The sequence below is a fragment of the Pinus tabuliformis genome, chromosome 2_1, assembly GCF_031772625.1.
Source record: "Pinus tabuliformis cultivar Carrire ecotype Pingquan chromosome 2_1, CPIR1, whole genome shotgun sequence".
Classification (NCBI taxonomy): domain Eukaryota; kingdom Viridiplantae; phylum Streptophyta; class Pinopsida; order Pinales; family Pinaceae; genus Pinus; species Pinus tabuliformis.
In genome coordinates this window covers 937,823,172-937,895,260 of record NC_142299.1, presented here as the reverse complement: position 1 = coordinate 937,895,260, position 72,089 = coordinate 937,823,172, and positions in this window count along the sequence as shown.

Below are 72,089 nucleotides of genomic sequence, written 5' to 3'. Positions count from 1 at the left end.
CCTCCTAGCTTAGTTAAACCAACTTTTCTCACAACTTATTACATGTTTTTGATTATATTTTGTTTATGAGATGAGTTAGAGTTGGATATTATGCCTAGTGGACTAATATGCATTGAATGTAGGATTGAAGGAGAAAATCAAGGAATTTTGGCAAATACTAAGGTTAAAAATCGAATGGGACAAGGGAGAGGGATTGTAGGAGGTAAATCCTCCTCATTTACTTCTCCCCCATTCAAATATTCCTCCATCCATCACACCAACTCGGAGTGCAAGCAACCAAGCCATGAGGATTAGAAGGCAGCTGAGCAAGTGAGAGACAAAGAGCTAGTTTATCTCGAGTTTGGGAGCCGAGCCTCCCTAATTTTAAGGAAGTCATTGGGGAATTCAGTTGTATAAGTAGATAGGCCTAGAGCCTCATTAGGATTTGAATTTTTGTTGTAAAAATCTAAGCTATTTTCGAGCTCCAGACTTGTGAAAGTTTTATTGATGTAATTTTTTGTTTTGGTAATAAGAATGAGTTTTGTTTTGAGCCAGCACTGAGTTAACTCAGAGGGTTGAAGCTCTTGGGTTAGGGCCCAACCCTAGCAGCCAAGTTTCCTATTTCTTGTATCTTTATGTTTAGATTAGTCTCATAGCTTCATTGTCAAATTGCTTTTAGATGTGTTTTCATTGCAAGTAGTGTAGATTAGATTGGTTGTTTACTAGTTTGATTCCATTTGTGCCTTACTTTAGTAGTAGGTTAGTAGGGAGAAAAAGAGTACCACAAGGTTGTCAGTGGGTGTCTTGGCCTCATTTCCTCCCTTTGGGATCATGATTTGAGGAAGGGACCCTTATGCAGCCCCAAAAACACAGATTTCTATTTCTTGCATAAGCTTTAGAGGTTACTGTATTTAAGTTATCATTTGATCAGTTTTGAAAAGTAGGATTTCATTTCCATCTATTCTATCTTCACTCTTGCAGTAGATCTCATCCATGCTTTCATTCCTTTCAGCAACTTTCCTCATGCATAATGTAGGCAATTAGTTCATTAATTCTGCTTTTCTAGCTTATGAGAATGCTTCTTGTTTACATAGCTTTTTGGAATTATACATGTTTTATGCAGAGCAAGTGCTTCAGGACGAGACAAAGACTTCATAGCCAGAAACCACCTTCCACTCCATCCACCATAGTCATTCCTTGTTTTCACCATTGCCTTCACTAGTTTTCATCATTTTTCATATAATTTCTTCCAAGCACATTAAGCGAATCCAACCATCCTCTATCTTTGCTGTTGAATTCTGAGTGATCCTAGACCTTTCCTCACTTCATTCCACCCATTTACCACCTTCCCTAAGCCTCCCATCACCTCCAACAACTTCCATTTTTCTCTCGGCTGTATCCTGTAGGTTTACAGGGAATCTTGTAGGTTTCTAGTACATCTTGTAGGTTTTCACGAAATAGCATGTTTTGGGGCCGAATTGAGGGAGAACCTCTAGGAAGTCACCAAAGGCCTCCCAAGGGTCTTCCACACCATCCAACCATCTCCTAACCCTTCCATCCATCCTCCAACATCCTTAATTCACCTGCCACATCACCAAAAGAAATTAGTTTGCACACTTGATTTTGCATGAAAAGACAAAAAGACGAAAACAGATTTATTTCAGTCCCTTTGCTTGCACATTATTGATGTTTGATGATTCTTACTTCCATGCTTATATAGTAGCATTTGGTTCATGATAATTTAGCATTATTGCAAAGCATAGTTTCTTGGCAGTTAATTAGGAAATGGTGTGATTCAACATTGAATTTCGGTCTTCTCCATTATTGCAGTAGAGTAGCTCTCCCTTAGAGAAGATTTCCCTCCCTTCCATCAAGAAACCAAGCTTCTTCTGATTCCATAGTGTTGAGAATGCAACAAGATGATGGAGCTTATTGGAAAGGAGTCGCCTTCACTAAGTGGGCCCGGAGGGTATTTTTGGCGCAAAGTCTATTTTTAGACATATGGATCATGGTCTATGGGTTGCAGTATGCTATTTGTGGATGATTGGTCATGTTGGTAAAAATAGATGGACTTATATTTTTATACATATGGGCAGGTTTCTATTTTTAGACTGCCAGGCTAAAAATAGAACAGTCGAATATTATTTTCTCATAATAATATTTGGACTATAAACATTATCTTATCCTCTTGGAGCACTTCAGTTTGAGCTACAAATGTGGCACATGCAGTCGTCAGAAGGAAATACGCTTTCTTTGTGGGTCAGTTGAGCTATTGCATGCAGGACTTCGGTTAGAACTCATGTGGTTGAGTTTCAGTGGAGTTGATTGTGGAGTTGATGGAGTTGTGTTCAGTTTGACTTGGTTAAACTAGTTGTAATTAGTCTAACTGCAAATAGACTAGTGATGAGTGATGTGAATTAATTGATTAAATTAATTCACTAATTATTAACTCATAAAGCAACTAAAGAATACATCAGTTAACTCAGTGCATGTACATTTCAGTGGAGACAGGTGTTAGAGATTGAGATTGCTATCAATTGTGACTATAGTTGTGCATGAGATCTTGCACAATCAATGGGATTGAGTTATGCCAATGAGGAATGCGTAGTGTGGGCCAATACCAAGGTAATTTTAGCTTGTTCTCACGTGATTTTAGCTTGTGCAGTGGAGGCAGGCAAAGCAGCGGAGGAGATTTGAACCTGTGACTTGTTCGGATCTGAGCTAGTTTTGTGTGTAACAGGTGGAGATAGTACTAAGTACTTGTGAGGAGTATTGTACTATGTATTGTTACGTGTTCTCAATCATTATAATATACAGATAGTGTGGGGTTTTCAGCTGTAAGCTTTCCCCAGGTTACATACTGTGTTAATGTGTGCATGCGATTGATGTTTCATTGATTTTAATGCTGCGAAATTGATGATCAATGTAGAGGAGGTTATGTATTATGCATGTATTCCGCAATAGTGTATAATCAGGATAATCTCTATGAATAAGTGTTTATTATTCAAAATTTCTATATGGTATCAGAGCTGTTGATCATCAGATCTACTATTCAGAAAGTGTTTACATTTTATTTCTTCAGGCAGAGTCTGTAATCGGGCCAGGTAGCCTCTGGATTCATCCTTCCTTTGGAAGGTGAGATATCCGGTAAAAGCCCATACAGTCAATCTCTGTACGAGAAATTAGAGGCGGTTGAGTTTGGAATTGGTGGAATTCAAATTTGCAGCAGTGTTTTCTTGGTATCAACGTGGCAATGTCTTTCAACGGATTGGGATTGGAGTATGCTCTTGAGGGCAGCTCGAATTATATTGCATGGAAGGACAGGATGGAGGCCGTGTTAGATGATAATGGGCTGAAGGAGTTCATAGAGGCTGAGGTCCCAAAGCCTACTGATGCTGCCGAAGCTGAGGTTTGGCAAAAGAAGACAGCAAAGTGTCGAAGGATTCTGTTGGAGGGCGTGAAGGATCACATTGTGTCCAACCTGCATGGAAAGGCTTCTCCATACTTGATGTGGAAAGCGTTGACAGATCTATTCCAAAGCAAGAGTGATCAGAGGAAGCTGGCGCTCAAGGATAAACTCAGAAACATTAAATGCGAGAAGGGAGACAGTATGCCCAAGTATCTCACGAAGTTCACTCAGTGCAGGGATGAGCTGGGAAGTGTGGGGGTGACTGTCGATGATGAGGACTTGGTGAGCTTGGCTCTCCTTGGTCTTCCGAAGAGTTGGCATTCCTATCAGGACTCTATCAATGGTCGGGAGAAATTGCCAGGATGGGAGACTTTGGTCAGATCTTGTGTAGGAGGAGATCAGGTGGAATACCAGGGACGGATCTTCATCAAAGGCACCTGATGAAGAAAATTGCGCTTTGGCTGCCAAAGCAAAGAAGGGGAAGAGCAAGAAAGCTTCTCATTCTAGTGCAAAAGGCAAGAAGCAGGACATGTCCAAGGTGAAGTGCTTTCACTGTCACAAGCACGGAAACTATGCCACAAATTGTCTGCAGAAGAAGAAGAACAAGCAAGCTGTTGGATCTGCTGGAGGATAGGCTCTAGCCTCGCAGTTTGAGCTTGATTTTTCATTGATCGCATGCTTTGTTTCAAGTGTGATGGGATCGGTGTGGTTCTTGGAAAGTGGTGCGTCTTTTCACATGACAGGAGATCGAGATTTGTTTTCTGATCTGGAGGAGAAAGATCTTGGAGTGCACATCGAGATGGGCGATGATGGTAGATATAGTGCGACCGGTATCGGTACCATTTCCTTTGAGAGGGAGTTTGGTAAACCCTTCATATTGAAGGAAGTGATGCATGTTCTAGGATTGAAGAAGAATCTTATCTCTGTGGCGATGTTAGAAGACAAGGGATATGATGTTGTTTTCAGCAAGGGAAAGGCTTTCCTGCGCATCAAGACAACTGGAGAAACCTGGAAGATAGGGGTTCGAGTGAGGAACCTTTATCAGTTGCATGTAGATGGCTGCGCAAAAATGGCATGCAAGGCAGAAGGATTGGTGAGCCGAGATGATGGCGAGCTGTGGCACAGGAGATTGGGTCACCTTCACCATGGAGCCTTGAAGACACTACAGCAAATCACTACAGGGCTTCCTAAAGGCACTCTTGCGCAGTCAGATCAGTGCAAGGGGTGTACTTTGGGAAAGTTTGTGAAAGCCACCTTTCATGAGAAGGATAGTCGCACCACGATGATCCTTGAGAGAATTCACACAGACGTGTGTGGACCTTTCTCAGTAGCTTCGATAGTAAAACACAGGTATTATGTGATCTTTGTTGATGATTTCTCTCGTAAGTGCTGGATCTTCTTCATGCAGAAGAAGAGCGAGACATACTCAAAGTTCTGTGAGTTCAAAGCACTGGTTGAGAAGGAGTCGGGGAAGAAGGTGAAGGCTCTTAGGAGTGATAATGGTGGTGAATACATCTTTGGCGAGTTCAAGGACTTTTGCAAAGCGGAAGGGATTCAAAGAGAGCTGATAGCTCCCCATAACCCTCAGCAGAATGGGGTTGCTGAGCGGAAGAACAGAACGATCGTGGGTGCTGCACGGGCGATGTTGCATGATCAGGGCCTACCCCTTCACTTGTGGGCGGAAGCATGCAATACTGCAGTATATGTGCAGAACCGTTGTCCTCACAGGATACTTGGCATGAGTACACCCGAGGAGGCTTATTCTGGTAAGAAGCCTGATCTTTCTCATTTGAGGATTTTTGGTGCTAATGTTTACATGCATGTGATGAAGGATGCCAGGAAGAAGCTGGAGCCGACCATAGAGGTTGGGATATTTGTGGGGTATACTGATACGCCCGACAACTATCATGTGTATTTTCCAGATAGTGGCAAGACTGTTGTGCGACGGGATATAAAATTTCAGGAGGAGAAAGCCATGAAGTGTTCGCTTGAGAGGGAGCCACACTTGCATGCAGATGAGGAGCTATTAGTTCCTAAGGATGAGCTTCAGGACGTGGATCAGCCACAGGACGAAGTTCATGGAGTGGAAGAGACCACTCATGCAGCGCCAACCATCAGAGGGTGAAAGCGCTTGACAGAAGCTGAGTGACTTGCTCAAGATGCAGAGAAGGTTGTAGGACCACCTACAGCTCAACGTAGACAGAGACAGTCACCCGATCGGTACACTGGATACATGGCTCTTGTGAGAAAATGTGTTGTGACTGAGCCATCCTCTTTTGGGGAAGCTGTGGAGGATACCGCATGGATAGATGCCATGGTGGAAGAGTATGATTTGATTGTCAGAAACAGTGCATGGGAGATTGTCCCAAGACCGGAAAGGAAATCAGTAGTGGGTTCGAGATGGATCTACAAAGTTAAGCAGGAAGCTGACGGGAGTGTGGAGAAGTACAAGGCAAGATTTGTTGCCCGAGGCTTTTCAGAGATAGAGGGGATTGATTATGAGGAGACCTTTGCACCTGTCGCAAGGTATTCTTCTATACGAAGGATTCTTGCTCTCTCAGCGCAGATGGGGTGGTACATTCATCAGATGGATGTGAAGACTGCGTTCCTCAACGGAGTCATTGAAGAGGAGGTGTACATAGAACAACCCGAAGGGTTCGAGATCTTCAGCAGTGAGTCGCATGTGTGTAGGCTCAAGAGAGCGCTGTATGGGTTGAAACAAGCACCACGTGCTTGGTACACATGGATAGGCAGTTATTTCACCGGACTTGGATTCTCCAAGAGTGAGGCAGATCCTAACCTATACCAGATTGTAGTGGAGGGTAAGTTGCTTATCATTGTACTTTATGTAGATGATTTGATTCTAACAGGTGATGAGCTCTTGATACTTTCATGCAAGGATGATCTTGCTAAGGAGTTTGAGATGAAGGACTTGGGTCTCCTTCATTATTTCCTGGGATTGGAAATTTGGCAGTGCAGTGATGGACTATTTGTTTCTCAGGGTACGTATGCTTGGGAGATACTGGAGAAGTTGAACATGCATGGCTGCAAGCCTGTTGGTACTCCTCTTCCTGGAGGTTGGAGGAAGGAGGATTCCACTTCAGCAGAAGAAGTGGATGCCACTGTTTATCGATAGTTGGTGGGGTCGCTTATGTATCTGGTCAATACACGACCCGATATATGCTATGCTATTAACCAGCTTTCACAAGCTATGGTTAAGCCAACCAAGCTCTTCTGGAAGGCAGGCAAGCATGTATTGCGTTATCACAGAGGAACATCGGGATATGGATTGTGGTACAGACAGGAGGATGAGGTGAAGCTATGTGGCTTCACGGATGCAGATTGGGCAGGGAGCCCAACAGACAGAAAGAGCACATCAGGAGGGGTCTTCAGTATCAGGTCGATAGTAGTTTCTTGGTACAGCAGGAAGCAGAGATCCGTGGTACTCAGTTCAGCAGAGGCCGAGTATATGGCAGCAAGTTTGGCTACATGCGAGGCTATATGGATGAGGAAGATCCTGATCGTTTTTTTCAGTTCTTACTTGGAGCCTACTGTGATTTACTGTGATAACCAGAGTTGCATTAAACTCTTGGCTAATCCAGTATTTCATGATATATCTAAGCACATTGACATCAGGTACCATCATATCAGAGATTGTGTGCAGTGGAGAGTTATGTTACTTTCATACATTCCAACGGAGGATCAGGATGCTGATATCTTGACGAAGGCGCTCACCAGGAGCAAAATCGAATACCACTGAGGCAGGATAGGGGTTGCTGATAATCCATATCTTATTGAGAGGGAGTGTTGAGAATGCAACAAGATGATGGAGCTTAGTGGAAAGGAGTCGCCTTCACTAAGTGGGCCCGCAGGGTATTTTTGGCGCAAAGTCTATTTTTAGACTATGTCTATTTTTAGACATATGGATCATGGTCTATGGGTTGCAGTATGCTATTTGTGGATGATTGGTAATGTTGGTAAAAATAGATGGATTTCTATTTTTAGACATATGGGTAGGTTTCTATTTTTAGACTGCCAGGCTAAAAATATAACAGTCGAATATTATTGTCTCATAATAATATTTGGACTATAAACATTATCTTATCCTCTTGGAGCACTTCAGTTTGAGCTACAGATGTGGCACATGCAGCGGTCAGAAGGAAATACGCTTTCTTTGTGGGTCAGTTGAGCTATTGCATGTAAGACTTCAGTTAGAACTCGTGTGGTTGAGTTTCGGTGGAGTTGATTGTGGAGTTGATGGAGTTGTGTTCAGTTTGACTTGGTTAAACTAGTTGTAATTAGTCTAACTGAAAATAGACTAGTGATGAGTGATGTGAATTAATTGATTAAATTAATTCAATAATTATTAACTCATAAAGCAACTAAAGAATACATCAGTTAACTCAGTGCATGTACAGTTCAGTGGAGATAGGTGTTAGAGGTTGAGATTTCTATCAGTTGTGACTATAGTTGTGCATGAGATCTTGCACAATCAATGGGATTGAGTTATGCCAATGAGGACTGTGCAGTGTGGGCCAATACCAAGGTAATTATAGCTTGTGCTCACGTGATTTTCACTTTGGATTGTGCAGTGGAGGCAAGCAAAGCAGCGGAGGAGATTTGAACCTGTGACTTGTTCGGATCTGAGCTAGTTTTGTGTGTAACAGGTGGAGATAGTACTAAGTACTTGTGAGGAGTATTGTACTATGTATTGTTACATGTTCTCAATCAATATAATATATAGATAATGTGGGGTTTTCAACTGTAAGCTTTCCCCGGGTTACATACTGTGTTAAAGTGTGCATGCGATTGATGTTTCATTGATTTTAGTGCTGCGAAATTGATGATCAACGTAGAGGAGGTTATGTATTATGCATGTATTCCGCAATAGTGTATAATCGGGATAATCTCTATGAATAAGTGTTTATTATTCAAAATTTCTACACATAGAAGTCTGGCTTGAAAACCCCAGTGGTCTCTCGCCAACTAAACTATGAAGAAAAGGCAGAACCATCACTTTTACTTATGTATACAACACTGACACCTCCAAGTTCGTATGAACCCCGGGTTCACAAAGTGAAGATGATAGCCCAGGAGTTGTAGCATTATTGCTGCAATACTGGTGCTCATAACTTTTTGGCGCCATTTCCAGGGAGGTGTTTGAGTAATATGTGAATACTGCTTCTTTCTTCTATTTCTTGTCTCTAATATTCTGCCATTAGTTTATTTTTGCAAAAGTAATTTAGTTGCTTCCTTTTTCATTCTAAATTTTCTGCTTTCCTTCCCATTTTGCAAGCAAGATTTCAATTCAGCAAGTAGTTTTTCACTCAGTAAGAAGTTTTCATTTAATCAACAATTTCAATTCTGCAAAGTACTTTCCAAGTTTGAAAAAAAACACAAAACTAACCCAAAAACATTTCCTTTCACACCTCGTAGGAATAGGGATAATTTAGGAAATTTTTTGCCAAATACCCCCACTCCATCAAACAACCAACCTTCCCTCTTCTTCGATGGCTATGAACTGGAGGAACCTATAGGTGAGAGACCTGACATATTTGAAGAACTTACAGGGGAAGAAGAAGAAGAAGAACCCATTCCTATTGAACCAATGGCTGAAAACAGAAATGACAGAGGGAATAGAGAGAGAGAGAGTTGAGGGTGCCTTGCCCATAAGGGAAACCAATGGGGACACTAAGATGAAAAATATAAGGCCCTCCGCCCTACCTTATTTCCATGGCTTGACCACAGAAGACCCCGACACTTTCCTATTTGAGTTTGTTGTTATATGTCGAACCTATGACTATACAGATGATGAGAAGAAGTTAAAACTATTTCCATCTACCCTCAAGGATGCAACATTGCGCTAGTTCATGGGTTTACCTGGGGATAACATCACAACTTGGGCTCAGATGCAACAAGCCTTTAACAACAAGTATTGAGACTACTGTCGGTCAAATTATACTAAAGAGGAAATTTTTAGGATGACCATAAGCAATGATGAATCCTTAGAGGATTACGAAGAAAGATTCCAACTTAGTTACAAAAGGGCCAGGTGCACACTTGACCCTGAGTCACTAAAGCTAGTCCTGCTTAGGGGAGTAAGGGAAGATCTTCTGGATACCCTACACTTGTTAGCAGGAGGAGATATCTACCAATTACCCTATGAGGATATCAAGACTGTCTTTAGAAACCATTCTAGGGTAGCTAGGAAAAAGGGTAGGGGTAGTCAACCTATGGTCAGTACATCCTCTTCCAACTCATCCATCAAGGGTGAAATTGGAAACATGCTAGAAGATTTCAAAAGTGAGATGCTGCAAACCCTTTCCTTGCAAATGGACACTATGCACATTAAGAGAAAGCAGGAGGAAGTAGAGAGAGCCTTGGCCATTTTTTTTCCTAGATGCACCAGGAGGCATCCTAGGAATGAATGTCCATTGAATTCTATTGAAATTTTCTCAGTCTGTGAAGAAAACCACTCCACATACAAGTGCCTTTATTTACCTAGACTCAAAGTTGTATATCAAGGAGCTGAAGGGGTCACTAAGCAGCTCTGCTATATAAACCAAAGGAGACCTCATGGGCCTAGACCATACTAGCAAGGCATGCAAGGGTCATCCCATGCATATTACAACCCCAACCAAACCAAAACCATACCTTATTGGGGACCCCTTGCTCATCCTTCCTAGTCTACACCCCCTCCTTGGTCCTTTGCATCTTAGTATCACTCCCAGCTAGCTAGCCAGTCATTTAAACCATATACTCTGCCACAACCTTAGTGGAATGCAGCTCCCCAAGGGTTGAGGCCGCAATACAAGAACGCTCCAACTTTATTGCCTCCACCACCTGCCCAACCACAGCTGTTACACTCTACTCCACCCAAGAAACCCCAGAAACTTGCCCAGCCAAATCTGAACCCAAACAACAGACAGGCTCAACAAGTATATGGTGGAGAGGCATCATATCTAGCTTATGCTGTGGAAATCCAGGAGATTAACCTGAGATCTCGGAGAGTTCTCCTAGATAACCAACCTCCAACTCCACCTAGGGAGGTTGAGGAATAAAGAGAGGAAATAATTCTTAAAGTGAATTGACCCTTTCCTGAGAGATTAACCCAACCACTCCAGCCTACCCCAGAAGAGACTGAACTTCTGGGAGAATTGAAAAATCTGTGTAAAGATTCCACTTCTCCAAGCAATAAAAGATGTTCCTATTTACAATAAGTTGATTAAGGAGAAGTGCTTCAAGCATCTAGGGAGGCGAAGAAGGGATGCCCCTACCATTAATGTCATTGGACAACTGTCCGACTTAATGTTGGGGCAGGTAATCTATCCAAAGTATTTGGACCCTGGAAGCCCTGTAGTAGATGTGCACATCAATGGAACCATTGTCCCACACACTTTGATCGATCTTGGGGCTGCCATTAATGTGATGACCAAGGAAACCATGCTCAAGCTCAACCTCCAAGGTTCATCGAGGAAGACCACAACAATTTTGCAACCTGTAGACCACTCCACATTGACCCCTGAGGGGATTGTGGAGGATGTGATGGTCTCCATTGAATCTTGGGAGTACCCTGTAGATTTACTAGTTCTCTAGCCTAAGGCTAAGCTTACTGGTTACTCTCTCATCCTTCGGAGACCCTGGTTGGCCACTTTTGATGCTTACATTAGCTGCAGAGCTGGGAATATGACCATCAAGAATGGGCATATGTCCAAGTAGTTAGTCCTATACCCTTCTTCTTAGCCATCTCTAGAGCATGATTTACCTTTATGGTTGGAGGAGGAGGAAGAAGATGAAGTTTATCCCTCCCAACTTTATACTTTAGAAACAACCATGGGAGGAGGACAACATGATGAAGATGATTTGATTGAACACCTACTCCAAAGTCCAACTCCCAGTACATTTCCCTTAGAAGATGTAGTAAAGGAAACCCAGAACAATCATCCAATTGACCTATGCTTGGCCGATTCCAACCCCCTCCATGTCAAAACCATAGAATTCGGCCCTGAGAGAACCTTGAAAATCAATCCATCTCTTTCTACTCTCCAAGAAGAGAAGTTATGAAACATGCTAAAGGAACATCTAGATGCCTTCGCTTGGAGTTACAAAGAATTAAGGGAGTACACCCCTCAGTGTGTACTGACCACATATACATCAAAGAGGTTTGCAAACCAGTCCGACAGCCCCAAAGGAGGATCAATCTAGCTCTTAAAGATATAGTCAAAGAACAATTGCCAAAAACTGCTAGATGCAGGATTCATTTACCCTATCTCCAACAATGAGTGGGTCTCTCCTTTGGTGTTAGTTCCAAAGAAAAATGGTAAGTGGAGGATTTGTGTTGATTACAGGGAGTTGAAAAAATCCACAAAGAAGGACCATTTCCCTCTACCCTTCATTGACCAAGTGCTAGATGGCCTGGCAGGGAAAAAGTTTTTCTCTTTCCTAGATGGATTCAGCGGGTACAACCAAATCCAGATCAGCTCGGAAGACCAGGATAAAACCACCTTCACTTGTCCTTGGGGTACTTTTGCCTATAGGGTCCTTCCTTTTGGCCTATGCAATGCTCCTACCACTTTCCAGAGAGTAGTCCTGAGTATTTTTTCCGAGTTAGTCCATGATGTGGTGGAAATTTATATGGATGATTTTACACCTTATGGCTGTGATTTTCAAGAGGCTCTGTCCAACCTAGCGAAAGTACCGCACAAATGCACTGAAATGAACCTGTCTCTTAGTCTTGAAAAATGTGAGTTCTTGATGAGTACAGGGACCGTGCTAGGTCATTCAATATCTCAGCAAGGACTACAGGTGGACCCAAACAAAATAGCTATCATCCAAAGGGTCCCACCTCCTCAAAAGCAGAGAGATGTCAGAAGTTTCCTAGGGTTAGATGGATACTATCGAAGGTTCATAAAGGACTTCAGTAAGTTGTCCTCTCCTTTATTTGGTTTGTTGGCCAAGGACTCTGAGTTTATATGGTCAAAAAGCTGTCAAGAGGCCTTAGACACCTTAAATAACAAGTTAGCCACTACATTGATTCTCTGAGGCCCAAATTGGGCCCTTCATTTTCATATTCATGCTGATGCCTCACACAAATCCATAGGAGCAGCCCTAGGTTAGATAGATGAAAAATTGCCTTATTCTATCTACTTTATCAGTAAGAATTTGTCAAAGGCTGAACTGAATTACACAGTGATCGAAAAGGAACTCTTGGCTATTGTGCATTCATTGAACAAATTTAGGCATTATATTACAGTCTATCAAACATTTGTGCATATTGACCATGCTGCAATCAAATATTTAATGAATAAACTAGATGTGAATGCTCGGATTATAATATGGTTACTTTTATTACAACAGTTTGATCTAACTATTGTTGATAAGCCTAGTAAGGAAAATGTTGTTGCAGACTTTTTGTCCAGATTAAATTTGCCTGTAGGTGAAGAAGGAATGGTTGATGACTAGTTACCAGATGAGCACTTATTTTCTATTTCAGTTCTCTCTCCATGGTTTGTTGATATAGAAAACTATTTGGTATCTGCACAGTTCCCACCGAACTTGTCCTCCAAAGAGAAGAGCAAGATAGTGAGGAAGAGTGCCCCCTTCACTTGGATTGGGGGAAATCTCTTCAAACTTGGCCCAGATCAAATATTGAGAAGGTGTGTCAGGGAGGAGGAAGTCTTTGACATCCTTCTGACCTGTCATGATGGGCCTTGTGGAGGTCACTTTACAACAAAGAGGACAACATTCAAAGTGTTACAAGTAGGCTATTATTGGCCCACTCTTCATCAGGATGTGAAAAGATATACTAGTCGGTGTGATCGGTGATAAAGGATGGGAAAGCCTACTCCAAGAGATGAAATGCCTCTACAGCCTCAAGTGACTTTCGAGCCATTTGACAAGTGGGGCATGGACTTCATTGGACCTATTGACCCTCCTTCCAAACAAAAAAGGTACATCATTTTGTGTACTAACTATCTGACTAAGTGGGCTGAAAGCAAGGCAATTAAGGTAGCAAAAGAAGAGAAGGTAGCTGATTTTCTAAGGGGGGATGTATTTTACAAATTTGGGTACCCTAGAGAGCTGGTCACAGACCAAGGCAACTAGTATACCTCCAACATGATTGGAGACTTACTCATCCAGCATAAGATAAAGCATAGAACATCCACTTCCTATCATCCACAAGCTAATGGACAAGTAGAGGTGACCAATACAGTGCTGGAGGGCATCCTGACCAAAGTGGTAAGCAACAACATGAAGGATTGGGAAGATAGACTAGTTGAGGCCACATGGGCCTATAATACTACCTGGAAGACCACCACTAGATTTACACCCTATGAGCTGGTCTATGTGAAAAAGGCCCTGTTGTCCATTGAATTTGAGTATAACACATTAAGGATGGTAGCCTAACTAGATCTAGATCTCAACAGTGCACAAAAAGAGATATTGCTCCAGTTGAATGTTTAGGATGAATTCAGAATGTAGGCCCTCCTACATATAGAGGTAATTCAACTTCAGAGGAATATCTGGCATGATAAGAAAATCAAGGAAAATCAATTTCAAGAAGGCGATTAGGCTTTTTTATATGATTCTAGGTATAAAGACTCCAAGGGCAATTTAAGGACAAGATAGCTAGGATCTTATGTTGTAGAAAGATGCCATGATAATGGTTTAGTACATATCAAAACCATAGATGAAGAGGCCATTCCTTTACTTGTTAATGGACATCGACTGAAAATTTACAAGAGACCATTGTCAAAACAAGAAGCCATTGATGATATCAATAAAATAGTGATGGTAGTGGAGCAAGTTTCAGATCCTACCTCATCAAATCAATGAGAGAAAAAAGAAAAAAAAGAATAAGGACTAAGGTGAAAACTTCCATGAGGCGCTTGAGTCCCACTATTGGGTTGAAAACCTCTTGTGGCGACCCAATGGTGTCAATATAAAAAAAAAGAGAGAAAAAAGAGAATAAAAATATCCCTGGGTGAATAACTCTCTTGAGGCACCCAGGGAAAATAGCTAAGATGAAAAACTCTCAAAGGCAACCTAGTTGTTTTTCAAAAAAAAGAAAAAAAAAAGAAAAGAGAAAAATCATGAAAATTTCTATTTTGCAGGTTAGGAAGAAGGACGATCAAAGAGTATAGGAGGATCACCAATAGACCTATTTCACTCACATTTCATTTTTCCACTCATTTTAATTCATCACTTTACCATTTCTCTAATTTTTTCCACTCCTTTCCTTCAGTTTACAAGGGGATTGTGTTTTCTATAGGATCCCCTGTAAACCTACAGGATCCCTTCAAAACCTACATGATGATCCTGTAGGAATCACAGTGACCCAAAAATCCTACAGGAAGCAACCCTAAAGGAAAAAATGACATGCTATGTCAATAAAACAACACCCCTACATCATCATTCCATGACCATACCTATGTCCACCTTCAGCACCCCTACATTCACCCTTAAAAAAAATAATGTATTAGTTTCAAAAAAATTCACAATCTTCGAAAAAGAAGGAAACAGAGAGCAATAGGGAGCATCACCTGAGTATTCCTCGTCCTCCATATTCATAGTCTCCCTCTCCATCCATGTCACAATCCTCAAACTCCCAGCAGAAGGCATGATTAATAGTTCTAAGGGTGAAGCAACTACAGGACATCCTATAGGAAGTCCTATAGCAACCTATCCCACAGAATAAAAATATTAACAATAGCAAGCTTCTAGCATGATGTGAGGAAGGGACCTTTATGAAACCCTAAAAACACAAATTTCTATTTCTTGCATAAGATTTAGATTTTATTGTATTTAAGTTAGCATTTGATCAGTTTTGCAAAGTAGGATTTCATTTCCATTTCTTCTATATTCACCCTTGCAGTGGATCCCATCCATGCTTTCATTCCTTTCAACAACTTTCCTCATGCATCATGTAGGCAGTTAGTTCATTAATTCTTCTTTTATAGCTTATGAGAATGCTTCTGGTTTACATAGATTTTTGGGAATTATACATGTTTTATGTAGAGTAGGTGCTTCAAGAGGAGACAAAGACTTCATATCCAGCAACCACCTTCCACTCCATCCACCATAGTCATTCCTTGTTTTCACCATCACCTTCACTAGTTTTCATAATTTTTCATAGAAATTATTTCAAGCACATTAAGCGAATCCAACCATCCTCTATCTTTGCTGTTGACTTCTGAGTGATACTAGACCTTTCCTCACTTCATTCCACCCATCTACCACCTTCCCTAAGCCTTCCATCACCTCCAACACCTTCCATTTTGGTCTCGGCTGTATCTTGTAGGTTTATAGGGAATCCTGTAGGTTTCTAGTACATCCTGTAGGTTTTCCTGAAATAGCATGTTTTGAGGCTGAATTGAAGGAAAACCTCTAGGAAGTCACCAAACGCCTCCCAAGGGTCTCGCACACCATCCAACCATATCCTAACCCTTCCAACCATCCTCCAACATTGTTAATTCACCTGCCACATCACCAAAAGAAATTAGTTTGCACACTTGATTTTGCATGAAAAGACAAAAAGACAAAAATAGATTTATTTTAGTCCCTTTGCTTGCACATTAGTGATGTTTGATGATTATTACTTCCATGCTTATATAGTAGCATTTGGTTCATGATAATTTAGCATTATTGCAAAGCATATTTTCTTGGCAGTTAATTAGGAAATGGTGTGATTCAGCATTGAATATCGGTCTTTTCCATTATTGCAGTATAGTAGCTCTCCCTTAGACCAGATTCCCTCTCTTCCATCAAGAAACCAAACTTCTTCTGATTCCATAGAAGTCTGGCTTGAAAGCCCCAGTGGTCTCTTGCCAGCTGAATTGTGACAAAAAGACAGAAATATCACTTTTACTTGTGTATACAGCACTAACACCTCCAAGTTTGCACGAACCTCAGGTTGACAAAGTAAAGCTGGTAGCCTAGGAGTTGCAGCATTCTTGCTGAAATACTGACACTCATCACTTTTTTGTGTTGTTTCCGAGGAAACAAAGAGTAATAGGGAGCATCATCTGAGTATTCCTCATCCTCTGCACTCCTAGTCTCCCTCTCCATCCATGTCACCATCCTCAAACTCCCAGAAAAAGGTATGATTAAGAGTTCTGAGGGAGAAGAAGCTACAGGACATCCTGTAACAGCCTATCCCATAGAATACAAATCATAAGAGCAGCAATCTTCCAACATGATGATCCAAGAGCATAAGGGACTCCAAAGCAACAACAACACCATCATCTTCAACACCAGGTACTTGCACCACAAAAAAATCACCAGAGAACAACAAAAAAAGGGAAGAAGACTAGCATGCAACTAATACACACAGCAGGCACCTCTGTTCTTCAACCACCGCAGCAAGGTATTAAGCACCATAGGTAAGTATCTCGCTCACTCTCTCATGTGCATAATGTATTCAAAGATGTAAAGGTTATGAGTAAGTTGGTTTATAAGCGAAAGGTGGCCAAATAACTTGGCCACCTTCAATCAGTCAACAAAGACAAAACAATTTGTCCTTTCACAAGTGGCAACAGTCAACTCAAAAATAGAAAGGAGAAGGAAAGAATCAGTTAAGGCTATGGAAGCATGAAGTGGGAGTTGATTATGAGGAAGTGGGGAATGATGAGGTGGTAGTGGGGACCAACGGTCCAAAAATGGAAACCGTACCTCGGCTACCAGCACACCACCTCACCCCAAATGACCATAAGAGGAAATAATCGTCATCCCTATGCATTCACTTCCTCGAGGCTCAATTTCACAAGTCACTCTCATACCCAGGCAACCTACAACATGGAAGACACCATCATTTCTCTACACAAGAATTCCTATAGGATTGCACAGGAAATCCTACAAGATTTCACATAGGATTCCTACAGGATACATAGAGACAGTGTACAGGATAGGCCAAGAGGAGTTTCAGAGGGGAAAACACAGAGGTTGACCACAACAAACACTATGAAGAGGTAGGCTTTGTAATGAAATCCTCTTTCCAAGTAAATTGAACAAGAATCCTCTATTTTGAGTGAATTTGGCATCTGTGCAAGAGAATTGTCCACATAGTCATCTCAGTTTTTTACTTCTGTATTTGAAAATTGTATCAACCATTTCACCTCCTCAAAACCTCACCAACCAAATATGACAGGAGGGTTTAATAAGAGGGAGCCCACTAACACTGTGAGAATCCAAAAACACCCACAGGTACTAGAAATCTTCACAGGGCATTATTGGATGGGGTTTTAAAAAAAATTAAGGGGGTATGATGATGAGGTGGCCCGAGATTTTGCTCTCTCCCTCATTCCACTTACCAGAGTCCATGGCACTATTGTGGTAAGATGCCTCTCCATATAACTCACCCCTAAAATCATCAAAAGAGTTCCACACTTCCCCTAGGAGTACCATGGAGGAAGGAAGACAAAGGAGATAACCAGGTTTCCAAAAGGAAATTCTTTTTAGAAGGTGAGGAACCCATTGAGGACAAAAATGGAGTAAGCAAAGCAATTCTGCCATATCCCTGGAATGAGGTAAGCTACCAACTTATCAAATACATTTCATGTGAGGGTAGGTATAGTGTGGTCTATGGCTATCATTTTAGGCTTCTTGAAGAATTGAGATTTGGAGTAGAAACACCCCCTCACCATAGGCTCAACATACCATACTTCCTGCTGCAATCACTGATAGACTCAAGCATCAAAGTGCAAGAGGGAAATTCCCAACAGTTAGCTCACCATGGGTTAATTAGAATCCTTATAGAATATGCCCTCCAAAACCTCAGAATTCCTATACAATGGTTAGTTTTCAGAGACATGCAGGTAGAGGAAGACATCAAATCTCTCACATATGATGTTAGTCCTATTGTTAGTGAAGAGGAAGAGGAAGAGACTGAAGCAGAGGAAGAAGAAGTAGAGTAGGAAGAAGAAGAAACAGAAGGAGATGAAGATGAGATGGATGAAGAAGAAGATGAAACAAAAGAAAATGAGGAAGATGAAGAAGAAGAGGAGAAAGAGAAGGAGGATGATGAAGAAACAGAGGAGGATGTTAAGGAGGGAACTGATAAAGATGATGAGGATCTACAAGAGGAAGAAGAAAGGAAACACATAGGTGAAGAAAGAAATGGGTAGAAGACAGGGAGGAGTCACCTAGGGTGTCTTTAGAACCCACTGAGAGAGAGGCAACAACTATCCTCACTACTCTTAGCAACCCCATCAAGCAAAAAGGGAAAAGACAGAGACAGACCCCCTTATGTTTTAGGACAAGGAAAAGCATTAGAATAAGGTAGGGGAAACCCAAAACACCAACCAAAATTCCCACTGTGATTGAAGACTCACCTAAACAAAAGGAGAAATGCCTTCCCCTAAGTCTCCTATCACCTATGTGAGAAGGCCTATGACTAGATCAACCTCCTCAAAGGGAAAAGAAATCCTATAGGATACAAAAAAGAATCTACACGAAGCAGAAGCAGTCCTACAGGATACTCTGTTGAACCTACAAGAGACACGGAAAAGGAGGTAGGCCAACAACAAGAAACTAAAGAAGAGGGCCTAGAGCCAAAAGAACCTATCCCCAAACCTAACCTTGAATCCTACTACAGGTTTATTGAAGGAGGCAGGGCCATTCCTAAAAAATTTGCTATTCCACTATTCTTCGATCTTGAGAAGGAGAGAGCCAGAACTCACAGATGGATGCAGATCGCCAAATCCAAGGGGGTGGAATACATTGGGCACATGGAGGAGAAGCTCAAGGATATGGGCAGAGAGCTATGTAGCTTGAGAGACAGAGAGCCCATAATGAAAAATCAACTAGAAATAGAAAATGCATGGTTGAGGGGACAAATGCAAGAAAGAGAGAATCAGTTGGTATATATGGCTAATCTCTCTTTGGAAGCAATCCAGTGTAGGATGCCAGCTAAATCCTATGACCTATACCTCAAGGAACTGTGCCTATAGTTCCAGATCAAGACCCTAGTACAGAGAGGCACCATGCCATTTCAGGACTACAGGCAGTTCATTTATCTTTGTGATCATAACACACTAGAAGATAGGGCCAAGATGTCTAAGTTTTATTTGCACAACATGGCCTTAACAAACATGAATGTCTGGGACCCTAATGCCAATCTAGGAGATTTATAGTTGATGGCTTTGGCATCATGGATGAACCATGAGGAATCAAGGGCTGCAAAGATGAAGAAGATATTGGCAAGAGAGAAAATTGAACCTCTTATGATTAGAGTTGAACAGTCAAATCCCATGGCCCTCATCAGTACCCATCATTTGATTGTAAATGATCCTCAGCTTGCACCTAGATATCCTATTGCCCAAGAGCAAGCAATTTCACATTTTGAGGAAATGTTTAGGCTGTTAGGGGATGATAGCATACATGCCTGCCTGAGGAGATGGAATACATTTCCATACAACTTAAAGATAAGAGAGTACCACTCTCCCCAAAGATTGAGAGAAGCACTAAACAGGACACCCATGTACAAGAAATCTATGCAACGGCTGAAAGTAAATTTAATTGGGCTGAAACTTAGTCCACCACTACTCTTAGGAATGCTAGAAGGAAGGAAGGAAGAAGAAGAAAAGAGGCAGTGGGAGGAGGTAGAAAGGAAATCAGGGTTCTATGAACAAGAAGAGGAAACCAAAATAGAGGCATAGGATGTCAGGGAGGCCACTAGAGCTATGAAGGATATGGATATTGATTGAGTTTCTTAGAGGATGAGAAACACTTTCAGTTGGGGGATGATGATGAGCCTCATCATTGGGTAATTATATGGGCCTTAAGTCAACTCCTAGGTTAGTCAAACCAACTTTTCTCACAACTTATTACATGTTTTTGATTGTATTTTGTTTATAAGATGAGTTAGAGTTGGATATTATGCCTAGTGCACCAATATGCATTGAATGTAGGATTGAAGGAGAAAATCAAGGAATTTTGGCAAATACTAAGGTTAAAACTCGAATGGCACAAGGGAGAGGGATTGTAGGAGGTAAATCCTCTTCATTTACTTCTCCCCCATTCGAATATTCCTCCATCCATCACACCAGATCGGAGTGCAAGTAGCCAAGCCATGAGGATTAGAAGGTAGACGAGCCTCCCTAATTTTAAGGAAGTCATTGGGGAATTCAGTTGTATAAGTAGAGAGGCCTAGAGCCTCATTCAGATTCAAATTTTTGTTGTAAAACTCTAAGCTATTTTCGAGCTCCAGACTTGTGAAATTTTTATTGATGTAATTTTTTATTTTGGTAATAAGAATGAGTTTTGTTTTGAGCCAACACTGAGTTAACTCAGAGGGTTGACACTCTTGGGTTAGGGCCCAACCCTAGCAGCCAAGGCTCCTCTTTCTTGTATCTGTATGTTTATATTGGTCTCATAGCTTCATTGTCAATTTGATTTTAGATGTGTTTTCATTGCAGGTAGTGTAGATTGGATTGGTTGTTTATTAGTCTGCGTCCATTTGTGCCTTACTTTAGTAGCAGGTTACCAGGGATAAAAGGAGTACCACAAGGCTGCCAGTGGATGTCTTAGTCTCATTTCGTCCCTTTGGGATCATGATTTGAGGAAGGGACCCTTATGCAGCCCCAAAAACACAGGTTTCTATTTCTTGCCTAAGCTTTAGAGGTTACTGTATTTAAGTTATCATTTGATCAATTTTGCAAAGTAGGATTTCATTTCCATCTATTCTATCTTCACTCTTGCAATAGATCTCATCCATGCTTTCATTCCTTTCAGCAACTTTCCTCATGCATAATGTAGGCAATTAGTTCATTAATTCTGCTTTTTTAGCTTATGATAATGCTTCTTATTTACATAGCTTTTTGGGAATTATACATGTTTTATGCAGAGCAGGTGCTTCAGGAGGAGACAAAGACTTCATAGCCAGCAACCACCTTCCACTCCATCCACCATAGTCATTCCTTGTTTTCACCATTGCCTTCACTAGTTTTCATCATTTTTCATAGAAATTCTTCCAAGCACATTGAGTGAATCCAACCATCCTCTATCTTTGCTGTTGACTTTTGAGTGATCCTAGACCTTTCCTCACTTCATTCCACCCATCTACCACCTTCCCTAAGCCTTCCATCACCTCCAACACCTTCCATTTTTCTCTCGGCTGTATCCTGTAGGTTTACAGGGAATCCTGTAGGTTTCTAGTACATCCTGTAGGTTTTCCTGAAATGGCCTGTTTTGAGGCCGAATTGAGGGAAAACCTCTAGGAAGTCACCAAAAGCCTCCCAAGGGTCTCCCACACCATCCAACCATCTCCTAACCCTTCCATCCATCCTCCAACATCCTTAATTCACTTGCCACATCACCAAAAGAAATTAGTTTGCATACTTGATTTTGCATGAAAAGACAAAAAGACAAAAACATATTTATTTCAGTCCCTTTGCTTGCACATTAGTGATGTTTGATGATTCTTACTTCCATGCTTAGGTAGTAGCATTTGGTTCATGATAATTTAGCATTATTGCAAAGCATAGTTTCTTGGCAGTTAATTAGGAAATGACATGATTCAACATTGAATTTCGGTCTTTTCCATTATTGCATTAGAGTAGCTCTCCCTTAGAGAAGATTTCCCTCTATTCCACCAAGAAACCAAGCTTCTTCTGATTCAATAAAAGTCTGGCTTGAAAACCCTAGTGGTCTCTCGCCAGCTGAACCATGACAAAAAGGCAGAACCATCACTTTTACTTGTTTATACAACACTGACACCTCCAAGTTTGTACAAACCCCGGGTTGACAAAGTAAAGCTGGTAGCCCAGGGGTTGCAACATTCTTGCTGCAATACTGGTGCTCATCAATAGTTTCCAAAGAATGAATCAACATTTCAAGAGTTATTAACATGGTTCGTTTGGGCCATGTATGTCAGTAACAACATGCCTCATATATTTTTCTCTATTAACTTCAATTTTGTTGGGTTCCCCTTTACAAGGTAGCCACAAATGAGTGAAGTCTGTATCCATGTATCGCTTTAGATATTTCATCCAACCTTGTCTTAGGAATAAATAGTATGCTTCGGGAATGTCTGCAATAGCTATGTCAATGGTTTGGTCGAATTTTTGATTTGAAGACAGTCTAATAGCAACATCAGTAAGCTTCACTAATACCTTCACATTTGTTCTATCAAGTTGATATTTTTTTTCTTCAAAAGGCTACATTTGGGCATTGAGTTGCTTGCATATAGAGAGGTATGACATTTGAGTAGGCCCCTGAGTCTATCATGCAATTGTGTACATTGCAATTAAATATCTCATAAGTAAGAAAGAATGAGGGTGGTTTCTTTTCTATGTAGGAGAATTTCTTGATGGGCATTTTTAAAATATACACATGATCAATTGGTGATCTTTCAAAACGAGCTATATTTCCTTTTATAGTAGCTTTATTTTTAGCAGAAGTTTTGGAAAAATGTTGCTAAAATTTCTGTTGTATTAAAGGCATTTTCAGGAGCTCAAACAATGAAATGTTAACTTCTCATTTTTTCAAATCTTTGTTAGGATCATATTTTAAGTTTATAACAACAATTTTCTGAACATTCACTGACTATTTTTTGGTGTTATTTGCTTTATCAATAGGAGGAGAATATTTTTTTTAGTCAAGATTTTTCTATGTGTATTTTATTGGTGTTGATTGGAAATGATTGGATTAGGGGTCTTCTTCAAACAATATGTTTGAAAAATTACCTATAACAATTGGTGGTTGATCATTATCTTCTTCAATATTGATTTCAACCTCCTCTGCATCATTTTCATCAGAGGTAGAATAAAAATAATTGCTTGTATGATATCTAACAAAACTTCAGCAATAAGGCCTTCATTTGGTGGAAGAGGCTTGTTTTGAAATGGCTTCCTATAAGGATTTTTAAAATTTTCTCTATTTGAAGTACTTTATACTAAATTATTTTCCATATTTGACAGTTTGTTGAGAGCCTTTTGAAAGCTTTCCATATCAAAAGGAGATGTTTCTTTCTTTTTGGAAGGTTGTTTTGACGTTTCATATTTTTTACATGAAGTAGAAGCTATGTCACTCTATTTATCAGAAGTAGGTTTTAAACTAAGGATATCCTTTTCTACAGACATAACTTCCTCAAAATCTACTTGTAAAGTAGCTTTCTATACTCTCTCCATCCACATGGAAATTCGGTAAGCAAGCCTTTAACATAGTTGGCAATAATAAAATTTTGAGAAGGAATAGATTCAACATGAATTCCTTTTTTTAATGAGAGGAACATTATATTGAAATATTTTTCCTTCTCTTTAATTTCCATTCTCACATTTGACAGTTCTGTAATTAAGACCTATGGGGTTTATCATATCCAAATTTCTCTAGAAACACAGTTTCAAATTGTTCCTGTGAAATAATACTTTGGGGAAGGGGGGGCTGAGTGAAGTACCAAGTAGTAGCCTTACCCTCAAATGTATAAGGGAACAATATACAAACTACGTCTTCACGTCAGACATTTTTTTGCATAATAGCTAACATAAAAGATTTAAAATGATCTTCAGTCAGTTGCTTAAAATCAGGTTCAAATTTGGGGAGAAAATAGTGAGGGTTTCTAGGCAAGGGATGTTGTACACCAGTTACAATGAAAACATCCTGATCAATCCATGGGGCTACATGATTTTTTTTTTGGTTACCTTGATTATTTCTAGGGGATCATTGGTTGTTATCCATTCTTGGGGATCCCTCATATTTCGATGACTCAGAAGAGTCTTATTCACTGGAGGAGTCTATACAAGAATAAGGTGAGCTTAATGGGGAATGAGGAGAACCAAAACCTACAACTAGGATAGGTTGGATGGATTCACTAGTGGTTAACTCATATGCAAAATGATTAAGATCTTGTTAGGTCACTATAATACTTGTGCCCATGTAGCCCCCATATTGTTATTGTTGTGCTCCATAGAAGCCCACTATTGTCATTGTTGCGCCCTTACATTATTATTTTTATGTAGGCTTTGATTATATTGTGACCCCTAGACCCCTATATATACAAAGGAGGTCTTATAATTTGTATCATATTTGAATTGTTCATTTATTTAATGTAAATGAGGTTTAACCCTCAAGGAGTATAATATTAAATTCATTGATCTATCTATTGGTGAGATGGTTACATCACATTTGGTATTAGAGCTTTGGATTCTAGTGTTTCGCTTCTTCAAATGGGTCATATTGGAATTTTCACTTTTCTATGAGGCTTAAGAAGTTGAAAGTTTTACCACATGGAGCCAAAATCTCATAGAATTTTATGTAAATATTTCAGATCTTGGTTTGATATATTTTCAGATATATGTTCTAAGGAATTTAGGGTTTTTGTGGGCTCCAGAATTCTGTCTCAAATAGGTGACCTAGGGAAAATCGTCATAACGTTCATTTCAGGAATCAGATTTGAATTCTGTAAAAAGTAGCTGAAAGTGCATGGAATGTAGTGTTTCTTATAGCAATTTCAGGGCCAAGGTTGAAATAGTGACACGTGTCATCCTGTACAACTTTTCTTTATGGAACTAGTCCATACTCAGGTTGTTGTGGAATATTTGGGATAAATCTTTCTTGAAGAATGCAATCTCGGTTAGACTTGTGGGTTTAGAAACAGGACTCAGAGAGATATCACAATAAGAAATAGAACATGGATATCCAAAATTATATAGTTATAATCACTTCAAGAGCGAGCTCGTGAAAGTAAGAAAAAGGTGTGTATTTTTTAATTTGTTTTGCATTACTTTTGTTTGAAAAATCAGTTTGAAGTGATTCAAGTGGCATATTGAACATAGATATCATTGTCTAATTCCAAAATGCCTCAAAACAAAAAAATGGACACACTTAGTAAGCAACCAGAAATCTCTTCTATGACGCATGAAGAAGAGGAAGAAATGCATCATGATATATCAAATTTACAAGAGCAAGTGCAACAATTCGCTCTCGCAAAAAGTAACAAAAAAGGAATTGGAAGACATGACGAATGTTAATATAGATGGTATAAAAAGGGATGTGGGACTTTTGAATGATGGTTTAAAAGAATACATGGAAGAAATGATAAATGTCAAGATAGAGGGGTTGAAGGAAGGTTTGGTAAAGTTGCTAGAAGAAAAGTGTCCCAGTGGTGACAAGGCAATCCATGAAAATCGTAATGAAAACAAAGTGAATATCAATTATGATTTTAGAGACTCCAATTTGGGGTTTAAGAACCACCACATTCAAAATATAGATATGAGGAATTTTGATGGCAAGGATCCGATAAGTTGGATACTACAAATGGAGCAATATTTTGATCTGCATGATGTGCAACCCTCACAAAAGTTACGTATTGCATCTTTATATTTACAACCCAATCAGTTTGTATGGTATATATGGCTTTGTTCTCATAAACCACTTTTCACCTGGTCAATTTTTATGGAGGAAATGATAGCACATTATGAAGATACAAAGAGAAACACCTTCTTTAGCCAATTGATAAATCTCAAACAAAAGGGTTCAATGGCAGAGCACATTGAATACTTCCAAAAATTGAATATTAGGGTAACTGATATTCCAGAGGAGCATAGGATTGATGTATTCATAGGGAATTTAAAATATAACATCCAACACGAGGTTCACCTTTGGGAACCTGATTCATTGGAGAAGGCATTCAGGGTGGTAAGAAAAGTTGAAAGGAAAATTATGGCAACAAGGAAGTCTACCACGGAAGTGTTGTTTCTCCTAGCCTTCCACAACTTACAAGGTTGACACCACAAAATTTGGAGGAAAAAATAGTAAAAGGGCTTTGGTACAGTTGTGATAGAAAATGCGCTAAAGGTCATAAGTGTGCTGAGAAGAAATTATTCTACATAGATTGTGAAGAGGAGGAAGAAAATGAACAAGAAACATCAAAAGAGGAGGACATACACCAGAAACCAACCCCAGAGAAAGAAGAAATGAATCCAACCATATCTTGTAATGCATTGGCAGGAATTACTACTTCTCAAAATCTCAACATCGAAGGATATATCAAGAAGAAAAAGGTAATAGTGCTGATTGATTTAGATAGTATCCATAATTTTATTCATTGTAAGATAGCCAAGGAATTGAATTGCTTCCTATATCTAGCACCAGAGTTTCAAGTGATGGTTTCAAATGGAGGAATTATACATTGATCTAGAAAGTGCCATAATATCAATCTAGCCATGGGGGAATATGTATTGAATAGTAAAATTATTTCCATTCCAATGGGTGGTGCCAATGTTATACTAGGAGTCCAATGGTTACAATCATTGGGGACGATAACTTTCAATTTTAAAGAACTTTTCTTGAATTTTTTTAGGAAGGAAAGGGAGTTTAATTAAGGGGTATCGTAGGGAAAACATGAAATATAATCAACTCTAATTGCATGACAAAGCTTCTTAAGAAAGAACAATGGGGTGTAATTTCACAATTATGCTCACTAGGGGTTCAAACATCAAAGTCATCTATTTCTCCAAATCTCCAAAAGTTCTTGGACAATCATTCCAAGATGTTTTAGACTCCCCAAGGCCTCCCACCTATTCGTGATCATGATCATGTGATTCAATTTATTCTAGGAAGTGTTCCTCCAAACATCAGATGTTACAGATATCCTTATGCCAAAAAGAGTGAAATTGAACTTATGGTTGCAGAAATGCTTAAGGCTGATATAATTCAAAATAGTCAAAGTTCTTTCTCTTCTCCGGTAGTATTGGTGCACAAGAAGGATGGATCATGGCATATGTGTCCAGATTATAGGGAGCTCAACAAGCTCATTATTAAAGATAAATTTCCCATTCCTGTCATTGATGAATTGTTGGATGAATTACATGGAGCAATTTACTTCACCAAGATGGATCTTTGTTCAGGATATCATCAAATTAGAATGAAGACTGAAGACATTCTGAAAACAACATTCAAAACTCATGAGGGTCATTATGAAATTTTTTTCATGCCTTTTGGCCTTACTAATTCACCTTCCACATTTCAAGGTTTGATGAATTCCATTTTCAAACCCTTCCTTAGAAAATTTGTGTTAGTATTTTTTGATGATATACTAATCTACAACAAGTCTTGGAAGCATCACATTGTACATGTTGACAGGCTATTGGAAGAGAAATAGTTATATGCAAAAACCTCCAAATGTTTCTTTGGAGTACAATAGGTGGAATATTTGGGTCATATTGTATCTCATGAGGGTGTTAAGGTAGACCCTAACAAAATTATAGCCATTAAGGAATGGAAAATACCCACAACCATAAAGCATCTTTGAGGATTTCTCAGGTTGACAAGATATTGTCGTAAGTTTGTTAAGAATTATGGGAGAATAGTGGCACCTCTAACATCATTACTGAAGAAAGATGCATTTTATTGGACTATAGAAGCAACGAAGACCTTTGAACATCTTAAAGAGGCAATGTGCCAAGCACTGGTCTTAACTACGCCGAACTTTACAAAAACTTTTATTGTGGAACGTGATGCTTTAGAAAATGGAATTGGTTGTATTTTAATGCAAGAAGGAAGACCCATTGCTTTTAAAAGTCGTCCAATCAAAGAAAAGTATTCACACAAACCTATTTATGAGAAGGAAATGTTGGCAATACTACATGCACTAAAGCAATGACGACCTTACTTAATGGGAAGATACTTCAGGGTAAAAAAAAATCATGATAGTCTTAAATACTTTTTGGAACAAATATTATCTTCAGAAGAGAAAAAAAATGCATGACAAATATGCTGGGTTATGAATTTGAAATCATCTACAAAAAAGGGAAGAAAAATGATGTTTCACATGCACTCTTAAGAAAGGATGAGGATGTGGAAGCATTGCTTTGTGTCATTTTTATTATCCAACCTAAGTGGACAACTAAAGCAAGGGATGAATGGAAGAATGATGAAGAGATGTGGTCACTCATTCAAAAGTTGCAGCAAGATCCTAGTATATTTGATACATTTAGCTGGAAAAATGATTCATTATGGTACAAAGATCATTTATATATTTGTAAGAATTCCCAACTCAAACCAAATATTCTTTTGGAATTGCACACCTCTCCCTAAGGAGGGCACTCAGGATTTTTAAGAACTTACCATAGGGTCAAGAAGGAATTTTTTTGGGATGGCCTCAAATCTAATATTTAGAAATTTGTTGGAGAATGTTTGGTTTGCCAACAAAATAATTTTGACATAGTTAAGACCGAGGTCTACTACAACCTTTAGCCATTCGAAGTTAGTGTTGGGAGGAGGTATCAATGTATTTTATCACAAGTTTACCCGACTCTGAAGGAAAGAGTGTCATCATGGTGGTAATTGATAGACTTACCAAGTATGCACACTTTTGTGAATTATGTCATCCTTTTAAATCTAGCACAGTTGCTAGTGCATTTATGGAAACAATTCAAATGCTTCATGGAAATCAAAATATTATAGTAAGTGACAAAGATCCCATTTCCAATGGAAATTTTTGGACAAAATTATTTTCTTGTCTTGGTACTCAATTAGCTCATAGCTCATCTTATTATCCTCAATCTGATGGGAAAAATGACATAGTGAACAAATGTTTGGAAGAACATCTTCATTGCTTTGTATTTGACAAACAAACACAATGGGTCAAGTGATTACCTCTAGCTGAATGGTGGTATAACACTTCCTTCCATACTACAGTAAAAATGACCCCATTTATGGAACTTTATGGATATCATACTCCATCCATCACTTCATCTTTAAGAGAAAATTCTAAGGTTCAAGTAGTGGAAGATCACATTGAGCATCAACAACAAGTTCTCCAACTCTTAAAGGATAACCTCACTCTGGCGCAAAATTGAATGAAACAACAGGAATATCAACATCACAGTGAAATAATTTTTGACGTAGGTGACTGGGTATTTTTACGGCTACAACCATACAAACAAATTTCTCTCAAGCAAGCTAAGAAGGATAGTAAATTATCACCCAAGTACTATGGACCTTACAAGGTGTTGCAAACGATTGGTACTATGGCATACAAATTGGAGTTGCCTATATCTTTCTGAGTACAACCAGTTTTCCATGTTTCATGCTTAAATAAGGTTATAGGTGACAAGGTTCCAATTCAAACAGTGTTTCCAGAACTTGACGAAGATGGAAAAATCATATTTGATCTTGAGGCAATTATGGAAACAAGAACTTGATAACTATAGAATCGATCAATTTCAGAGTATCTCATTAAGTGAAAGAACTTACCCGTTGAAGATTCGACATGGGAGGATGAGAATTTTATATGAAAGCATCCATAACTACTCAAGCATTAAGGACGCCACTTTTTTGAAGGAGAGGGGCATGTTAGGTCCCTGTAATACTAGTGTATCCCCCTTATTGTTATTATTGTGATCATGTAGCCCCCATATTGTTATTGGTGTGCCCCATAAAAGCCCACTATTGTTATTGTTGTGCCCTTACATTATTATTGTTATGTAGGGTATGATTATATTGTGACCCCTTAGACTTCTATATATACAAAGGAGGACTTTTTATTTGTATCATCCAAGGATTGTTCCTTTATGTAATGTAAAGGAGGTTTCCCCCTTGAAGAGGATAATTTTTAAGTCGTTGATCTATTTATTTGTGAGCTAGTTGCATAATAGATTTTTGATCCTACCAGTTAGGATAACATGTAATCTATCGTTGAAGGAAGTGGTAATCTGAGGGTTGTCTGCATGGGGATCCAACACTGTGCGCTCTTGTAATTGTTGATTAAGAGTACCTAGGTGTTGAGAAAATCTTATTTCAATAGACCTAGTTTGTTCCAATTTCTCTTGAGTTTTGGAGAGAAGTTCACATGTTCTTTGGAGAACTTCATCAATTTCAGATCAAATGTGTATTTGGCTTGGGAAGGTAGGTTCATTTTTTTTTTTGTTCAGGTTGAGGTTGAGAACTAAAAAAGTCTCAACACGTGGAGGGCCTATGTGACTTCTTGTGATAATGGGGGACCCAACGTTTGACTCGTATGGCTTCCCTTTGTCATTTAAAGTCTAGTGTTCCCTTCTTTTAGCACCATTTTGTTGACATGGGTTTTACGACCTTTGTCAACAAGGGAGAAGTGACCAAACCATAGCTACTTAAATAGCCTTAGTTGTTTGGTGTGGTCACTCTAAATGGGTTTTTGTTGGCATTATGATACAGGTATGACACAAGTGATGTCCTTGATGGCAACACTCTCGGATGAAAGATTATAGTATATGTTATCACTTAAGAAATGATTTCTAAATTCAGAGCATCAGTTATATTCCAAAGGATTGGTGTTAGCCTTGGTCTAGTCTTTCCATGGTTTCTTTATTGTCTAAGATCTAGAAAAGAGTCTTGTTGGTATGGTCAAATAGGGTCAACACTCCGTTCTTGCCCATCACTGGTCCCACATCACACATTATTTCCATGTGTCAAGCTTGTGTCAAGGTTTACATTTTACATTTGTTCCTAAGTCATAATGTTAGATGGTGGTTAAGTCACTTTTATGGTTTTTAGAGTCTAATTCATAGGGTTAGAGTCTCATTTCCATCATCAAATAAAGCTCAACAACCTTGTTTTACACTTTATGGATCTCATATCATGTTTTGAAAGTCATGTGTTTAGCCATTTTGAAAAAATTTTGAAACTTGCTACGAATCCATGTTTTCGTAGCGCAGATAGTGTAAAAAACTAGTTTTGCGCTACGAAATCACTAAACTAGGAGCTTTTGTAGCGTGCTACGAAACCCCTGAAGCAGCTTGTTTCAGCAGAAAAACTGTTTTTACTAGTCAAATTCCAGAAGGTTTCCTGAGCAAATGAAAACTAAATTTTGAAAAATGAAAGAGGATTTTCTTACTGACATACTAAAATACAAAAACCTCTTTCATTTTCTTCAAATTCATTCTGAGGTGGGAGAAATTTATGGTTAAACTTGCACTACGAAATTGTTGTAGGTGCAATTTTGTCTTCTGGTTTTAGCAGTCTTTTCAAGATCAGTTTCTGGTTACAGGAAAACTTATTTTGGAATTATGAGGAGGTTTCTCTTCATAAACTCTCCAGATACAATAACCTATCTCACTTTCTTCATAAGTTTTTTCAGTTGGGAGATACTAAGCTTTCATTGAGACCCTAATTTCAGAAAACAAATTTTTCTTGTTTTACACGTGTTTTGCAAGGATAGATTCTGGACAGCTGGAGAAGCGTTTTAAAAAACCAAGAGAGGTTTTTGTTCTAGACAACATGGAATACAAAAACCTCCTTCATTTTCGTAAAATATGTCATGAGTGAGAAGATAAGGGCTCTGTCCCACGTGCCAGTTTCAAGGATACTAAGCCTAAAAACAGGGAAACATGTTCCCTAATTTCTAGGGCTTGTCATCAGAAGTCAGGTGACAACGTGGGAGGCTTCATCAAATTCGACTTCATGAGGTTTCAGTTGTCAAAGAATTAATTTAATGTTTAGTTGAGGTGTTTTAGTCATAATAAGGAGTTACACTCTTAGTTGTATTAGGTCTCTAGGACTGCTAGTTAGCTGTCAAATGCATTTAAAGGTTTGTTTTATGGTTAGAATAGGTGTCACTGATGGAAAATTCGAATTCCCCTCATGATGGAAGAAGGAATCCAAGCTTGTAATGAACTGTATATATGACAAGAGATGTAATGCACTTGAGGTTGGCAATTTTCAAAGAAACAAGCACATTGTGCTATTGTATATGACTGTATGTTTTCAGGTTAATACAAAGAGTTGCTTTCACTACTCACAATTCAGAAAGGGTTTCAACGTTTGATTTTCCTCATGGCTTCCTTCATATACTTACTTGCAGTGGTATAGACACATGTTACTTAGAATTAATTTGTTGATGCTCTAACTTCCTTTATGTGTTTGTAGGTTGTGTTCTCTATATTATATCTCTGTTTTGCTTTTATGTTAAAACCCTCTATGACTTGACTTCCATGTGAAATTGATCTTGCTGTTGTATTGAAACACACTTTGACTCCATAGCCCAATGGAAGTTTTTTAATTGGTATTTAAACCATTTATACATTGTTGTTTGAATTTTCCATAGAGTTAGCCATCTAATCTTCAAAGTAAAATCTTTAATCTAGTGAGAGAGCCCTCTTAGGTTGAGGAGGCTAAGCCTCAACCAAAAGTTTGGTTTGAAATAGTTACTCAAAGTCTTCTTGATCAGCAACCTTTCAGGGATTGATTTTGAGATAACATTTTGGTGCGTCTGCCTGGAGCTTGAAGTCTATTCATTCCCGAAATCAAGAAGCTGAACTTCTGAAGGTAGCAGGAGCTCAAACATCTTTTTGAGGCTGCAAAACTACCTTGGCGACTCCACACATCAAATAACAAATTGGAAGGTGACTCCACTGCTAAAAGATCAGTAGCTTGATGAAGTTTCAAGATGAGTTCCACTGCAAGAATGAATGCCAGGTATGCCCCTATGAATCAGTCTCATATCCCTGGTTTTCCAAATCCTATGCCAAAGGTTAATTGGTTAGATGATCTTCCAATATTCAAAGATGAAAAGAAGGACAATGCTGCTCTTCATTTGGTTAGGTTCCATATGCATGTACACAATCTTAAGGTTCAGTTCCTTGAAGATTGTCTCATGAGGATGTTTATGACCACTTTAGAAGGAAAAGCGTGGTCTTGGTATACAAGCTTAGAAAATGGTTCAATATATTCGCTTGCTAATTTTCATGATGAATTCTATGAGATGTATAAAGAATGTCATCCTTCTTATTGCTGCTCAAAGGTTGCTGTAAACATTCTTTAAGTCTTATTCAGTATTTGGAGGATTGTTATGATGATGATGAATTTATGGATGAAGAAATTTTAGAGGCTCTTCATAACAATACATTTCAACACCAAGAAGAAAGGATAACATCCCATGAAATGCAGCATGAAAATCAACAGGGGTTTACTTATGGAAATCATATTACATCCTCCAATATTGATGTAGAGATGCAACAAACTTGCCAGTCTTTTGATCATAAAGAGTATGAAAATGATTACAAACACCAAGAAGAAATGCTGGAAGAAATGTTTTATAACCCTCAGGCAGAGGAAAAGGTTGTTCATTTTTGTAATTCCTTGCAACATCTTACATCAAAGAATGATCATAATAATGAAGAAAATTACATTGTTTGTGGGAATCATTCAGAAAAGTAGTTGGATAGTATATCAAGTAAAGGTTGTGTGACTAAAGATTAGTTGTTAGAAGTAATAGGATGCTATGAGAATCATCAAACTAACCATGTGTTTTTTGACCCTATAGCTAACTACATGGAAAAGATTTACTGTTCAAGCTTCCAGTTATATTTTCATCTTGAAGAACAGTTACACCTCATGCTTCCTTGGTTATTTCAGTATCTGGTTTATTTTTGCTTCAAGCATAGTCAAGAGATTCAAGTGTCAGATCAGATCGATGACTGGCTTCATTGGAAGTTTCATGTTCCTTGAGCTACAAGTGGAGATTGCAGCTGATAGGTAGGTAGATGCAAATAAGCTCAGGGTAGGTTGACTGAGCATCTATTTCAGTAGGTGTAGTTTGAATTCTTCTTGCAAAAAAATCATTAAAGGCTTGAGGAGCAGATTGGGCAGAAGTTCAGAGTTTTATTCTAGAGAATGGATAGCGGCACTGGAGCTACAAGTTCTTAGTGTACCACAGGGGCACACTATCCCAAGTGGAGCCACTGTTATCACTTAAGAAATGATTTCTAAATTCGGAGCATCAGTTATATTCCAAAGGATTGGTGTTAGCCTTGGTCTAGTCTTTCCATGATTGCTTTAGTGTCTAAGATCTAGAAAAGAGTCTTGTTGGTATGGTCAAATAGGGTCAACACTCCGTTCTTTCCCATTACTGGTCCCACATCACATTATTTCCATGTGTCAAGCTTGTGTCAAGGTTTACATTTTACATTTGTTCCTAAGTCATAATTTTATATGGTGGCTAAGTCACTTTTATGGTTTTTAGAGTCTAAGTCATAGGGTTAGAGTCTCATTTCCATCATCAAATAAAGCTCAACAACCTTGTTTTACACTTTATGGATCTCATATCATGTTTTGAAAGTCATGTGTTTAGCCATTTTGAAAAAAAATTGAAACTTGATACGAATCCATGTTTTCGTAGCACAGACAGTGTTAAAAACTATTTTACGCTACGAAATCATTGAACTAGGAGTTTTCGTAGCGTGCTACGAAACCCCTGAAGCACGCTGTTTCAGCAGAAAAACTATTTTTACTAGTCAACTTCCAGAAGGTTTCTGAGAAGCTGAAAACTCAATTTTGAAAACTGAAAGAGGCTTTTCTTGCTAACACACTAAAATACAAAAACCTCTTTTAGTTTCTTCAAATTCGTTTTGAGGTGGGAGAAAGTTATGGTTAAACTTGCACTACGAAACTGTTGTAGGTGCAGTTTTGTCTTATGGTTTTAGCAGTCTTTTTTAAGATCAGTTTCTGGTTACAGGAAAACTTATTTTGGGATGCTTAGGAGTTTTCTCTTCATCAACTCTCCATCTACAATAACCTATCTCACTTTCTTCATAAGTGTTTTCAGTTGGGAGATACTAAGCTTTCATTGAGACCCTAATTTCAGAAAACATATTTTTCCTGTTTTACACGTGTTTTTCAAGGACAGATTCTGGACAACTGGAGAAGTGTTTTAAAAAACCAAGAGAGTTTTTGTTCTAGACGGCATGGAATAAAAAAACCTCCTTCAGTTTTGTAAAATATGTCATGAATGAGAAGATAAGGGCTTTGTCCAACGTGCCTGTTTCAAGGATCCTAAGCCTAAAAACAGGGAAACATGTTCCCTAATTTCTAGGGCTTGTCATCAGAAGTCAGGTGACAACGTGGGAGGCTTCATCAAATTCGATTTCATGAGGTTGCAGTTTTCAAAGAATGCATTTAATGTTTAGTTGAGGTGGTTTACTCATAATAAGGAGTTACACTCCTATTTGTATTAGGTCTCTAGGACTGCTAGTTAGCTGTCAAATGCATTTAAAGGTTTGTTTTATGGTTAGAATAGGTGTCACTGATGGAAAATTCGAATTCCCCTCATGATGGAGGAAGGAATCCAAGCCTGTAATGAAATCTATATATGACAAGAGATGTAATGCACTTGAGGTTGGCAATTTTCAAAGAAACAAGCACATTGTGCTATTGTATATGACTGTATGTTTTCAGGTTAATACAAAGAGCTGCTTTCACTACTCAGGATTCAGAAAGGGTTTCAATGTTTTATTTTCCTCATGGCTTCCTTCATATACTTACTTGTAGTTGTATAGACACATGTTACTTAGAATTAATTTGATGATGCTCTAACTTCCTTCATGTGTTTGTAGGCCGTGTTCTCTATATTATATCTATGTTTTGATTTTATGTTAAAACCCTCTATGCTCTGACTTCCATGTGAAATTGATCTTGCTGTTGTACTGAAACACACTTTGACTCCATAGCCCAATGGAAGTTTGTCAATTGGTGTTTCAACCATTTATACATTGTTGTTCAAATTTTCCATAGAGTTAGCCATCTAATCTCCAAAGTAAAATCTTTAATCTAGTGAGAGAGCCCTCTCAGGTTAAGGAGGCTAAGCCTTAGCCAAAAGTTTGGTTTGAAATAGTTACTCAAAGTCTTCCTGATCAACAGCCTTTCAGGGATTGATTTTGAGATAAAATTTTGGTGTGTCTGCCGGGAGCCTGAAGTCTATTCATTCAAAAATCAAGAAGCTGAACTTCTGAAGGTAGCAGGAGCTCAAACATATTTTTGAGGTTGCAAAACTACTTTGGCGACTCCACACATCAAATAACAAATTGGAAGGTGACTCCACTGCTAAAAGATCAATAGCTTGATGAAGTTTCAAGATCCACTGCAAGAATGAATGCCAGGTATGCCCCTATGAATCGGTCTCATATCCCTGGTTTTCCAAATCCTATGCCAAAGGTTGATTGGTTAGATGATCTTCCAATATTCAAAGATGAAAAGAAGGACAATGCTGCTCTTCATTTGGTTAGGTTCCATATGCATGTACACAATCTTAAGGTTCAATTCCCTGAAGATTGTCTCATGAGGATGTTTATGACCACTTTAGAAGGAAAAGCGTGGTCTTGTATAAAAGCTTAGAAAATGGTTCAACATATTCGTTTGCTAATTTTCATGATGAATTCTATGAGATGTATAAAGAATGTCATCCTTCCTTATTGCTGCTCAAAGATTGCTGTAAACATTCTTTAAATCTTATTCAGTATTTGGAGGATTGTTATGATGATGATGAATTTATGGATGAAGAAATTTTAGAGGCTCTTCATAACAATACATTTCAACACCAAGAAGAAAGGATAACATCCCATGAAATGCAGCATGAAAATCAGCAGGGGTTTACTTATGAAAATCATATTACATCCTCCGAGATTGATGTAGAGATGCAACAAACTTGCCAGACTTTTGATCATAAAGAGTATGAAAATGATTACAAACACCAAGAAGAAATGCTGGAAGAAATTTTTTATAACCCTTAGGCAGAGGAAAAGGTTGTTCATTTTTGTAATTCCTTGCAACAACTTACATCAAAGAATGATCATAATAATGAAGAAAATTACATTGTTTATGGGAATCATTCAGAAAAGTAGTTGGATAGCATATCAAATAAAGGTTGTGTGACTAAAGATTAGTTGTTAGAAGTAACAGGATGCTATGAGAATCATCAAACTAACCATGTGTTTTTTAACCCTATAGCTAACTACATGGAAAAGATTTACTGTTCAGGCTTCCAGTTATATTTTCATTTTGAAGAACACTTACACCTCATGCTTCCTTGGTTATTTCATCGGGTTTATTTTTGCTTCAAGCATAGTCAAGAGATTCAAGTGTCATATCAGATCGATGACTGGCTTCATTGGAAGTTTCATGTTCCTTGAGCTACAAGTGGAGATTGCAGCTGATAGGTTGGTAAATGCAAATAAGCTTAGGGTAGGTTGACTGAGCATCTATTTCAGTAGGTGCAGTTTGAATTCTTCTTGCAAAAAAATCATTAAAGGCTTGAGGAGCAGATTGGGCAAAAATTCAAATTTTTATTCTAGAGAATGGATAGCGGCACTGGAGCTACAAGTTCTTAGTGTACCACAGGGGCACACTATCCAAAGTGGAGCCACTGTTATCACTTAAGAAATGATTTTTAAATTCGAAGCATCATTTATATTCCAAAGGATTGGTTTTAGCCTTGCTCTAGTCTTTCCATGGTTGCTTTAGTGTCTAAGATCTAGAAAAGAGTCTTGTTGGTATGGTCAAATAGAGTCAACACTCTGTTCTTGCCCATCACTGGTCCCACATCACACATTATTTCCATGTTTCAAGCTTGTGTCAAGGTTTACGCTTTACATTTGTTCCTAAGTCATAATGTTAGATGGTGGTTAAAACGATTTTATGGTTTTTAGAGTCTATGTCATAGGGTTAGAGTCTCATTTCCATCATCAAAGCTCACCAACCTTGTTTTACACTTTATGGATCTCATATCATGTTTTGAAAGTCATGTGTTTAGCCATTTTGAATTTTTTTTTAAACTTGCTATGAATCCATGTTTTTGTAGCATAGACAGTGTAAAAAACTAGTTTTTCACTACGAAATCACTGAACTAGGAGTTTTCGTAGCGCGCTACGAAACCCTTGAAGCAGCCTATTTCAGCAGAAAAACTGTTTTTACTAGTCAATTTCCAGAAGGTTTCCTGAGCAGCTGAAAAATCAAGTTTGAAAACTGAAAGAGACTTTTCTTCCTAACATACTAAAATACAAAAACAGCTTTCAGTTTATTCAAATGCGTTCTGAGGTGGGAGAAATTTATGGTTAAACTTGCACTACGAAACTACTGTAGGTGCAGTTTTGTCTTCTGGTTCTAGCAGTCTTTTTCAAGATCTGTTTCTGGTTACAGGAAAACTTATTTTGGAATTATGAGGAGGTTTATCTTCATCAAATCTCCAGCTACAATAACCTATCTCACTTTCTTCATAAGTGTTTTCAGTTGGGAGATACTAAGCTTTCATTGAGACCCTAATTTCAGAAAACGGATTTTTCTTGTTTTACACGTGTTTTTCAAGGACAGATTTTGGACAGCTGGAGAAGTGTTTTTAAAAAAAAAGAGAGGTTTTGTTCTAGATGGCATGGAATAAAAAAACCTCCTTCAATTTCATAAAATATGTCATGAGTGAGAAGATAAGGGCTCTGTCCCACGTGCCAGTTTCATGGATCCTAAGCCTAAAAACAGGGAAACATGTTCCCTAATTTCTAGGGCTTGTCATCAGAAGTCAGGTGACAACGTGGGAGGCTTCATAAAATTCGACTTCATGAGGTTTTAGTTGTCAAAGAATGCATTTAATGTTTAGTTGAGGTGGTTTACTCATAATAAGGAGTTACACTCCTATTTGTATTAGGTCTCTAGGACTACTAGTTAGCTGTCAAATGCATTTAAAGGTTTGTTTTATGGTTAGAATAGGTGTCACTGATGGAAAATTCGAATTCCCCTCATGATGGAGGAAGGAATCCAAGCTTGTAATGAACTCTATATATGAAAAGAGATGTAATGCACTTGAGGTTGGCAATTTTCAAAGAAACAAGCACATTGTGCTATTGTATATGACTGTATGTTTTCAGGTTAATACAAAGAGCTGCTTTCACTACTCAGGATTCAGAAAGGGTTTCAATGTTTGATTTTCCTCATGGCTTCCTTCATATACTTACTTTCAGTGGTATAGACACATGTTACTTAGAATTCATTTGATGATGCTCTAACTTCCTTCATGTGTTTGTAGGCTGTGTTCTCTATATTATATCTCTGTTTTGCTTTTATGTTAAAACCCTCTATGCCCTGACTTCCATGTGAAATTGATCTTGCTATTGTACTGAAACACACTTTGACTCCATAGCCCAATGGAAGTTTTTTAATTGGTATTTCAACCATTTATACATTGTTGTTCGAATTTTCCATAGAGTTAGCCATCTAATCTTCAAAGTAAAATCTTTAATCTAGTGAGAGAGCCCTCTTAGGTTGAGGAGGCTAAGCCTTAGCTAAAAGTTTGGTTTGAAATAGTTACTCAAAGTCTTCTTGATCAACAGCCTTTCAGGGATTGATTTTGAGATAACAGTATAGTAGGTAAACAACAAGAATGAAGAAATAAAGGTACACATAGGTTCACTATATACCAAGTCGCGTATACACGCAGGTTCACTATATACAAAGGCGCGTATATCGTACACACGCACTTTCACAGAAGGAAAGGCACGTACATGTTGGAAAACTAAGTTGGTATTTGGTCCATGGTATTTTGGTATTGGTCCATGGTATTGACCCCAGGTATTGGGTCCAAGGTATTGGTCCTACGTGGTTTGGGACGATGGTATTGAGAGAGGTGTAAACCTATATAAGGAGAAGAAGATCATTAGGCCAAAGGGAAAGAGGGCAAGTGATGAATAACTAATGAAGTGTGAGATCTAGTATGCTAGTTATGGGTATGTGATGCTTTGCCAAGGATGCACCTATGTGGCGAATGAAGGTTGATGAACAGAGATCATGAAGACTAAAATGCATTATCATTATGTGGTATGATATGAATACTGATGCATGTCTTATCTTATGTTCTGGGTATATCTGAAGTTGAAAATTGCAACGAAGTTATAAGTAATTATTTTCAGATCTGTACACAGGTTTCCTTTGGTGAAAGAGCGTATACACGCTGGTTTGACACAGCCAAGTAGCGTATACATTATGAGATTTGATATTTGAGGTTGCTGTTGATTCTAGTGGTTGTTGCAGAGTTCTGGGTTCTGCTCTATGTTCTGGTGACTGTGTTTTGATGATAGGGTTTCAGTGATTTAGTTGTTGGGTGATTCAGAGATTGATGATGTAGATATAATTGATGGTTGTGTTGTAGTGGTGATTGTTTTTTATATTGATGGATCTAGTCTGAAAATTTATGAAACGTGGTCCCTGGAAGAAAAGAGAAGGTTGTAGCCTTCTGTAGGTCGACGCCTACGTACTAGTAAATATATCGGCTAGTACAAGAGCTAGGGGGTTGTAGCTCCTTTCCAGTAGAAGCTACAGAATGAGAGAAGGTTGTAGCCTTCTGCGGGTGGGTGCCTGAGTACTAGTATGAGTCTGCACCAGTACAAGATTGTAAACAGGGTTTTCTTATCTTAAAGAAAACAACAACAAGTGGTTTTTGCCCCGCATTGGGTTTCCACCTTATATCATGGTGTTCATGTGTGCTTCTTATGTGTGATGATCTGTTATGTTTTAATGCACTTGTTTACTGTTTATATGGTTAATAATGTTATGATGCACTCACTAAAGATCAACATATGATGAATTAACTGAATCATAAGCTTGCTAGATATACGCTAGTTGCATTAAACACATTTGCGTATACACGTGGGTTGCCTTAACTAAAGTAGCGTATATGAATCTAATAATGGAAATGAAAAGGTTATTGATTTGCTAATACTGATTCACATCCCCACCCCCCCCTTCTCAATATTATTTCCAACAGTTTTAAGGATCCATTAGCCTCTGGATTCCTCCTCTTGTGAAGAAGAAAATTAGGGGAAAGCTAATCCTGATATATAATATCTAAGTAAAACCTAAAATATTGTTAATATACCTAAAATACTAGTTATTAACTAATTAAACACAACCTATGGGTTAACTAATATAATACATATAATGAATCTAATCTACTAGTTATTAAAGAAATACAATACATACATCAAATTATCATTAGTAATAAAAATAAAATGAACTATGTATAAGTAATAATAGGTTTATGATACAACACATGAAAATACCAAAATAGAATGTTACTAGCTTAAAGAATGAACTATTACTATTAATGCGAGAATTTTATGAAATAAAATCTAATTTTAATTTATATATGTAATTATAAATTAAAATTAAAGAGAATGATTCTTCATGCAAATAAATAAAAACGACAGGTAACTATGATAATGCAAGTTCCTTATCTTTTTAAACGAACGTAGATCAATCTGGGTTTGTTCATAAGAGTAAGCATCAAGAACCAAAGAAAAAATCTAATTAACGTAGAAATTTTGAATAATTTAACACATATTCAACAGAGATTATCCTGATCATGTACTATTGCAGAATACATACACAATACATAAGCTCCTCTACGTTGATCATCAATATAGCAGCATCAATAACAATAAAACATCAAGAGCATTCACACATTAACACAGTATGTAACCCGGGGAAAGCATCTCGCTAAAAACCCCACACTATCTATATATTAATGATTGAGACCATGTAACATTACAAAGTACAATGCTTATCACAAGCAATCCAGTACCAGCTCCACCTGTTACACACAATACAGCTAAGATCTGATCTCCAAATCTATTCCACTGCTTGCCTGCCTCCACTGCTCAATACCTGCTCAAGAATGAATGAGAATGGTCTACCAAACTCGTATTTCACCTCCAAAGAATCACTCACAATGTGTAAGACGTGAGCAGAAGCTACAAACTGGGCAAATACATGAGCAAACTCATTGGCATACTCAATCCCTTGATTGTGCAAGATCTGATGCACAACTATAGTCACAACTGATAGCAATCTGATTCTCTAACACCTGTCCCTGCTGAACTGAACATGCACTGACATGCAACTGAGTTAACTAATGTATTCTATAGTTCTATTATGAGTTAATAATTAGTTTAACAACTCATCATTAGTCTATTTGCAGTTAAACTAACTACAACTAGTTTAACCAAGTCAAACTGAACACAACTCCATCAACTCCACAATCAACTCCACCAAACTCAACTGATTGAGTTCTAAATAAAGTCATGCATGCAACAACTCAATTGACTCATAAGAAAAGCGTACTTCCTTCTGACAGCTGCATGGGCCACATCTGTAGCTCAAACTGAAGTGCTCCAAGAGAATAAGATCAAGTTTATAGTCCAAATATTATTATGAGACAATAATATTTGACTTTTCTATTTTTGACAGCCAGTCTAAAAATAGACTTTGATCACCCACACTGTGATCACTCACACTGTGGTCACCCACACTGTGGTCACCCACACTATGATCACTCACACTGTGATCACCCACAATGTGATCATCCACACTGTGATCAAAAATAGAACTTGCGCCATAATTTGCCTGCGGGCCCACTTAGTGAAGGCGACTCTTTTCACTAAGCTCCATCATCTTGTTGCAATCTCAACAATTAATGCATTCTAATTCCTAGTTCTTAGTCAAAGTGCATATAAAGGATAAATGTGACAGTCTCTTTAAATTAACAAAAAATTAATCATTCATTTATGAATAGAACCAATAAATCAATAATCAAAATATTAATGTAGATAAAAAATTACTGCAGTAAAAACATTAATTCAATTCATATATAGGAGATGAAATTCCTCTGTAACCTATATTTTTTAGAATAAATTCATAACAATCTAGATAAGATAAATGTCGTGATCAAACATCAATCTTAGGACACAAGTCACTGGACAATGACAATAATTGATCAAGAATGAATATAAATTGAACAAGTGTGAAGAATGGACGCCTCCAATTTGCAGCAGGAAACAAGTCACAACAAGAGGCAAAGGCTTAATCCGGCCATTGAACAGGAATACACAGAAGTATCAACACAGGTTACTAACACAGTGGTAGACAGAAGCAGGCCCACAACTCCATCTAAAGACATACAAGAGCCTTCCACATCACAGACTTAGATGTTGGAAAGGCAACTTAGTGTTGAAGTGTCTTCCTTCAATAGGTCTGCTGACATAGACCAGAACATTAAAGACAAGTATAAGGAAATAAAAATGAGAAACGATAGGCTTAAAGCCCAAACATATGCCCAATACCTAAAGCTCACTCCCAGAAATCAAACAAGGTTAATGTCAGCCTTTGAAATCAAGGAGGGAAAGATGCAGCTATAGCTCAGCAGCCCAAAACATCATTAGATTACAAGAGGGTTGACTTTGAAGTGTTGGCAAGGTATATTCATCCCATAGATCAAATAGAACTGCATAAGTAGGCTGGAGAGATGATCTAATCCACCCTAACAGGTAAAGCCATAGCTGCCCATTAGCTACAAAATTAGTAAACAACTTCTCAGCACAGTTTCAGTTGGAGAAGGCCTCCTCACATGCCAAGGATACCAGGATTAAGTCCTTGGAAGGGTTAATTGTTGAATTAGGACATGATCCCAAGGATATAAAAGCTATTGTGTAGCTAATAAAGAAGAAGAATGATGATATCGTTGCACTGAAGAAGCAATTGAAGATACCACAGCTGCAACATCCTCAAACACTTGAAGTCATAGAGAACCAAACCAAACACGAAGAGTTGATGGACTTGGTCCTAAAACTCAATGATAAACTCAAGGAGATAGAGAAAGAATTGGATAGCTTGATCCAATAGAAACAGACTGACATTGCCACAACTTCTTCAAATGTCATCCCATAGTATCTACAACAGTCCCTTCTACACTGGCAGCTTCACTTGCACCAACAGCTCCACCTATCACAGCATTGCCAGTTACAATAGAGTCTACAGCAGCAACTAATGCATTAGGAGAAAAGGCGGCATAATTAGTTAGAGCCATGGAAGAGATGTCAATTCAGGCTACAAAAATGAATAGACTAAAGGAAAAGGTTGCAAGTTTAGAGACCGATTATAAACTTACACAGATTATATAAAAAGAAGAGGCACAGAAATCCAATAAGATGAGTGAAAGGGTCAAAGCCATAGAAAAGGACCTAACAATGGAGAAACCCCTTGGGCAAACCAAGGAACTATTACGGGCCAACATCATTGACTTCATCAAGGATATTTTGCCATCTAATCAAGTTATTTTTTAGTAGACAAAACTGATAAAGATAGCTACAGTAGTTATTCAGAAAGTTAAGGAGGAATTGGGTGACATGCCAGAGGATGCCAATAGACTCATCCATTTCCTTAACAACAAAAACATATATGAGCTTCAGGAGCTCAATATAGAAGACAAGACTGAAACAATTTTGGAAATAAGGAAGGTCCTTTCCAAAAGAAACTTGATGCTGAAATTAGAAGAAAAGTGCCATAACATGCAAGTGGCCATTGATAGATTCATGGCCAAATTCAAAATTTTTAGGGAGAAAGGATTGCCTAGTCCATTGGTCATCAATGACAAACTTATGACACAGCTGGACTATGATAACAGACTAAGGCTTTTGGCTAAGGAACAAGCTATCACTTCATCTATAAAAGCACTGCCAACAATAAAAGTTTTGTATAACACCTTCGAGAACTTGTTTTTTCTCCAACATGAGATTAAACACTTATTCATCACAAAGCCCAATTTTGCCAAGTATACTGAGGCTGATGAGATATATAGGAGGATGATGAACATCAAATTACCTGACGCAGAATGGTGGGAGACAATGACTAATTTAATGTGAGAAATTTACAGCAAAAAGTTATTGCATAGTAAAAATAGAACAGCCAGGTAAAATAGAGGAAAACAGGACAGTAGGGTCAAAGAGTATCAGGTGAAAGGTAAAAATTGAAGAAGATTCCAGTGTAAGAGACCACAACTGCAAGCTAGCATAAAGGGCTACAAATCCAACCATAAAAGCCAGCAGTACCACAATAAAAGGGACAACATGAAATAGTTCAATAGCTGTCTCTATCTTCTTGCAAGAAGATATTTGTATTTCCTAAAATAAATCTCATGTTTGTTTTGAGATATTCTGTAATGGTTTTTGTATAAATACTTCACCATTCGAAGTATGTAGGGTGGTTTCTTAGACATTTCTATAACCTTTTTGATCAAATAATGTAAGCTATCGTATCACTATTTGGACCAACAAGTTGGATTAATGAATAAAGACAAGACATTTCACTGGATTCATGTGTAGAGTGAAGTGCAGACAAGTATTTTCTCTTGTGTTGTTATTTTTCTTTGAAAGTTTTTTCACAATCTTTAATGTACCTGAAATTTGAATGCTATAATATGGAATGATATCTCAGAATTTTCTTCACTGCACTCAGTTTTAACTATTATGCATTTTAATGTTTTCTGCAAATTATCTAAATTAAGGAATTATTAATTGCTCCTTAGTCTAGGTAGTCTCCCTCTGATCTATAGTAAAGGATTCTTAATTTCCCTTTGCTCATGATTAACCTTTGTTCCTCATTTTAATCCTGGTATGAGAATTCTTAAGTGCTCTCCCACCCTGGTTAAGATTCATTCCACCCATCTAGCCCAAAGACCTGCACTTTACTCTACTAGCTTGCCCTTTGAACACTCCCTTTAGTGAGTTAATTCCAGTTCTGCTACCCTCCTTTGAATCCATATCCCAATGGTCCAAAGACATCAGTCTATCCATCTGTTTTAAGGATTCCACCATCCAACATTCAATACAAATCAAAACCCCCTGAACCTTCATAACTAGCCTAAAATCCCAGCAAACAAAGCTAAATCATACAGAGAGAGCCCTCTCTGAGTCATAGGTTGGCTAGAGCCTATACTTAAAAGATTAGTTTGTGGTTACCTCAGTCCTTTCCTTCTTATGAAAAGTTCTAGGGAAAAGTTTTGAGTGATAACATAGCGGCGACTCTACTAGGGACCTCGAATCCTCAATATTAATAAAGCTTTAAGAAAATCCTAAATTTTTATTTTAAGCCTCTTAAAGTCATTCGTTATAATTTCTTTCAAAAAATCTCACAAAAACAATGAATTTTTTTTAAATTCTGGCTTCCAGGAAGACTCATTTTACTAGGGCTAATCTAGACCCAAATCCTGCCCCAGTATTTGATAATCCCAACCTAATTTCAAGAAAATCCAAAAAAGAAGAAAGTTCAATTAATCAGACACCTATAGTTAAAGCTAATTCATGCCCTGATGAATGGTTATTTCTAGAAGAACTTGAATTTGATGAGTCATTTGATCTTTTGTTATTTAGAACAAAATCTGAAAGTGCACTTAGTGAAACTGTTCTAGATCCAAAATTTGTTGCAGACCTTGAAGTTCAACAGGCCAACAAATCCATTGATGAGTACATTCTGAAATCTCCACAATCATCTGTTAATACTTCCACAACCCCTGAGCTTTCTAAACAATCTTCCATTACTTTAAGTTCACCATTGTTCCCCTCAAATTCATCAATAATACCTTCCGAAGTCCATTCTTCACCACCATTTGTACCTACTCTTTCTCACCAATTTATCATATCCCATTCACCACCTAATAGTCCTAGTTCTTCATCCACTCTTCATCCACATATTAACCCCTCCCAGCCCACAGCCATGGAAAACAAATATGCTCCTCTTGTTTTACCTACCCCACTTGGTGCTATGCCAGCAGACTACCAGAGAAAAATTGTTCAATTTGATGGCATAGGACATTACACTGCACAACACCATGTCAATAAGATGACAGATTACTTTGAACTACATGAAATTGATATTGTGGATGTTCAAATGAGACTATTTGCTTAGACTTTAGCTGGTGATGTTAGGAAATGGTTTAGAGCATTGCCTGATAATAGTATTGATAGTTTAGAAGCATTCCATCAGAAATTTTTGAACAGATGGGAAAATAAGAAGAATCCCCTACAAATCCTTTCAGAATATGAAAATATTAGAAGGGGACCTAATGAAATTGTTCAAGTTTACTGCACTAGATTTAATAGTATATATAACGTTATCCCAATTAATCTTAGACCCCCACCTGACTTAGCTTTAATAAAGTTCCCTGATGGATTTGACACAGATATGGCATTCCAACTTAGGGAAAGAAACCCCCCAACATTAGAAGAAATGCAAAGTGTAGCTATTAGTGTTGAATCTAATTTGTTAGCTAAAAGAGCTAGAGTTAGAAATGAACAGACAGGAACTGCTAAAGATGAAGCTTCACCATCTGACAAGAAAATAGATAGTTTAGCTAAAAGTATGGAAAGACTAATGGATAGAATAGATAACATATAAAGGAAATCCCAATGGGATAACCAACAAACACCTCTAGTTAGAACCCGAACTTTAGAAAAAACCAAAATCAAGACATTAGGAAGAATGGACCAGATCAAAACATTAGGCCTCCTTTTCAAGAAAATTATTCAGAAACATCCCATCTTGAAGACCCAGAACAACACACACAAATAAATTTAATGGGATTAGATGATGAGGATATTGTTTTTCTAACCCAAGATGAGCAGGAACTGCATATGTTGCAGCAATTGCAAATCCAGTCTGGAGAGTCATTTGCTTACAAACAGGAATATGATTCTGCCATCTTTGAAGTGCATAACCAATATAATCTAATAAGCATAAAGAACACTGATGTCCCTGACCAAGCCAAGCAAGCAGTACAAAATCAGTCTAAGAAAATAAAAGAAGATCCTATTTCAAAGATCCTCCAAATTCTCCCTAGGCAGAACCCAAATCCTTCTGGTCCCACCATTGTAGATATAACCTCTGATCAAGCTTCTGTTGATCAACCATCCACCTCGATTCCACCTAGGGAACCAGTAGATAAAACTCAAAAAACTATATCTGAAATCCACATAAGGAGATCCCAAATAAAGGAAAGGAAGACACATCTACTCAAATTCCTGCTTCAAAAACCCAAAATATTCAAACAGAAAAAGTTTCTTCACCATTTAATTTGGGAGCAGAGATAGCAAAACTTAAGATTTCAGTTACTTTAACAGAACTAATTAATAATGAAACTTACAAATCACAGATAAACTAGACCTTAAACATTGCTGAAAATGAGGATTCTGTTAACTTGTTTGATGACCAACCAGAACTCATATTTGGTCCAGATGTTAATGGAAAACCACTAGAAGGAGGAGTACCACCTTTTTACATCAGCCTTGATATCCATGATAAAATTATACACAATGCAATGTTGGATTCTGGGGCCTCTCACAACTTAATGCCCAAAACAGTGATGGAGAAATTAAACCTAGACATTACAAGACCTTACAAGGACTTATTCTCATTTGACTCAAGTCAAGTAAAGTGTCTAGGATTGATTAAATATTTGTGTGTTACTTTAGTCCAATATCCTGCCAAAAGCATCCTTATGGATATTGTAGTGGATGACATCCCACCAAAGTATGGTATGCTATTATCTAGATCATGGGGAGCCAAACTTTAGGGATCTTTACAACTAGATATGTCATATGAAACAATTTCTGTTTTTGGACAACCTAAGAAACCATATCGAGAAACCTTAATGAAATATATGGTAAGTAGCCAGGATCGGCCTCAATACTTTCCCATATACTCCATACACTCAGACATTGATTCTTTTATTTTGTATAATGTTGATCACACACAAGAAACTATATTAGACAGTATTAATACAGAACCAAAAGAAATTGCAGTTTCTACACAAATTGAAACTAACCAAACTTCATAATTTATCAATGAAGAAAGTGGCCAAATTGTTGTAAGTGATGAAAAGTTTGTTGCACCAGATAGTGAAAATTATGAGCACGAGATATTATGGCATATTGAATTTGATGGGTCAGTCAATAAATTTGGAACAGGAGCAGGAGTGTGGATACATAATTTGGAGAATAATCACTTAGAAGGCCATGCATACAGACTGAATTTTAAATGTACTAACAATATGGCCGAGTATGAAGCACTAATTTTAGGTCTTAAATTAGTTAGGAATCTAGGAGATAAAAGAGTTTTTGTCATGGGAGACTCTGAACTAGTTATAAAACAAATAGATGTTGTATATATGACAAAGGACCCTAGATTAAGTTGTTATAGAGGAACTATTGTAGAAATACATACTTTCCTAGAAACAAAGCTTGCAGTAATCCCTAGAAAGCACAATATGCAAGCCCATAGTTTAGCAATGTTTGCCAGCACTTGCAAATTACCCTTCCAACCTAACCATCAATACACTACTGAAGTTAGGCACATACCTGCAATTCCAGATAATTTGAAGAATTGGCATGCATTTTCTTATGATAAATAGATAAATAACTTTTTAAATTCAGAAGAAGATTTTGTAAATAACAACATTGATATTGATAAGTCCATAGATCCTAACTCTAAGGATGAGTTAGAAATAAATGAGATAGAATGTGATGAAATAGATAGATTTAACCCAACTAAATTTAATAAATCAGATATACATAACTTAGAGAAAATTGAGATTGATGAAATTATCACTGAAGAAATCGAAGTAATTAATCTCAAGGATAACTTCTTACCAAAGGGATTAACCCCTCTGGAAGATTTATTTGACTCAAATGATGTTCTTAGGAAACCTAAAATGGAACCAGTAAGGTCTAATATAGAGAAATGTAATATAGGCACCAGTGAAAATCCTAAACTGATCAAACTTTCAAAATCATTACCTCCCACTAAAAAAGTAAAATACATTGAGTTTTTGAGAGAATTTCAAGATGTTTTTGCTTGGAGTTATGAGGACCTCAAATCCTATGACACCAACATCATCTAGCACACAATCCTCATTAAAGAAAATCAAAATCCTTTCAGACAAAAACTTAGAAGGATCAATCCTGTCTTATTACCTTTAATTGAAAAAGAAATTCAGAGGATGTATGATGCCAAAATAATTGCACCAATCAGGTTTTATGATTGGGTCTCAAACTTGGTACCAACTGGAAAGAAAAATGGTGAGATCAGACTCTGTGTGGATCTCAGAAACCTCAACAAAGTTTCACTAAAAGACAATTACCCTCTCCCCAAGATGGATCATATTTTACAAAGGGTAGTTGGATCAACCAGAATCTCATTATTGGATGGGTTTTCTGGTTACAATCAAATCATGGTTCATCCAGATGACCAACCTAAGACTGCCTTCACTACTCCCTGGGGTACATTTACGTATGTGAAAATGCCTTTTGGGCTAATGAATGTAGGAGCCACTTTCCAGAGGGCTATGGATATAGCCTTTGCAAAAGAAATTCATGATTTCTTTGTGATATACCTAGATGACATCACTATTTTTTCAAAATTTGACAATCAACATTTGGATCATATAAGGCAAGTTTTTATTAAATGCAGGAAATATGGAATTTTTTTAAACCGCAAGAAGTATTTGTTTGGGTTTGAAGAAGGAAAGTTATTAGGTCACATTATCTCAAAAGATGGCATAAGAATAGACCTTGCGAGAATAGAAGCCATCTTGCAAATACAACACCCGAGGAACATTAGAGATTTACAAGCTTTTTTAGGAAAAATTAACTTTCTTATAAGATTTATATCTAATCTAGAAGAATTAATGAGATCACTTAACAATATGCTAAAAAAAGATTCAACCATAAAATGGACTATTGAGGCTAAAAAATCTTTTGAAGACATTAAATTGGCCTTAACTAAAACACCTATGTTAATTAGTCCTAAATTTGACAGAGATTTCATCTTATTTTCCTTTGCTTCTAAGCACACAATAGCTACAGTTTTATTGTAGAAAAATGACCAGGGCTATGAACAACCTATTTCTTTCTTTAGCAAAGCCATGAGAGATTCCCCCTTAAAATACAAGATAATGGAAAAACAAGCATTGGCTTTAGTCAAAGCCATTAAGGATTTCAGGGTATACATTTTATATTCTCATGTAGTAGCCTACGTTACAAATTCAGTAGTCAAAGATATCCTAACTCAGGAAGGTCTAGATGGAAAGAGGGCAAAGTGGATTGCTACTATTTTAGAGTATGATATAGAAATCAAACCTACTAAGTTAATCAAAGGCCAAGGTTTAGCCAAGCTCATGGCCAAATTGAATTGTCAGGCCTTGGATATAAACTTTGTTGCAGCAATAGATGATGGAGAGGAGATGGCAAATCCACTAATCAACCATGCCTTTATTGAATCACTTTGGCATGCTAATATTATTTATATTTTACAGAACTTACAAGCTCCTCCCGAATTATCTAGGACTAAAAGTAGGATTTTAAAGATGAAATCCCTGAAATTTTGTATATTAGACAATGCTTTGTTTTGGAGAGATCATGAAGGTATTCTTCTTAATTTCTTATTAAAAGATGAATCTGACAGAGTGTTGCAAGAGTTTCATGCAGGTGATTGTGGAGGAACCCTTTACTGGAAGACCACTGCAGATAAAATCCTTAGCGCTGGTTTCTACTAGCCTACCTTGTTTTCTGATGTCAAGGAACATGTGACCTCTTGTCACAAATGTCAAATTTTCGAGGGAAAGAAAAAGCTTTTACCTTTGCCCCTCAAGCCAATTTCTGTTGAAATGCCTTTTCAACAATGTGGTTTAGACTTCATTGGCGAAATTCACCCACCCTCCTCTACTCAACACAAATGGATCCTCGCAGCCACAGACTATTTCAAAAAATAGATAGAGGCCATACCTTCAAGGCAAGCCACAAATACAATTATCATAACCTTCCTTGAAACCAATATTCTATCAAGATTTGGTTGTCCAACTAAGCTCATTACTGATAATGCAATAGCCTTTAAATCCAAAAGAATGATAGATTTCTGTAATAAGTATCATATCACCCTGGGCCACTCTACAACCTATTAGCCTCAAGGAAATGGATTGGCAGATTCCTCAAACAAAATCCTGGTAAACATCATCAAGAAGTTACTAGAGGACAATAAGAAAACTCGGAATAAAAAGCTAGTCAATGCCTTATGGGGAGACAGATTGACTACTAAGAAATAAATTGGTACTTCTCCCTATCGACTAGTTTATGGGATGGAAGTTATCTTTCCATCCTCTTTGGGAGTACCACTAATGAAGATGCTTCAAGAATTGCAGGTTGAACCCAATAGCATCCAAGGAAGAATCAACCAAACTATTCATCTTCAACAAACCGGGGAAGAGGTCTATATCAGGTCTCAAGTTGTGCAGGAAAGGGTTAATTTTTTTTTATAAAAGAACCAAGGCTGGAGATTTCTACCTTGGGGACAAGGTGCTCAAGTGGGATTCAAGGAGGGAAGACAAAGGTAAACATGGGAAATTTTATTTCCTATGGAAAGGCCCATATGTCATTTATTCTTTCAGGGGCAATAATTCTTTCTTCCTTAGAGAACTTGATGGTACAGAAGTAGAAGGTGGGCCAGTGAATGGTCGAATGCTAAAACATTAATTTAAGCATAGTTACTAATTTTTCATTTCTCATTTGTACATATTCTATTTTCAAAAGTCTAGTTTGGATTGGATGGTGATTTTTGAAGTTGAAGCCTGAAGAGAAGGTCCTAAGCTTTAAAAGATCTACTATCATAAGTATCAATAATGCAGAGGCATAGAGGAAAATTTTTCAAGGTAACATCAACAACAATTTAGGGGCTACTAATCTAGAAAGTTCTTGACATTTCACTAGAAAATGCCATCCCCAAGTGGAGCCATTGTTAGGTTCCTATACCAATAGGAGTCATAATTTTGAATGACTAAGGTGAAGCCCTATAATTGTACATACCTTTTCTTTCTGCAAATGTTTACCATATTAAAAAATTAAAAAATGTAAAGAGGGTATGTCCTAAAAGAATAATCAAAGGACAAAAAGAATAAGAAAAGGTCAAAAAAGAAAGATATATGAACCCTAAAAGACAAAAAGAGACTATGAAAGTGTGTAAGTCAAAATTCCACTACTATTTACTTTTATGCATAATAAAGTATTGTGTGCAGCTTGTTACTCATGCCACAATCCATGGTAATCAAACTATTTAATCTTGATTATACCATGCTTTGAATTTTATGTTTATAGTTAGAGAATAAAATCTAACCAAATAGTGTAATCTTGGTAGATCATTAGATAGGTAGAGTAAATAAAAGGAGCTCATCAGTTTAATCTGAGCCCTTGGATGATATAAGGCTAGAATTAGATAGTTTACTTTGTAAAGAAAAGAAAAAGATTGATAAGGGTTTGCTAGCCTAAATGCACCCAAATAAAATGAAGAAAAAATGGTAGGATGCGTAAATGGTAGGTAGTAAAAAGTTTGCAGAAATATCAGGTGATTACACAAAAGCACTTATGTCACTGTTTTAAATGCATCTTTCAAATGAGCATAAGCAGTAAACAAAGCAAAGACAATGGTTCACAATACGGTTTATTTAACATCCCTTCATTGATTTCACCCCTTTACTTCATTAATTTCCCATAAATAAGTTCTAGTACTTAAATCCTTTAAGTCAAAGGGGCTTAGAGCATTTCTCTGACTTTTGGAGGGACCGGACCCTCGGCTTGATGACTTATAGGCACAAGTACTAGAACCCCCTTCATAAAAAATTCATCTCCCTTCATTTCCCCTCATTTCCCTAATAAAATCACACTTTCCTATGGTTGACATCATTTACCTAGGAAAAGTGGGAACCCCCATGTAAAACCCTTTCATACAAAAAACCCACAAAAAAGGCCTTTTTCCTAAGTATAAAGCTAAGTGTGCAAATGTTTAATTTACCCTTGTACTAAGGAAAAACCCACCCCGCCATCGCATTTTCATATTAATTTCTAATATTATTATATAATTTCCCCGAAAACCCCATTATCCCGTATTAAATTAATTCCCTTACGTAAATAACCCCACCCTTAGTTTTCATAAAAACTATACAAATCACCCATATTCTGAATAATCTTACTTAGTTTACCTAATCCCAATAAACTTAAGTTAATCCTGGTATTTAGCTTACCTGACTCCCTCATCCCTCACTAAAACCTGGCCTGATCATTTAACCCAACATTAGTCCCTAAACTAATCTCGAACCACCATAATTAAACCCCTGGGTGCCCCTTCAACTCTTGTCATTTCCCCCTGCATAGCTTTGCCTCCCAACTACCATTGATCATCCCTCCCCCACATCCAACGACGCACAACCATATCGGTTGTGCTCGATGGCTGAACAATAACCGCCCGATAAAGTGGTTTTCCTCCCGGACCCCGATGCTACGTGTTAGACGATGTGTGGAATCAGGTGACCCCTCCCGAAAACCACCTATACCACAACAGCGGTGCGACGACCCTCCAAAACCGCATCCCCCATTTAACCAAAAACCGTCAACTGTTCAACCAAAAGTGAAACCTGGCAAAATTAGTAATTTTCTCTATAAAAGGTCACCAAGTCCTCTTTTGCCTTTTTACCATGCATTCTCTTTGTAAGCTGGGTAAACCTTTGCTACCACTGTAAATGTCAAAATTACCCACAGACTTCCAATTCCACTCCAGAAGATGCTGCAGACATCTCAACCACCTTTTCAGACCATACCAGGACCACACCAATCACCGAAGCTGCCATGAAACACCATATTCAGAGCCAATTTGCTCAATTCGAGGTATTTCACTGCAAATTACCTCTTACCCCTACAAATTTCAAAACCTTTAGCCTGGCAGTATTTTAAATTAAGGAAATTAAGTAAAAGTACTGCCAATTTAAGAACTGCTCACCTAAACCCTCTTAAAAGTATCAAAACCTCTGATACCCCCCCCAATAACATAATTCAAATCCACAAGAACTGAATTATGGCCGCCCCTATCTCTATGGATGTTAGGCCCATTACTACTCCACATTTAGAGCTGGACCACCTTCCCTTGGCTGACAGGGATTTCCAAATCAAGGATCCAACTGAAATAGAGCTCCTGCTTAAAATCCATTGCTTAAGCAAAGATAGCTACCTAAACCATACAGATGATATTGGCCACTGGGAGGATAATTTACCCAGATACCAGTTCCCCCAGTTTCACATCTTTCCAAAAATTGTTCATATGTGTTATGCATTCTACGTCCCCAGCCATAGAGCCATAATGTCTCATGACCAGAAGGTTCTTTTCACTATCACAGCTGAGTCAATTAATGAAATGTTGCAGTTCCAACTAGGGCCAAACCTAACCCCTCTCTCAATTGGAGACCTGTTGGACCAGTATCCCAAGCTAAGCCCAACAAGATTAGCCTAGTTGTTTCAAACCTTCATTAGAGAGGAAAAGCACATCCCTAAGGACGACCCTCCATATGTAGCAACTGTTTTCTCTAAATTAGGCCAAAACATTGTAACCATGATATCCCGTGTTTTGGGTTACTCTACCAGTGAATACATTAATGAACTTATTCTTGCTTTCATGTCCATTTATACCCCAGGGCAGCCTCCTGCAATCATATATGACTTTTCCAATTTCATAGCTGATAAGATGCATGAGTAGCTCACAAGAATGGGAAATGAGAGAGTTTTCAAATACTCCTACGTATTGTACCATTTATTTTTGTATTTTTTATAGACATATTTGGGCACTGCAACCCCAATCACATATGTCCATAAACCAAGGGTTCTAAACCCCTAAAAGTGTTGTTTCATACCCTAAAGGAACAAGGTCAGCTGATTACATCATCTCCCAGAAGTTCTCCATGAAAAATTACTAAGAACTGGTCAAAATTGGAACATACAGACTGCTCCATGCATAGGGTGCGATGCATCTCACCTATTACACATGGGGGATGCGATGCATACTAGAAAGCCCTTCTGTAGGGTGCGATGAGCGAGAGAAGACAAATGGAAAAAGCAGTTTGCTAGGTGGAAACCCAAAGAATATTCTAGAAACTACTCATATGACACTTGCCTCTCTGAATTCACCTAGGGATGAGTAACAGATCTGAAATCTCCAAGTGGAACCAAGAACTATCAGTGAAATGACACTAATCAAAATCCCAGAAGCTGACTCACTCTCCTCTAAACATCTATATATGGATCCCTCATCCTAGAGATCCAAAGGCTGGAATTTTGTAATTTGCAAGGAAGTGCTGTTGGTTTCTCTTTGAAGACATTGTTGGGTGATCTTGCTTTGTATGAGGTGAAGAGGGCTTTCATGCTGGGAGGATGATGCTGGATTAGACAACCTGGTTGTAATCCTCTCTTCTACTACTTCTATCAATAAAGCTATTTGAGTTTTCCTCCATATGCTTGTATATCTCTGAATCTTGTATTTATATATGCATTTATATGGTTAATGTACATCTAATCCTACATTGTTTATGGTTATAGATCTCTATGCTTTGATGGTATTTTGTTTCCTTGACTCTACAGGTGTTCTTTGAAGCAGGACAATTGAGAAAGGAGTGGAAAAAGCTCTGTCAAGGGAGAGAGGAAACAAGCAAGGAGACTAGTGAAAGACTGAGGTTAGTACTCTTTGCTTCTCTCTCATCTATCTCTCATAAAGGAAAACACAAATGACTTTAGTTTGTTTGTTTCTAAGATAGCTACCCATCTTAGTGGGACTAGTAGCTCTGAATGGACACTAGTTTTCTCGAAAACAAAATGGAAACTCCACTGGGGAACGAATAGTTTGTTTGTTTTGTTACTGTTGTTTGCTTTATAAACCACAAACAGAGCTTGAAGTTAAGCCAGCTAGCCTTCGAACTTCTTTTGCTATGCAACTGCAAAGTAGATAAACATTGCTCTAGTCAATCTCCGGGTTGGTTTACGATCTGAACATCTGGCTTGCAAACATCCTAAGTGCCCTGGTGGTAGCTCAAATAACCTCATTAGATCAGCCCCTATACTTTGTGTTTACTGACAATCATTAGCTCAGCCTAAATCCCTGAACTTAGCTGCAAACTATGAGTAAAAACCAAGCACAGTCTCATCCCTGGACCATCGCACTGTCTCTTCTTGGCAACCTAGATGCATCTCACCTCCCGTGTGTTGCAAGTGAGATGCATCCCTGTTTCCCTGTGTTACAGGTGCGATGACTGAATGAGACTGCTTCTGCCTCCAAATTTTGGTTTTTTCTTCATTGTCTTCGGCTTTATTCAGTAGTTTTGCTATCTATGATCAGTATATCTCTGTTGAAACCATCTTCCTTTTCATTATTCAGCCTCCATCAAAAGGAATTGTGCATGTTTTTAATGTATTTTTCATCATCTACAATTCTCCTTTGCAAATAGTAGCTTAATCGAATTGTCATCTTTTGATTTGAAAGTGTCGCAAGTGTCATTTTCAGTCAAGAAAAAGAGTGTCACAAAGCATTCCTCTTTTAGATAGTCGATTAAACTTTTGCTATTGTATTTGATTTGAATCATTAGTATTTAAAGTGTCCAAAGCAATTTTAAATTCAAAATTGCAAAGTGTCGTCTTGACCTTACTTACGTTTTTTGAAAAGAAAATTGTTAGTACTGTCGCTTTGAAAGAAAATAGTTCAGATCTATACTTAGTTTTCTTTTTGTCATTCTCACATTAAGGAAACTGAAAACAATACATGCATGTGCATTTTCATTAAGACTACATGCTGAAGTTTATTTAGGAAAAGTGCATCTACTGTGTGCTCTCTGCTCTATGTTGAAAGAATTTCATCTCTCTTTCCTTAGTAGCTAGGATTTTCATTGCAAAAAGAAAGTAAATGACTATTTATCATCTTAGATTGCATATTTAGGAATTGTATATCTACATCACGCGGTGAACCTTAAAGTCAAACTTCTTAAGAAAGATCAGCTGTAAAATAAACTTCAATGAACATAAAAACGCTTTGGAACCTAACGCACAACATTTAGAAGTCTAGGCTAGAGACGTATTCTGACGTCGTAAAGCCTGGTAACTATCGCTTTCATCGTAGGTTGGGTGATTCCTCCTCTTTGAGACGACAAGTGCTAGTATGGATTTGTGCTCCCACGTACCGTCGGGTATATATTGGGAGACCACAATAGGCTACATCCTTTATCCTTAGGAAGCCATGTCTGCCGCCCTATCGATCGCAATGCACTAAACACAACATTCGGGATGATTGACTGTCATACCGTAAAAAGTATTCTGCAGTTTTGTGATTGATTTGGTAATCCCCTCTGTGTAGATTTCCAGAGTAGTCACTTTCATTCCTTTTCAGACTCCTTAAAAGAAAAGGTCCATCTGAGCACTTGTAACTTTAGGCTCATTAAAAATCGAAGGTGACTAGAGTCATCTTTAGCTTTTTCTTGACTCTTAAAAATTGAAAAAGCAAGTTGTGTCAAAGCGTCATAAAATTTATTTTAATCGAAATAACGGCACTATTCCCTCGTTGGTCTTAGGTTGAGAAAATGGACTCTACCAATCAAGGATTTCTCCTTGGGGGAAATCCTAGTCCCTTCTCCTCTTGGGGGGATGTTGGTGCTCCACACATGGCCACATTGTCCCTTCCAGGACTCACAATCGGCCTGCCATTATGGCTTTTCTCAACCTCTATCATTCAATACACCACAATTCCTCAGCAATCCAATCAACAATTAGATGAAGTTTCTCCCCAACCTTCTACTTTGTTTGTTTCTCCCTCTCCTTCTTCCTCTTCGCTTGGTGAAGTAGTCACGCTAAAAACCAAGTAACTGAGAATAAGAAGAAAGGGAAGGAGAAGAATAAGAAGAATCCAATAGCAAAAGGGGGCAACCGTACATCATTTGGTGAAAATCCACACACTGCACCTTCCAAACCTAAATCTCCATGTGTCATTTGCAAGGAAGACCACTATCATCGAGATTGTCACTGCATCCCATGGATCTTGAGGGACTGGTCTCCTTTCTTGCACAATCCGGTGTCTTCAACCGCCGACGATCATGTTGAGAGCACACTGTCAACTAGTGAAAACGAAGTCAATGGACAAAAAGGAAGATCTAAATTTCTTTGTATACTGTGTGAAGGCGATCATGCCCTCCACTGTTGTCCATTCCTAGATGAAGCTAAGAGAGTCTTGGATAACTGTCTTGCTTCACCGCAGTGACTTCCTCCCAGATACAAAAAACTCTTGCTGAGTCCATTGCTAGTTGAAAATCTGACTGACACACCTTTGTTGTTGGTTGAAGCACCTATAATTGAAGATAAAACCTCTGAGTCCACACCGGACCAAAGTCAATAGGTCGAGATGGCAGTCAACCCAATCTTTTTTTCAGAGGGTCCACCTTCAGATGATACTGTCACTAAGGAGAATGAGAACGACACCATTCAAATTCTCTTTGTAAACATAGACTCCGATGAAAATGGGGGCAGTCTATCCATTCCTTTACCGCAGGAAGGAAGTTTGTTAGAGATTTATCCGGCTGTTTATTCAGTCCCACCTCCAAGCTATCTAGTCATTTCCTTCAATTGGAATCTACTAGGCAGACCCCGTCTACCATCTAATGTACCATTCCGAATCATAGTACAAGCTTACAGAATGATCATGGTTGGTACTATTATAGATGAAGGGGCTTCTGTGAGTATCCTTTCCTCAACTACTTGGAAAGTGCTTGGTTCGCCATCGCTTCTACCTGAGATTCGAAATCTGACAGGCTTCAACAAAGGAACCAGTCAACCGTTAGGGATCCTTCCAAATTTGCCTATAACTTTGAGAAGGAAAATCGTTCATCTAAACGTGATGGTAGTCTAAGGACCTCTAGATTACAATCTACTCCTCGGACGTGACTACATTTATAACATGGGAGCCATTGTTTCCTCACTCTTCCAAGTGATGTGTTTTCCACATGAGGGCAGAGTGGTCTGCCTAGTTGACCGGTTTTCATTTCCTGGTTCAAACACAGATATTAGTCAAATGCCATCCATAACTAGTCTTTTTGCACAAGGAATGTCTAATCAATCTCCAGTCCATCCACCTGATGATCATGAGTGATTCAGTGATTGTGACTGAAACCCAGGAGGCATGCGCCCTGGTCTGCTTCGGCAGAAAAACCCCAGATATAAGGTAGGCTTCCGCGTAGGAATATGACTAGTTTGATACCCCTGTCCGTTTAGGAAAATGGATTCAGACTGGAAAAACATTCCCTCATCAAACATTATGTGAGTGGAAGCTCCCACCATTCACCTTTGTCTATTTTGATGGACATCGTCAAGTAAGCGTTTTGTCTGTGACGTGGATGGAACAATCTTGCTAATGCGAGAACTTCCATATGGTGACCTAGAAACTCTACTTTATACCTGGGGGCATGCAAGTGAAAGGCGACCATTTATTTTCGTAGTTTGTAGACTCTTAACCCTTTAAACTCGTAGGTTGGTCATTCCTAGCTTGCATAATGAAAGGCTCCAGGAGCAAAGTTGCGCATGGGGCAAGCTCCCTAAAAAATGAACCTACTAATGAGACATCCTTATTATACGACTGGCATGAGCAGTTTTACGCAAAGTTCAAGCTCGTTAAAAAATAAACCTCGCCATGAGCAGTTTTACGCGAAGTTCAAGCTCGTTAAAAAATAAACCTAGCAATGAGCAAGTGTTCCCATAGAGTTTAAGCTCATTAAAAAATGAACCCCGCCTTTGATTGTTTACCCTTTTGAGGAATAGCTGCGACGAGTGATTCTATTAGCCACCTTCTTTACACTGCCATGATTGAAAAGTTCCAAACCTTACCTGGAACCAGTTGCTATCCAAAAACATCACTCGTTCCTCAAAAAACGAGTCTCCTTTAAGCTCTTTTCATTTGACTCATAAAATATGAAAAGATTGCTGAGCAATTGGCCTCTCCAGCTCGTTAAAGTGATCGGAAGTGCCATCCCTCCTCTATATTTTAATCTTTTTGGACCTGAGGGATTATTACACAAAAAGATCGAGTGCTTGTCTTGTTCAGCTCATTAAAACTATCTAAAAGTCATCCCTTTCATATTATTTTACACTTTTTCGGACTTAAGGGATTACATTACGAAAAAGGACCACTGGAGTTTCCTTTACGTCTCTTTTTAGACTCTCTAAAATGGAAAAGGACTGAGTTATATTTGTCATTAAACTCGTTAAAACAATAGCGACAAACGTGTCCATGCAGACAAGAGCAAGTTTCACTGTTGCTAGGCTCGTTAAAACATAGCGACAGGTTTGCCCGAAGGGAAAATTATAGAACAAGCATATGTTATCCTCCTCAAGCTTGACAAAAATAAAGAGGTACTAGTCAGCAATGACTGGGGAAATAGGGAAGAAAACTTGAATAGCTTCATTGGTAGCAGGTCGCTCTTAAACATGACACTTTCACTCCGTCACCATAATTGAGTCAGGTTGGGTTATTCTGTTCACCGGTCATATCACCATTGGTCCACCGTACCATCCATTTTTTGGGTTAATGCTACCAACCCATTTCAGTGTCACCGATATGTTCAAGAGAAATCGCTCAAAGAATTCACCAAACTAGCTAACGTTTCATCTGCTGCAATACCTTCACTCTCCATTTTTCATGACCGCCACCCTGAACCATGCATCATCAGATCGTTTTCACCTCCACAAAATCATTTGCTCTATTTCATGTCGTAGATGTGGGATTCATTAAGGCCCTCCTACCACGGGTCACTTCTTGTCGAAATCAGCTCATTATCCAAGAAGTTGACTTAGGAACAACCCTTTCAGTACTTTGAAGCTTGCATGCCTCAATGGCAAGTTTCTTACTTTCGGCGACAGGTTTACATCAATGGCCTTCGATCGAAAGATTTTACGTGGTGTTCGACATCAAATCATACATTCACACCAAGTGAATTGTATTGCAGTACCTTGAGGGTCATTATCATTATCAGTGATTCCTCTCGTGCCTGTTAACAACTTACATCATTGGCTGGTAATCAGACGATGTCTTTCCATGTTCAACATCAGAACATCTTTTCACATGGATTGACTTGTACTTCGGGTGAAGATTGAACAAGTTTGAAGACCCCGGATCTAGTTTCATCCATCTGGGCTACGATATATTCAAGAAAATAAAGACATCAAATGTACAACTGCATAGATAATCATCCGAACTAAAGGATGATGGCTCTACCAGAATCATCGGTCTGCCACACACAAAATTGTCTGTCTTATGTACATGAATATGAATTTATAAAGCTGAGCATGGGAATGCTCACCTTAGCTAGATCATGAAAATATTGTGAAGATAATGTATTGTATTGTATCTTATTACAGGTCACCTTCCAGTTCGAAAAACCTAGGATACTCATTATAAAGCATTTCACCCGACATCAAAATATTTACGACCTCATGCTTTAGGGGGCAACTGTTATAGACATATTTGGGCACTGCAACCCCAATCACATATGTCCATAAACCAAGGGCTTCTAAACTCCTAAAAATGTTGTTTCATACGCTAAAGGAACAAGGTCAGCTGATTACATCATCTCCTAGAAGTTCTCCATGAAAAACTACTCAGAACTGGTCAAAACTGGACCGTACAGACTGCTCCATGCATAGGGTGCGATGCATCTCACCTATTACACACAGTGGGTGCAATGCATACTGGAAAGCCCTACTGTAGGGTAAGATGAGTGAGAGCAGACAAATGGCAGAAGCAGTTTGCTAGGTGGAAACCCAGAAAATCTTCTTGAAACTGCTCATATGACACTTGCCTCTTTGAATTCGCCTAGGGATGAGTAAGAGATCTGAAATCTCCAAGTGGAACCAAGGACTATCAGCGAAATGACACTAATAAAAATCCCAGAATCTGACTCACTCTCATGTAAACATCTATATATGTATCCCTCATCCTAAAGATCCAAAGGCTGGAATTTTGTAATTTGCAAGGAAGTGCTATTGGTTTCTCTTTGAAGACATTGTTGGGTAATCTTGCTTTGTATGAGGTGAAGAGGGCTTTCATTTTGGGAGGATGATGCCGAATCAGATAGCCTAGTTGTAGTCCTCTCTTCTACTACTTCTATCAATAAAGCTATTTGAGTTTTCCTCCATATGCTTGTATATCTCTGAATCTTGTATTTGAATATGCATTTATATGGTTAATGTACATCTGATCCTACATTGTTTATGGTTATAGATCTCTATGCTTTGATGGTATTTTTCCGCCTTGACTCTACAGGTGCTCTTTGAAGCGGGACACGTGAGAAAGGAGTGGAAAAAACTTTGTCAAGGGAGAGAGGAAACGAGCAAGGAGACTAGCGAAAGACTGAGGTTGGTACTCTCTGCTTCTCTCTCATCTATCTCTCATAAAGGAAAACACAAGTGACTTTAGTTTGTTTTTTTCTAAGATAGCTACCCACCTTAGTGGGACTAGCAGCTCTGAATGGACACTAGTTTTCCCAATAACAGTATTATCAGTCGAATAGGTTTCCTTTCACTCTCCAGAAGCTTGACACCAAAGGCCAGCCTAGATCTGTAATTTTTTGGACCCCAATTTTCCATGAGTTTAGATCCCCATATACATACTCTGACTTCATAGATTATTTTGTGTATCCAATCATGACTATGCTCACTGGAAATCCTCCACCTAGGATAAGTCCCGAGATAAAAAGGGTCCTCCATCTTTCCAAGCAAACCAAAGTGGGAGATTGGTACCTTTACCAAAACCACATAGAAATCAGAGTATATGGTTGCATGCTTGCACCATATAAGTTGCCAAGATACCTCCCCATGAGGTTGTTTTCCTTAGAATATTACAGACAGACCATCAATGCAGATGAGGTAAACTTTGTCAATGCCAAGAAGAAGGCCAATTTCAAAATCAAAGATCAGTTAGGTCCCTTCATATGTAATTCCAAAGAGGCAGGGAAAGAGGCAGACCTAATCCTATAAAGCCTGAAATTCCAAAGGAATTTTGTATGGAGATATGACCCTTTAGAATTAATTACCAAGAAAAAGCAAAAGGCCAAGCTAGAAACTTTCATTCACCACCCCATACTAGAGATAGAGGCATATGCAAATCAAACAGAATGGGTGGTTAATACTTTAGTAGACAGAGACAACACAAGGGTAGATGTATAGAATACTCTGATTGATTTGGAAAAGTAGCTTGATGAGAGCACTTTTCTGCAGGTACCAGAAGAGCAAGAAAGAGCCATGAGCAGCCCTCCAGTCACATAGACTCCTCAGAATGAGGAGAAGAATCCAAAAAGAAATAGAGAGGGAGCTTCCACTTCAGGAATGGACACCTCCAATTTGCAGCAGGAAACAAGTCACAACAAGAGGCAAAGGCTTAATCCGGCCTCTGAACAGGAATACACAGAAGGATTAGCACAGGTTACTAACACAGAGGTAGATAGAAGCAAGCCCACAACTCCATTTGAAGACATACAAGAGCCTTCCACATCATAGACTCAGATGTTCGAAAGGCAGCCTAGTGTTGAAGTGTCTTCCTTAAGTAGGCCTGCTGACGGAGACCAAGACATAAAAGACAGGTATGAGGAAATCAAAATGAGAAACGAGAGGCTTAAAGCCCAAACATATGCCCAATACCTAAAGCTCACTCCCACAAATCAAACAAGGCTAATGTCAGCCTTTGACATCAAGGAGGGAAAGCTGCAGATGTCCTTTATCAAACCTACAGCTCAGCAGCCCAAAACATCATCAGATTACAAGAGGGTTGACTTTGAAGTGTTGGCAAGGGATATTCATCCCATATACCAAATAGAACTACACAAATAGGCTAGAGAGATGATATACTCCACCCTAATAGGTAAAGCCATAGCTGCCCATCAGCTACAAAATTCAGTAAACAACATCTCAACACAGTTTCAGTTGGAGAAGGCCTCCTCACAAGCCAAGGATACTAGGATTAAGTCCTTGGAAGACTTAATTATTGAATTTGGACACAATCCCAAGGATATAAAAGCTACTAAACAGCTAATAAATAAGAAGAATGATGATATCGCTGCACTGAAGAAGTAATTGAAGATACCACAGCTGCAACATCCTCAAACACTTGAAGTCATAGAGAACCAAACCAAACATGAAGAGTTGATGGACTTGGTCCTAAAACTCAATGATCAACTCAAGGAGACAGAGAAAGAATTGGATAGCTTGATCCAATTGAAACAGACTGACATTGCCACGACTTCTTCAAATGTCATCCCTACAGTATCTACAACAGTCCCTTCTTCACTGGTAGCTTCACTTGCACCAACAACTCCACCTGTCACAGCATTGCCAGTTACAATAGAGTTTACAACAACAGCTGATGCATAAGGAGAAAAGGCAACAGAATTAGTTAGGGCCATGGAATAGATGTTAATTCAAGCTATAGAAATGAATAGACTAAAGGAAAAGGTGGCAAGTTTAGAGACTAATTATAAACTTGCACAGATTATGAAAAAATAAGAGGCACAGAAAGCCAACAGGATGAGTGAAAGGGTCAAAGACTTGGAAAAGGACCTAACATTGGAGAAACCGCTTGGAAAAACCAAGGAACTGTTATGGGCCAATGTCATTGACTCTGTCAAGGATATTTGGCCATCTATTCAAGTTATCTTTTAGCAGACATAACTGATAAAGATAGCTACAATAGCTATTTAGAAATTCAAGGAAGAATTGGGTGACATGCCAGAGGATGCCAATAGACTCATTCATTTCCTTAACAGCAAAAACAGATATGAGCTTCAGGAGCTCAATATAGAAGACAGGATTGAAACCATTTTGGAAATAAGGAAGGTCCTTTCCAAAAGAAATATAATGCTAAACATACAAGAAAAGTTCCATAACATGCAGGTGGCCATTGATAAATTCATGGCCAAATTCCAAATTTTGAGGGAGAAAGGATTGCCTAGTCCATTGGTCATCAATGACAAACTTATGACATAGTTGGACTATGATAATAGACTAAGGTTTTTGGCTAGTTGGAAATAGCAACAACAAATGCTAAAAATAACATTTCAGGTACCAGTGTTGGACATGGCAACAAGGAATGAAAAATGGAACTGCTAAAAATAGCATTGCTATAAATAGTAATTTGGGATACCTTCCTATTTTATTTAGTCCTTGAACTAAAATAGAGAAGTAAAAATTCGAATTTAATCTTAATAGTTGTTTGTAAAATAAATAATTAATTCATCTTGAGTTAATTAGTTGGAGAAAATCAAACATGAAGTCTATGTGAAGACATGCAACAGTTTACCTTTGATTAAGGAAGTTATCCCTTAATTAAAGTGATCAGGATGAGTTGTAATTAGTTGGCTCAGTTAACTGAGTCAAGTCCAATTAGATTAATTCAAATAGTTTGTTGAATTAATTGTGAGTTTAGTTAGTTAATTCTTGCATGCATGTAACTGTTGCTCTCCAGATAACTGAATATTCTCTCATAAATAACTCATGCATGTCAGTTCAGTCAGAGACCTAGTTGAGATCAGAGGAAGGGACAATGTACTATCACTTGGAGGATTTTTCCTATAAAAGAAACTCATCCATGCAGAAGGAATTAACTCCCAGGATTGTGCAGTTATTTCAGAGGTCAGAATAGTGTGTGAGGAATTATTACACACAGGTGGCAGCTTGAGGACCTAGGAGAAACTGTGCAAGGAAATGAGAGGCTTGGAGGACTGAGGGAAGGCATATGTTGTGTCTATTCAGTCCATGAGCAACATTGAGGGATTGTACTGAGATCTGGATAGCTTGTGAGCTAAACCTTTGTGTAATTCGGAGATATTTCCACTTGTATGATAATACAGAGATAGCAGGGTTTTTATCTGAGGATTTCCCTAGAGTATTCTTCTGTGTTTCATGTGTGATTGAATCTTCTTCTCTGTTATATGTGTTCTAATTGATCTTGATCAAAATCGATTAAGCTTCCGCAAGTTTGTTTGTAGAAGTAGATCAAGTATTTTGCTTTAGTTACATTGCATAATCAGTTTGATCTACAATGAAATTTTTACATGGTATCAGAGCTAGCTGATCTATAGAGAAATTTCTACATGGTATCAAAGGTAGCTGATTTGTAGAAAAATTATACATGGTATCGGAGCCAAGTTTATTGGAGCAGTGAAAAATATACTAGAGGAGATTTTGAAAGTTTTGGGCGCGAGTTTTCAGAGCAGATTAGAAATTTTTGTAGAAATTCCCACCTGTAGATCACCTGATAATGCAATATACTAAAGAAAAATACTTGATCTACTTCTACAAACAATTTAGCAGAAGCTTAATTGAATTGAGCAACATCAATAAGAACACATATAACTGATAAGAAGAAATCAATAACACATAACATAGAATATATAACTAGGGGAAAGCCAAAGCATAAAACCCCAACTTTGTATTATCATACAAGTGGAAATCCTTTCCAAGTTACAAAAAGAATCAGCTCAAAAGCTTTCCTGCTCTCTCTGTAATCAGATAATGAAGCTCATAGACTGTATAGACAAGTATATATACTAATCAAGTCCTCCAAGCTCCTATATCACGTAATTCTCTTGGAAATAAATCCTTCTCCATGCAAGGAATATTCACCTAAAATATCCTAGCAACTGATAGTACATTGTCCCACTATCTGAACTCAACTGGGTCTCTGTCTGAACTGACATGCATGAGTTATCCATGAGAGAATATTCAGTTATCTAAAGAACAACAGTTATATGCAAGCATGCATTAACTAACTAAACTTACTTAATTTAAACAAATTGTTTAAATCAAATATAACTGGACTTGACTCAGTTAACTGAGCCAACTAATTACTACTCAATATAGAACTCATCCTTATCTCTTTAACTGATGGATAAATTCCTCAATTAATGGAGAAATTGTTGCATGTCCTCACATAGACTTCATGTTTGAATTTTCTCAACTAATTAACTCATGGTGAATTAATTAATTTATTTTCAAACAACTGTTAAGTTCAAATTCGAATTTTACTTCCTATGTTTAGTCCAGGGACTGACTAAAATAGGAATCCATCTGAAATGCTATTTTTAGCACTTTCACTTTTCATCCAATATAGCTAAGTTCAACACTGGATGAAACTGCTATTTATAGCATTTCTATTTTTAGCATTTCTTGTTGCTATCTTCAACACTCCCTCTCAACAAGAAAGGGATTATCAGTAACCCTAATCCTATCTCTGTGGAACTTGAACTTGCATTTTGACAATGCCTTTGTCAAAATATTTGCATCCTGTTCCTCCGTCAAAACATACAACAACAACATGATCCTCTTGATCACACAGTCTTGAAGATGATGATACCGTATATCTATGTGCTTGGACCTATCATGAAAAACTGGATACTCAGAGAGTTTGATGCAACTTTGGTTATCACAGTAGATCACTGTAGGATCCATCCTCTGACCAAAAAATCCCACTAGAATCTTCTGCATCCAAATGGCCTCACATGCAGCCTGACTAGCAGCCATGTATTCAACCTCTACTGAGCTAAGTGCAACTGATCTCTATTTCCTTCTGTACTAGGAAACTACAGCTGAGCCAAGGTTGAATATTCCTCCAGAAGTGTTCTTCCTGTCTGATGGACTCCCTGCCCAATCCGCATCTGTGAAGCCCTAAAGCTTCACTCCCTCTGTCTGTTTGTACCACAATCTAAACTGAGATGTGACTCTGAGGTATCTTAGCACATGCTTCACTGCCTTCCAAAACAACTTGGTAGGCTGAACCATAGCTTGACTCAATTGGTTCACCGCAAAGCATAAGTCGGGTCATGTGTTCACTAGATACATAATTGAATTGACTAGCTACTGATAGACAGTAGCAACTACTACCTCACCTGAAGTAGCATACTCCTTCCTCTAGTTCCCAGCTAGAGGAGTCTGCATGGGTTTGCACTTCTCCATATGGAACCGCCTGAGGATCTCATTGGCATACTTGCCTTGAGATACAAAAACTTCTCCATCTCTCTGCCACACCTCCATGCCTAGAAAGTAGTGCATAAGACCCATGTCTTTCATCTCGAACTCTCTTGCAAGGTCCTCCTTGCAAGACTGTATTAGCTGATCATCACCTATCAAAATCAGATCATCGACATAAAGTACAATGATCAATGGCTTACCTTCTACCATGATGTGGTAAAGGTTCGCATCTGCTTCACTCTTGGTGAAGCCCAACCCGATGAAATAGTTTTTGATCCTGGTGTACCAAGCATGTGGTGCTTGCTTCAGCCCATACAGAGCCCTCTTGAGTTTGCACACATGTGACTCACTATCGAAGGTTTCAAAACCTTCTGTCTGCTCAATGTACACCTCCTCCTCAATTGTCCCATTGAGGAATTCTTTCTTTACATCCATCTGGTGGATCTTCCACCCCATCTGAGCTGATAGTGCCAATATAGATCTAATCAATGAGTACCTTGCTACAGGAGAAAAAGTCTCATCATAGTCTATCCCCTTGACCTATGAGAAACCTCGGGCAACAAAACTCTCCTTGTGTTTCTCAACACTACCATCAACTGCCTGTTTTACCTTGTAAAGCCATCTGGAACTCACTATTGACTTGTCTTGAGGTCTTGGGAAAACATCCCAAACACAGTTCTGCATGATGGAGTCATACTCCTCCACCATTGCATCAACCCACATCGGTTTCTGCATTTCCTCCTCAAATGAAGAAGGCTCAGAATCTACACACTCCCCAACTAGGGCCATGTAACCAGTGTACCACTTTGGTGACCTCCTCTGTCTGCGCTGAGAAGATGGTTGTCCCACATTCTCCCATGCATCCTGTATCAATCTATCAACTTCCCTTGAGTGTTTCCGCCCATCTCTAGAAGTATCAACATGAGTGGATGTCTCCACTCCCGGATCCTTTACATGCAGCTACTCTGCATCAATCTGAGGCTCCTCATCCTTAGGAACCAAAGGTTCCTCATATGCATGAAACTTGAGCTCCCTCTCAAGTTACACTTGCATGGCTTTCTGCTCGTCGAACTTCAGATCCTTGCATACCACAGTCCTCTGAGTGGAAGGCAGGTACACCCAATAGTTGTGAGGTGTATCCATGTACCCCACAAGTATTCCCAACTCAGCTGTTGGGTCTAACTTCTTCCTGGAATCTTTGGTGACATGATAGTAAACTAATGATCCAAAGATACGGAAGTGACTTACATCAGGTTGCTTCCCAAAATAGGCTTCCATAGGTGTCTTCATCCCCAGTATACGGTGTGGGCTTCTGTTCTGCAAGTCTACTGCTATATTGCATGTCTTAGCCCATAAGTGTAGTGGTAGGCTTTGGTCATGCAACATCGCTCGAGCTGCTCCCACAATTGATCCGTTCTTCCTTTCAACCACCCCATTTTTCTGTGAGTTATGGGGTGTCGTCAATTCCCGTTTCATTCCTTCTAAAGCATAGAAGTCCTTAAACTGCTGAGAGACATACTCTCCACCATTGTCGCTACGAAAGGATTTTATTTTCTTTCCTGATTCTTTCTCTGCCAAGGCTTTAAACTCACAAAACCTCAAGAAGGTTTGATCCTTCTTTTACATAAAGTAGATCCAGCATCTACGAGAAAAATCATCAATAAAAATAACATAGTACCTTTGTTTAGTGGTGGAGGCTATAGAGAATGGTCCACATACATCTGAGTGAACTCGCTCCAGGATTGCTCCAGCTCTACTATCTCGATCTGGAAAGGAAGATTTCACATACTTACCCAAGGTACAACCTTTGCATGTGCTCGTCTGCTCAAGTTTTCCCTTGGGTAATCCAGTAGAAATCTGTTGTGCATGATCTTCAAGGCTCCATCTCCTATGCAATAGCTCGCCAACACCTTGGCTTTGCACCATCTCTGCTTTGGAACTCAAAGCATCACAATAATATACCTCCAGCTTATAGAGATTCTTGACTCGAATCCCTATTCACTTTGTCCATCCAATGCCGATATGCCTCAGGAATACCTTTCCTTTGTTAAAGACTACATCATAATGTTTATCTTCTAGCAAGGCAATGGACACAAGATTCTTCTTCAAACCTAGAACATACTTAACATTAGTCAGGGTGAGGGGAGCTCCATGCTCCCTCTGAAACACAACCGTACCTTCACCTGAGACACAGTACTTTCCATCATCGCCCATCTCGATCCGCATATGGAGATCCTTCTCCTCCAAGGTATTGAAGAGATTCTTGTCACCTGACATGTGGAAAGAGGCTCCACTATCTAGGTACCAAACACATCCCATCATGGATGAAACCATGCATGTGATAAGAGAGAAATCCAGCTCAAACTGTGAGGCAAGTCAGATCCCTTTAAGGAACCCTTCTTGGATTTCTTCTGTGGATAATTAGTAGCATAATGTCCCACTTCATGACAAAGAAAGCATCTTACTTTCAATTTGTCAAACTTCTTCCCACCATGGGAAGAACCGGATTTGGATTGGGATGCCTTCCCTTTCCCCTTCCTTGCCTTACTCACTAAGGCTAGATTTTCCTCATCATCTTGTTTCGATGAGGATCCATCTCTGGTGCTTCTTCGTATCTCCTCCTGCATCAGATCTGACCAAAGTCTTTCCCAATCTGGCAGTTTTTCTCTTCCATTAACTGAGTCCTAGTAGCTATGCTAGCTCTTAGGAAGACCGAGAAGTGCAAGACTCACCATGTCATCATCAGCGGTTGTGATCCCCACACTTCCAAGCTCATCCCTGCAGGTGGTGAGCTTGTTCAGGAATGTAGAGATTGTATCGCCCTTTTCACACTTGATTTTTCGAAGCTTGTCTTTCAGTGCCAGCTTCCTCTGATCACTGCTATTCTGATATAGATCTTTCAATGTTTTCCACATTGAAAATGGAGTCTCCTTCCCATGGAGACTCGAGACTATGTGATCTCGAACTCCCTCCAGAAGGATTCTCCTAGCTCTAGCCATACACCTCTTCCATGCCGCCAAATGAGTAGTGTCAGTTGGCTTGGGGACATTGTTAGGGCCTAAATCTACCTTAGGCTGAGAAAGGTAGGTCTAGGGTAACATCAAACCATGCTTAACCTGGTAGCTAGCCCTACTAGGTCGGGAGAGGGCTCTCTCCTTGTCAATCTCAGGAAAATATGGCCAATAAAGCTTGAGATGAATGATATAAAGACTAATTTTAGGCTAGGTATGTGCTCATAGGAGTTTGATTGAGCTTTATGGTGGTTTCTGGATCAGATGTGAAAGGCAGTTTTGGGT